Here is a 72,089-nt window from a genome sequence, read left to right on the forward strand (position 1 = left end):
GTGCCAACGGCGCGTGTGGCGCAATGATTGTGCAGCTCGAATTTGGCACGGTTGCCGTGAAGCGTAATGATTTTGCGGCTTGAATTTTGCACGGTTGCCGTGAAGCACAATGATTGTGTGGCTTTGGTTTTGGCATAGTTGCCATGATGCGCAGCGATCGTGCGGCTTGGTTTTGGCATGGTTGCCATGATGCGCAGCGATTGCGCAACTTTGGTTTTGGCATAGTCGCCATGATGCGCAGCGATTGTGCGGCTTTGGTTTTGGCATTATTTCCATGATGCACAGCGATTGTGCGGCTTAGGGTTTTGTGTGTCGAAACCCTAGTTTAGCATTTGAAAAAAGATACCCTGGTAATTTTTTACATAAGTGTATTAAATGTTCTAATAAATGTGTTTAGCGTCACCGGTGACGTCATGATATGCGTAAGGTTTTACGATTTTACCCCTTGCCTAAAAACCACCATCAACACCCGTACGCATACTGGCGTAGGTTTGTGACCGGAAGTTTCTGCTGGGTTTGGAGGTATGCGTACCCGTTCACATACTGGCGAAAACCAAACTTGGTACGGGTATTGAAGTATGTGTACCCGTTAGCATATTTGAGTGGTTAAAGTTCTAAAATCGGTTGTGTGATGAACAAATACATTTATATAATAAGGAGTGCATTTTTTGCAAACCGTGGCTATAATGTTCATGAATTCATCGAGTGAATCAAACCCATTTTGCTTCAATTGTGTTCTTATATACTTCTATGAGAATATAGCAATTGAACAACTCTTTAACTAGTTTCATTTGAGTCATTTGAACTAGTTATGGTTAAGATGAATACGGTTGATATGAGAGTGTTCATATACCTAACCTCGGTTAACTACTATTGAGCTAACATGGTGTACACGTTTAGGTACGATTACTTAAACCTAAATATGGGTACATTTCATTTGTGTATAACAAGCTAAGTTCAATCTAATGGTTGAAAGATATTAGCTTGAATCTAATTAGGATTTCATCTAACGGTGAATATTGAATGCTTTGTTACCAAGGTAACTTAGATTGAAAAACCTGATTTGAAAAAAAAATATACAGGAGAACTCTAGCAACTGGGAAGCCTAATCCCCACACCTTCTGTGTGATACTAGTTGCGACTAGAATCGATTCTCCTCTAACCTTAGGTTTTTCACGAAACCATGTAGGTTAACGACTTGAATACTTCATTGGGATTGTGAAGCCAGACCCAACTATTTTTTTTATAGTTGTGTATTCTGATCTTACTTTTACTATTTTGATTGAGTATTATCTTTTCTAAAATTTGCTTGAGATTTATCTCCGATATGCAAGATTAAAAGTAGTCACAAACATCTTCGTCTCATCGTTTGTGATTCCACAATATCTTGTTTCACTACCATATAATTAAAATTATTGTGAGGTGATTGATAATACTAGGTTTTTCTTCGGGAATATAAGTCCGGTTTATCAATTGGTTCGCGCGCTCCTTGATTTATCAAAAGACGGAACAAAACTCGTAGGTATTTCTGTGGAAGACAGATTTATCTATTCCAATAGACTTTTCTGTGTGAGACAGATTTGTTTATCATGTCTTTGACTTTAGGTAGTAGCAACTCTTGGTTGTGGGTGAAATTAGCTACGGAAATCAAGTGTGTAGAATCCTGCTGAAGTTCAAAGACGTAAGGAGCGCAACTGTACCTTGATCAGTGTTAGATTGATTAGGGATCAACTACATTCTAGTCCGAAGTTCATTGGTAGTAGGCTAGTGTCTGTAGCGGCTTAATATAGTGTGGGGTTCAAAGCTGGACTAGGTCCAGCCAGGATTTTTCTGCATTTGCGGTTTCCTCATTAACAAAACTTCTGGTGTCTGTGTTATTTCTTTTCCGCATTATATTTTGTTATATGATTCAAATATCACAGTTTGTGCGTTGAATCGATCAATTGGAAAATCCAACCTTCGGTTGTTGATTGAAATTGATTAATCCTTGAACATTGGTCTTTGGTACCGTTCAAGTTATTTCTCTTATATTCAACCGGGCTCGCAAATTCCTATTTGATGATTGCGGATTAAATTGAGAGATTGAAATATAAAACTGTTTGATATATTTTTATCTAGATTGAGTCTGACTGTCTAGTTGATTCTCTTGAAAGTATATTGGAGTTTGTCTATTCAAATTTCCAAACGAAATATTGGGTGTGGTTGTTAGACCCCCTCTTTTTCAACCTGGATCTATCGTTTGATATGATCATCCGTTTAGATCGTAAATCAGGAAATCAATTATAAGCTTAATTTGTGTGAAGAAGATCTTGTTTAAAGTCTTAAATTGAGGTTTAAGCAACTCTTAAATGTGGGTGACATCAGCTATGGGAAACAAGTGCGCAGAGTCTTGCGAGATTCAAGAGGCGTAAGGAACGCGACTGTACCTTAATCGGTGGGTTTCCTTTTAGGGTTCAACTACATTCCAGAACGTAGTTAATTGGTAGTAGTCTAGTGTCTGTAGCGGTTTAATACAGTGTGGTGTTCAATCTGGACTAGGTCCCGCGATTTTTCTTCATTTGCGATTTCCTCGTTAACAAAATTTCTAGTGTCTGTGTTATTTCTTTTTCCGCATTATATTGTTTATCTTTATAATTGAAATATCACAGGTTGTCTGTTGATCAATCACAATAGCTAGGTCCAACCTTGTTAGTTGGAAAAGATTTAATTGATCCTTGGACATTGGTCTTTGGTATCGTCCAAGAACTCTCTTTGTAGTTAGGTTCACGGATTCAATTCGGTAAACGTTCTAACAACAAGAGAGAGATATAACTGTAGGCACTTTCCTTGATTGAGTTTTTACTCTCGGAGTTGTGTTGAGTTTGTCAATACATATTTCCTAAGAAAACGTTGGTGGTATATCTTGGTACTCCATGCGTTTTCAGAATCTCTCTTTGTTCATCTCATGATTGTGTTAATTAAGTCCTTTGTATGTATAAAACACTACAAATTGGTACCAGAGCAGTGAAATCCTCAAGTTTAAATGGCTAACAGAGAGGTTGTAGATGAACTTACTAAGAAGATATATGAGCATACTCAAAAACAACAAGAGTATGCTCAAAATCAAGAATTATGGTTTTCTCAGAAACATTATACTCTTCTTCAGAAACATGATGCTCTTCTTTTTACAGTTACAGGAACCATAAAAAACCTTCAGATGAGTTCGTGAGAGTTATGAAGTATTTTCTCAGATCTTAGATAATAATACTAGAACTTATGTTTAAAGAGAGAATCCACCAGGATTCTCTAATGGTGTTTTTGGTACCCCATCAGGATTTTGTGGGACCGACATCATAGATATAACTTTCCAGGTGAAGGTAGTCCCACACATCGTACCGTAGCAGGTATTTGTGAAAGCAACTTCCATCAACCTAAACCGAAGGTGGATTACCCTAGATTTGATGGTCAGAAACAAAGATCATGGATCAGGAAGTGCAAAATTGTTTTTTCCAGATCCACCATATGGATGATGATCAGAAGGTAAATCTTAATTCTCTTTATTTATATGGCAAGGCTGACGTATGGTTTTAAGATTATCAAGCATGTAAACTAGTGGTGATATGGGAATATTTTCTTAGGGATATCTATAGACGTTTTCAAGAGCTTGGACATGATGATATTGTAGGAGAATTTAATAAGTGGTAATTGAATTTTTGTCCCTATTTTTGATGGTCTATACAATTATCCTTATCACACAATAAATATATCCCTGATGGAAAAATTGAAAATTTATCTAAAAGATTTATTTTCATGTGTTTCCATTTTTAACCTTTTATGCGTTATATACTCTTCTTCTTCTTCACTTCGGATGAAAAAAAGAGCAACACAGTTTATCATGGCTGCCGCCACCACTACCATCTCCGTCGCCACCACAACCAACACCACCAGTACCATCACCATAAATACCACCACCATCTCCTTAATCACGATCCACATCTCCATATTTCCAGATCGAAAATTACTTTCTCCTTCTCTTCTTAAAACAACCATCGCCACCACCACCACCTCTGCAACTACGACCACCTTCTCCGCCGCTAATGGATTCAGATTTAATCGACCTATCATCAACAACATCTCCACCACCACCTATGCAACTACGAACACTTTCTTCTTCTTCTTCTTCTAAAAACTTAATTTGAAATCGGATTCAAATAGATCGAGATCTGTTTTTATGTTGCAATTATAGATCGAGATCTGGTTCAGGTTACGATTTATGGTGGTGGTGTAGCAGCGACGGCGGATGAGGTATGTTTCTTTCAGTACTGGTGGTATTGTGAGTGATTGTGACATAGATAAGAATAGTTTATAACTAAGAAATTGATGATGTAGACGGAGGTGGTTTTGGTTGGAATGATAAAATTGGTGCTGCATTTTGGTTCTGGTTGTTTTGGTGGTGCTGGTGGTGATAGAGATGTGTGATTTGTTGGGGGAAGTGTTGGTATGAGTTGTTGTTACAGAGATTGAAGCCTATTGCTGAATGAAATATGGTGGTTATCTGTGTTGAAGCAGGCAGTGATATTGGATCAACTATGGTTGTTGATCCATATATTTTGGATCAACTCTTGTTGTTGACCCAATTTTTTATTGGATCAACTATGGTGGTTTTGGTTGGAATGATGAAATTGGTGTTGGATTTTGGTTCTGGTTGTTTTGGTGGTGGTGGTGGTGCTGGAGATGTGTGATTTGTTGGTGGCGGTAATGATGGAGATGTACGAATGAGAAATTAGTCATGGAAATAGTAGTAGAATGGTGGTTCTAGTTGTTGTAGTTGTCGAGATTGGTTTTGAAGCTGGTCTTGGAGCTGTTGGTGTTTATGAAGCTACAGGTAATGATCAATTTGTTGTTGTTTATATGTTTTTATGGTATCAATTATTGTTGTTGATCCATTTTGTGGGATAAACTCATGTTGTTGACCCAAATTTTTATTGGATCAACTATGGTTGTTGATCCATCTATGGGATCAACTCCTGTTGTTGACCCAATTTTTTATTGAATCAACTATGGTTGTTGATCCATCTATATTGGATCAACTACTGTTGTTGATCCTTTGAACTCCTATTGTTGACGATATTTCATTGGATAAGTATAATCATGCTTTATAGTTTAAATCATGTAAATTTCTTCCAATGTTGAACTTGTGGTGCAATGGTAGCATGACTGACTCCATGTCAGATGATGCGTGTTCGACTCACGCCAAGTTCACTCCATTTTACATGGATCAACTTTCATTATTGATCCAATTTTACATGGATCAACTTTCATTGTTGATCCACTAAAATTGGATCAACTTTTATTGTTTATCCTTTTTTCTTGGATCAATTATCGTTGTTGATCCCCTAAACTAGATAAACTTCTACTGTTGGTTCTATTTTTATTTGGATCAACTATTGTTGTTGATAAAAAAATATTTGAACCAGTGGTGGCGGCGACGGAGACGGTGGTGGCGGCGGCGACGAACTAGTGGTGGTGGAGGACTAGTTATGGTGTAATGGTGGTGGTGAAGGAGTGGTGGTGGCGTTTGGTAGGTGGTGGTGGTGGAATGGTAGTTTAATGTTGGTGGTGGTGGTGGTGCTGGTGGTGGTGGTTAAGTGGTAGTGGAACAAATTTGTTTCATTTTGAAATAAAGAAAAAATATTATATGGGTGAGGGTATTAAGGTAATAGAATATTAAATTGATAAGGTTATTAATAAAGGAGGGACATATTTATTGTTGCATAAGGATGTATTTGTAGGGAGTTAAAAGTAGGGACATATAGTTAATATACCCATTTAATAAACTATGTCAGGTTGGTACTTTTTATCGAATACCTGGAAATTTTTGAAGAATTAAAAGCTCTTATGTTAGCCAAGAATCGTTACCTGACTAAAGCATATTTTACTTCGAGTTTCATTATTGGGATTAAGGAAGAACTAAGAATGCATGTACAAATGTTTTCTCCGACAACATTAGATCATGATGTGTATTTGGCTAAGATGCAAGAAGCAGTATTGCAGAATTCTTCCAAAAAAAGAAGAGGAACTCATAAACCACCACCACTTTAGATTTCGTCATACACTTCTTCTAGCCAAAAAAATCTCTTAACACTAGTCCTAGAGTTCATCTCAAACCAATTGCCATAAGCACCACAAGACAACAGTCTGCAATACCTCATATCAAGAAACTTTCCTATGTAGAAATGAGAGCTAGAAGGGAAAAAGGACTTTGTTACAATTGTGATGATGTGTTGTCAACTGGTCACAAGTGTGTCAATCAACAATTTTTCATGTTAGCAGCTGATGAAAAGGAAGGTATTATATCTGAAGCTACATCTCCAGCTACACACTTAAAATTGGACCATGAACATAACAGGAGGTAGAACTCTCAGTACATGCCATCTCTGGTAATGTTACTCATTCCACAATTAAAATTCATGGTTCAGTTAAGAAACAAGGGTTGACCATACTTATAGATAGTGGTAGTCAACATAGCTTTTTAGACCCTAAGAATGTTAAATTGTGTGGTGCTACAATACTACCCATTGCTGCCTTACAAGTTGTTGTAGCTAATGGTAACAAGTTGGTTGGTGATGCTAAATTCCCTGCCTTCCAGTGGAAGATGTTGGATATGAGACATTAAAAAGATCATTGCTTCCTTCACCACCAATAGTACTAGCATTCTTCTACAAGGTCAACCTGACTCAACAAAATTATCTTGTATGTCTGAGACTGACCTTCAAAAGTTTTTTCAGAAGAATAAGCTTGGTTTGGTGGGACATCTGTTTTCAATCTCTGTTGAACCTCCACCAACTCCAATACCAACACCCATTCAAAAGTTACTTGATTCTTATGCTTCTGTTGTTTCAAGAGGCAACATCACTTCCTCCTATAAGATCACATGACCACCACGTTCCTCTTAAGCCATCTTTATTACCTCCAAATCAAAGACCCTACATAATTCCTTATGTACAAAAGGAAGTAGTGGAAAAACTAGTACAAGAAATGTTATCATCTGGTGTTATTAAACCTAGTCATTCTCCCTTTTCTTCACCAATATTACTTATCAAGAAAAAAGATGGAAGTTGGAGATTTTGTGTAGATTATAGGAAGCTCAATACTATGACCATCAAGGATAAATATCAAATTCTTGTCATAAAAGAGCTTTTGGATGAGTTGAAAGGGGCTACTTTGTTTTCCAAGATAGACTTAAGGTCTAGTTACCACCAAATTCTAATTTATCCTCCTGATACTCATAAAACTGCTTTTATGACTCATCAGGGTCACTACAAATTTTTTGTTATGCCCTTTGGGTTACCTAATACCCCAGCATCTTTTCAAGCCCTCATGAATGATGTTTGCACTTTACTTGAGGAAATTTATCTTGGTCTTCTTTGACGATATATTAATCTACAGTCCTGACATGACTTCTCATCTACACCATTTGAAAATTGCTCTTTCCCGTCTACAACAACATTCTTTATTTGCCAAGATCAGCAAGTGTACCTTTGGTCAATCTCAAATTATGTACTTAGGGAACATTATCAGTGGAAAAGGAGTAGCTTCCGACCCCACAAAGATTGATTATATGCATAAATGGCCACTTCCAACTTCATTGAAGGAATTAAGGGGCTTCTTGGGTCTCACTAGGTATTATAAACAGTTTTTTTTTCCAGAATTATGGTATCATTTGCAAACCACTTACTAATCTATTGAAAAAGAACTGTTTTGGATGGAATTCAGCTTCCCGGTCTGCTTTTGAACAACTCAAAATAGTTGTTACTTCCATCCCAGTCTTGAGTTTACCAGATTTCTCCAAACCGTTTGACCTTGAAACTAATGCTTGTGATGTGGGAGTAGGGGAAGTGCTTATGCAAGAGAAGAAGCCTTATTTTAGTAAAGGATTAGGTCAAGTTTCTCAGCTAAATCAGCTTATGAGAAGGAGCTAATGTCAATTGTTTTAGCAGTAAACAAATACATGCCATATTTATTGGATAATCACTTCACTATTTTTATCGACCACCAGAGTCGCAAATTCTTTATGGAGCAAAGACTTCACTCTATGCTACAACAAATCGTGGATCTCCAAGCTATTAGGATATGACTATGCAATAGTCTATAAGAAGGGCTATGAGAACAAGGTTGTTGACGCTCTTTCTAGAATGTCATAACCTAGTTGTCACATGATCTCAAATGTACAACCAGTTTGGATAGAGGAAGTTGTTAAGAGTTATGCCACAAATTCTTTGGCCACTTCTTTAATTCCAAAATTGATGGTAAGTCCAACATCTCAACCACCTTATTCATATTCACATTGTATTCTTAGATACAAAAATATAATTTATATTTGTTCTAATGGTATCTTAAGACACCGAGTTATGATTGCAATTAACTCTTCTTCTATTGGTGGTCATTCTGGCACTCATGCTAGTTAACAAAAGGCTAAGATATATTTTTATTGGGTAGGAATGAAAAGGGAATTATTTCAGTTAATCAAAGAATGTGACATTTGTTAACAGCATAAAGGGACCAATTTATTGCCACTTGGTCTCTTACAACCATTACCAATTCCATCAATGGGTAATACTAGTGGTGGTTGATAGGTTCACCAAATTCAGTCATTTCATAGCTCTTAGACATTCTTTTACTGCTTACTATGTAGCTAAGATGTTCATGAATCACATTTTCAAGCTGTGTAGTTTCAGACAGAGGCAACATTTTCCTAAGTAGTTTTTGGCAAGAATTGTTTGCTAAAGTGGGCACTTATTTGCACATGATTACATCCTATCATCCATAGTCTGATGGCCAGACTGAAAGGTTGAACTCTTGTTTGGAGTCTTATCTAATATGTATGACCAATTATCGGCCAACTAAATGGGCCAACTGGTTAGCTCTTGGAGAATGGTGGTTTAATAATAATTACCACATCAATATTAAACTCACTCCTTTCCAAGCCTTGTATGGGTATTCTCCACCACAATGTAGTCTTTTTGCTCTACAGCCTGCTACCAACCCTGCTACTGAAGATTATCTGAAGCAAAGACAAGCTATGGGGATTGTTCTTAAGTCTACCTTGGAGGAAACCCAACACATGATTAAACAACAGGCAGGTAAAAAAGAACTGAGAGCATGATCCTTCAGGAAAATAATGGGAAATGATGAGTGGTCAAAACTCGCATATTATGCGAGAATTGGGTGTCCATCCTAAGCCTGATTACGACAATATGGCCACTCCCATTTGTTACCGATCTGATCCCTACCCCACCTTTTAAAACCTAAATCAAAAAAAGATAAAAAAGAACTGAGAGGTCTTTTGAAGTAGGAGATTGAGTTTATCTCAGACTCCATCCTTACACACAAACTTCAGTACCGTTGCGCAGAAATTTAAAGCTGGTAGTAAAGTTATTCGGGCCATATCAGGTGATTGCTAATATTGATACAATGACATATAAAATGCAGCTCCCTTCTGGCTCTAAAATCCACCCAGTCTTCCATGTTTCTCAACTTAAACCAAAACTGGGACTTGGTTCTCTTCCTCAGACTACTTTACCTACTCTGGATTCTAAGGGAAGCTTGAAGGTCATTGCAGGTAATTGAATCTCGTGTTATCAAGAAGAATAGGCGGCTGGTTCACCAAGTTTTGATTCATTGGGCACAATCCACAGCTTTTGAAGCTATATGGGAGGATACTGCTCTTATGCAACATGGTTTTCCTAAGTTATTCTTGAGGTCAAGAATCGTGTCGAGTATTTGTGATAACCCTAGTCATGACATACTCTCTTAAGGGCCACCCAAGCTACCGTTAGTTAGATTCCAGGTGCCCTTATAGTTTTGTTCACGTGAATTCCATGTATATAATTTCTTGCCAGTACTCCTTTGGATACTCATGAATTATTAGGAACAAAGTTTCTCTCTTTTGTTATCTTCGACTACTTTTACCTCTTTTCAACTCTTATTCTCCTCCTTTCAATTCGAATCTCTCTCTGTTTATCTCGTGATTGTGTAAGTCCTTCGTATGTAGACTGTAGACCACTACGGCACTACAGCAACCAAGGGTTTCTGCCAAAAACAACAACATTACTTTCTCTTCTCTTGTATTCACTAAAGAAGGGGAATCAACAAGATCGGCCGCATTCCTTTCTGCATGAACTAGCTAGGGTTTTTTGGTTACTTCCTTCAACTCAAACAAAGGTATCTACGATAGGAACCTGCACCTAACACAGGAACCTAATACTACTAATAGATAACGATTCTTTGATTGGGAATCAACCACCTCAATTTAGCAAAGCTATTTTGTATTGATAATTGAATGAATGATAAATTCTTGAACAAACTAGTTATATAGAGATAATAACTTGGATCCTAAGCTAATAACAAAATAAGGAAAGATCTAATCAATTCCTAAAATAACTATACTTCCATAAAAACTATTGAATTAAAATCCAAACTAGTGTCGGTATCCCAACATTCCTCCCATCTTCAGATAAGGCTTGGCCTCAAGCCTCAAATGTAGGAAAATGAGCAATAAAATCTCCCGCATCTTCCCAAGTAGCTTCTTCAACAGGATGATCCTTCCACTTGATCAACCAGCGAGTAACTGCAATATTGTGTTGCTTAAACATTCCGATTTCCAAAATCTTCTCTGGTTCCCACTCAAACTGGCCTGTAGTCGTAGGTAAGCTAGCCTCAGTTTTGTCGTCAGTTCCTATCTTTAATTTCAACACGGAAACATGAAATATTGGGTGTATGCGACAAGAAGGAGGCAAGTCTAGCTTATAAGCAACGGGTCCAATTCTCTGCACAACGCGAAAAGGCCCATAAAGACGCGGAGAAAGCTTAGAGTAAACCTGATTAGCTGCTGTAACTTGACGGTATTGCTGGAGACGGAGAAAAACCAAATCACCAACATTAAAACTTCTTTCAATTCCATGCATATCAACATATGATTTCATTCGCGCTTGAGAAGCTTGGAGATGTGTTTTTAGGATCTGTAGGGTATGCTCTCTAGCTCGTAAGGACATATCCACGATATGAACAGCAGTAGAGCCCGATAGATAAGTTGACACAGTTGGCGGCGGACGACTGTAGACGGCTTCAAAGGGAGTCATTTTAATGGCTGAATGGTAAGTGGTGTTATACCACCATTTTGCCCATGGTAACCAACTAACCCATTTGTTGGGTTTATCACCAGCAAAGCAACGGAGGTAGCCTTCTAAAGTACGATTCGTTACTTCTGTTTGGCCACCCGTTTGAGGATGGTAAGCAAAACTTCTACATAATTGAGTACCTTGGAGTGAAAAGAAAGCTTCCCAAAACTTGCTAATAAATATTGGATCTCGATCACTGACAATAGTCCTAGGCATTCCGTGAAGTCGCACAATATCACGAACAAAGATGTCATCTATAGTAATAGCAGTATAAGGATGAGAAATGGCACAAAAGTGGCCATACTTGGAGAGACGATCAACTACCACCATGATAGAATTTTTACGACCAGAAGTAGGTAACCCACCGATAAAATCCATTGATAAATCCAACCACACGTCATCGGGAATGGGCAATGGCTGAAGTAGACCTGGAGGAGACACAACTTCTTCCTTGTTACACTGACATATATCGCACTCAGCAATGTAATCCTTAATCGCCTTCTTCATTCCCCGCCAGTAAAAATTTGCCTTGAGACGCTTATAAGTCCTTAAAAATCCTGAATGGCCAGCAGTGGGACTACTATGAAACTCTTGTAAGAGCTTAGCACGCCAGGGAGAACTGGAGGTAACCACAATACGCCCCTTGTATCGTAAAGTGTTATCCTTACAAGAATAATTTGCCTTGTAGCCTGGATCTCGACATAAACCATCAATAATTAAACTCATCTCCTTATAATTTTGACATTCTTGGATTATCTCTTGAACTCCAGAAAATATTGGCGTTGTAACAGCCATAAGGTGACGAATTTCTACTCGAGACAACGCATCAGCAGCATTGTTTTCAGTTCCTCGCTTGTAAACTATCTCATAGTCATAACCAAGAAACTTAGTTACCCATTTTTGTTGTTCTAACGACGACAATCGTTGTTCCAAAAAATATTTTAAGCTGCGATGATCCGTATATATTTTAAAATGTCGATCCAGTAGGTATGGACGCCACTTTTGGACAGCGGAAATAATAGCTAACATTTTTTTATCATAAAAAGAGAGATTCAAATTCTTTCCTGAAAGTGGTTTACTATGATAAGCAATGGGCTTACCTTCCTGCATAAGGACAGCTCCTAGTCCGTTTCCTGAAGCGTCACATTCTAAAACAAATTTCTTTGAAAAATCAGGAAGTGCGAGCACCGGCGTAGTTGTTAACGCTTTCTGGAGATTTTTAAAAGCAATTGTAGCATCGTTCGACCAATTAAATGCATCTTTTTTAAGCAACGCCGTTAGAGGTGCACTTATCTTTCCGTAGTCCTTGACAAACTTACGGTAATATCCCGTCAAACCCAAAAAGCCACGGAGATCCTTTACCGACGACGGAACAGGCCACTTCAAGATACTTGTAATTTTGTCGTCCTCCACTGACACCCCTTCTGCTGAAATTTTATGTCTAAGATAACCTATTGAGGACTTCGCAAACGCACATTTTGACTCCTTCACAAAGAGGTGATTAGCCCGCAAAATATCAAAAACGACCGAAAGATGGTGAATATGATCTTCGACTGACTTCCTATAAATCAAAATATCATCAAAAAATACCAAGACAAATCGACGTAGATGAGGGCGAAAAAGATCATTCATGAGGCTTTGGAAAGTCGCAGGAGCATTAGAAAGGCCGAATGGCATTACCAGAAATTCATAATGTCCATCATGTGTTCGAAATGCAGTTTTTGGTATATCTAGTTCATGGAGCCGAATCTGGTGATACCACCGTAAATCAAGCTTTGAAAAAATTATCGCGCCCTTCAGTTCATCTAATAATTCATCCACTACTGGAATTGGGTACCAATCTTTGATAGTGATGTTATTTAATGCTCGGTTGTTTATGCACATGCACCACGAACCGTCTTTCTTACGAACCAACAAAACTGGTGAAGAGTAAGGACTTGAGCTAGGACGAATGAAGCCGGCCTCTGTTAATTCAGCAACCGCCTTTTCAATCTCTTCCTTCTGGAAATACGGGTACCGATACGGACGCACATTAACTGGGGCAGAATCCGGAACTAATGGAATATGATGGTCATGAGAACGTTTAGGCGGCAATGATGTAGGAGACTCAAAGACGTCTGAATATTGCAACACTAACTGCCTTATTGCAGAGGGTGTCTCAGAAGTACTTGAATCCATCATGTTTACATCAGTCGTTAAATAAAGAAGAATTCCATGTTTCTCTTGACAAATAACTCGTTGCATAGGAACAACATCTAATAACATAACTGACGAAGAATTATCACCAGCTAAAAAATACTCCCTGTCTTGTTGGGAAAATTTCATAACAGTTTATTAAAATCCCAAGTAAGCGTACCAAGAGTACGTAGCCATTGGACACCAAGGACAGCGTCGCAACCGCTGACTGCTAATAGATAAAAATCAGTGTTGAAAGCATAATCCTGTAAGGTAACTGAGACATTAGGACATGAACCACACGTTTCCAGCAGCCCACCATCACCCACCATAACTCGCATGGGCGTATCACCGATTTGAGCCTTATATCCACACCGATTTGCAATCCTAGGATGGAGGAAATTATGGGTAGATCATGAATCAATTAAAACCGTAATTGGTTGTCCCTTAATATACCCTGTGATACGCATAGTTTTCGGAAACGGAGACCCCATAAATGCATGGAAAGAAATTTCAGGTGCCATCTTCGAGTCTTTTTCGATTTCTGTTAACACTTCTTCAACATTGTCAGCAGTTGCATCTTGGTCTAGCTCCGTTATAGTCACATCAGAGGCACCTTCAAAGAATAATAACCTGGACTTCTCACAAAGATGACCCGGTGTATATACCTTGTCACAATTAAAGCAAAGACCTCTCTCACGACGGTCTTTTTGTTCCGCCCAAGTTAAACGCTTAGCTCACATAGGTAGGCTAGTCCTTTGTGGAGGAGTCGGAGCTACAGTCGTGAATGGTTTGGATGGTGATGCACGGACAAAAGGTTTAACAGGAAGTAAAGCCTTAAAAACATCTTCTTGACATAAAGCATCCTCAAACGTTGCTGAAAGACTTTGTGGACGAAATAATCGGACACCCAATATCCTTACGAAGACCCGAAATAAATATGCTAATCTGGTGTTCTTCGGACATCCCATGCACAAAATTTAATAATTTTTCAAATTCAGTAATAAATTCCTGAACCGTACCTGTTTGCGATAATTTGGACAAAGCGCTGCAAGCATCGATGTACTTGCGGTTACCGAATCGAGCACGCAGGGCATGAGAGAATTGTTGCCATGTTAGTTCTCCTAACGATTCTCTGATCCATCTATACCAAGAGTTTGCATCCTTTTTCAGGTGTGCTGTAGCAATTGGCACCTTTTGAACATCAGCTACGCCATGGACGGAAAAGTACTGCTTCCACCCTTCAGGATCATCACCATCAAATTGTGAAAATTTCAATGTAATAAAACCCCCTCTGACGATCGCACCAGTATTACCTTGATTAATTCGACCATTGGTTTCATTAAGAATATTGTGTCCACGTCCCTGGTTAATAAGAGCCTCCAGGAGGCGATTTGTAGCAGCAGTACCATTCTGTAATTGAGTGAGCAGTGTAGTTTGAGAAGCCTGTAAGGTATCAAACTTGGTAGTTGTAGCCTCACGATCCGCTCGCATCTCCTCAATAATTGTATCCAAGGAAGAGTTCAAAGTGTCAAGACGATCAGCCAAGTTTGCATTAGTTATTGTCATCGTGAACCCTAATAGAAAACTTGAGAACGCAAAAAAAAAGGACCTAAACCTAGGTGATACCAGATGATAGGAACCTGCACCTAACACAGGAACCTAATACTACTAATAGATAACGATTCTTTGATTGGGAATCAACCACCTCAGTTTAGCAAAGCTATTTTGTATTGATAATTGAATGAATGATAAAGGGAAAATTGGAAAAATGCCCCAATTCGGGGTGTAATCTTGGAAAAGTGCCTCAACGTTAAAAAAATGTTAGAAAACTGCCCCACCGTTAGAAATAGCAATTAAGTCCACACGTGTGAGTTCCCACGTGCGGGAAAAAGACAGAAATATCCTCCCCGCTAAGATATTGCCATGTCTGCGAACAATCCGACGGACTAAGAGGAAGACGAGAAGCACGCGATTACCACGTGTGTGTGGGAAATACCTTAAAATCGCACTAAGAAGAAAGGGTCGAGCATTTTTTTCATTATCGTTTAGATCTGAAGATGAAAAAAAATACAGAACGTCGAGAGAAGAGAAAGAAAAGAGAAGATCAGGTAAGGTAAGGTGTTGATTTTAGATCGATTATAACGTTAATATTAACAGTTCACGATTTAGAATCGTTCACTTTACGTTTCAGTGATTAAAAGCTCGAGAAAATGGCTGAGAAATAATTTCAGATGAGGAAAGTTGAAGAAGAAGACGATTGGGGTTGATTTGATCTTCGAAACAAGTAAGTAAATGTAACCCAATCCTTTATTTTGCTTAAATTCCATGATGTGTTGTGTTAAAATAAATTTGTGTATTCGTGATTGGGAAATTGAAATTGCAATTTAGGGTTTATTTCTGTAAATGAAATTGAAATTGTAATTTAGGGTTTAATCAAAAACAAATTTAGGGTTTTCTGTAATTGATGGAAGGAAGTGTTCCATGCTTACTATTGATAATATTTTTTTTATTTTTTGAAAATGATTTCCAGAAATTTCCTTAAGGTATTAATCACTGTCTCAACTGCCAAGCCGATTGCCCTCTTTTTCTCAAACTGTAAAAATGTTTGGCTTTGAAAGAGCTTTCTGCATTTGGGGAAAACAAAACAAATAAACTAAATGACTGATAAGCAGTGGGGGCCAACAAAGAAATGAATTAAGGTCCAGAATGTTGTTGTTTGATACCTTCCACTTGTGTGAATCTCCCTATGTCTTGTGTTTTATATATGTTATTATATCCCTTTCTGTAACTGAAAAGTTAAAGGAAAAAAAAGTAAGAAACGCAACTTCATCTTAATGCTTTAAGAAAAAAAACAACTTGATCTTTATGACTGAGTGTATAATCTAGAATGGGGTTTAGTCGGATAAGAAGCTAAACAACTTGTGAATTGAAGACAAGAAAAAGTTCACTGAAAAGAGTTTTTCTCTCTCTCAATCTAATAAATTTAATGGATATGAATCATATGATGTTGTCCTTAGTGTGATGAAGCTATGGGTTTGTTTGTTTTGCAAAACTAGTTTGTAACATGAATTGATTTTGTAATTCAGGAACCAAGCTAAGTCATTTGCCATTGAATCAACTACTTTTGTTTAAGCATGAATATTTGATCCTTATTTTAATTAGATCATGAAATGGGTGTGTTGATTTTGTATTCTAAGATATGAATTTGTGATTTTGATTCTTGGTTTGATGAAAATGATGAATAACGAGAGGAGAAAATGATGATTTAACTCGTGTATTAGGAAGCTCAAATTCTTTGATTGAACCGGCACTGACTTAGAAATTAGTGACTCAGTGCTTTACTTTACTCGTGTATTGGGAATTTTTATGGGCACGGGTCATAGTTGGGTTACCCCGTCTTCTCCGCCCGGACTCCTGCAACTTATTTCTGGTAATTGTTCAATCAATAGCTTTTAAATGTTGTATCTATAAAAATGTGAAGTAGAAGTCAATTATATTGCCTAGATATGCTGAAATTAACAAAAAAGAAGAAAATTAGTTTCAAAATTTGAAAAACTTGAAGAAGAAATCAATTGATACATGAATTTAAGTGTCAGATGCTTGTATTAAAGCAGATAATGGTTCAGTTGTGAGTTTTTTAATGCTTGTGGGGATTTTGACATGATTACATTGAATTTTGGTTATATGTATATCAGGGTAATATGGATAGGAATATTAAATTTGCTGTGAGCAATGGGAAAGACAAGTGCTACTGCTGCTGCACCATCTAACTCTGCTGCGCCATCTGCCTCTGTTTCAAAGAAGGTTACTAATGCTGCAGGTCCTACTGCTTCTGCTGGTGCTACTGGTTTGTTTTAATCAGACTACAATGGCACAGTTAACATACAAAACCAGGAAAACAATATTAGTGCACCATCAACAAAAAGGCAAAGAAAGCCTAACTCAAAATATAGATAGTTATGTTCTCTTTGTTCTAGTGGTGATATTTGTAGTTATGTTTATAAGATGTAAGACAATATGGTTATATTATGTTATGGTAGAAACAAGTTGACAATGTGGATGTTATGTTTCATTTGAACTAGTAGTGATAGTTATGTTTCAATTTCGTTGAATGAAATTCAATTTATGATTGCATATACGATTGGCAATTAGGTTTCATCAATAAAGTCATTTTCCTTTTGAATTGTTCACATAGTTTATTCAATTTATGGTAGCTTGTCTAATGAAAGGTTGGATGCAAAGATGGATCCACGTGCAACAATCTGGGAGAAAGGACATGAAAGCCATATCTCGAAAATAATATTCTAAAATGGTATTTTGTGAAGTTGTCACATGCCTTTCACGTGCGTGAAATCCTCCTCTTAGTTTGTTGGATGATCTGCATACGTGGCAAGATCTTATGGGAGGTGGGTATTTCTGTCTTTTTCCTGCACGTGGGAACTCACACATGTGGACTTAACTGCTGTTTTTAACAGTGGGGCATTTTCCCAACCTTTTTTAACGTTAGGGCACTTCTCCAAGATTGTACCCCAGATTGAGACATTTTCCCAATTGAACAAACTAGTTATATAGAGATAATAACTTGGATCCTAAGCTAATAAGAAAATAAGGAAAGATCTAATCAATTCCTAAAATAACTATACTTCCATAAAAACTACTGAATTAAAATCCAAACTAGTGTCGGTATCCCAACAATCTACACTATTTTTCTTTTCCATTACTATATCTGTCGTGAAATGCTTAGATGATTGAAGTTTAGAGATTTGGGTTTTTTTTTTTTTTTTACATTTTGTGATAATGATGTTATGATACTGAGTACAGTTACAGAATTAAACTCTAGTATTAGGGCGTGAATTGCTTTCAATTTTGGGTTGTCTTGTTATTGCTGTGATTTAGAAGATAGTGATGATATACTGAGAATCTTGTAAAGACACGATTCATACCAGTTGTCAAGTGTTGTTGCTTTAACAACTGATTATTTAGTCTTGAATTATTTGTTATAATCTTCTAATATAAGATCTATTTGTTATTCTTTTATGATTCTGTTACAGGTTGTAACTCAAATGGAAATGAATACTGATGACGACTATGTTTTGAGGGTATTGCTTGACTTTGGGGGTGCTCCTGAATCACCACTTACTCCTGTTTGTCAAAATTTCCGCCGTGTTGCAGACTTGAAGCATCACCTTATTCCATCGGGAATTCCCTATGCTGGTATCGTTTTAGTTTATAAAGGAACCGTTCTGCATGATGAAAACACGGAATTTGATGACTTAGTATTGTTAGTTTGAGTGATCAAAATGCAGTCATTGAAGTGTACCAAAAACGACTCTTGAAACAATATTTGTTAAAGTTGCAAATCATGATTGTCCACGACTTAGTCTCGACAAAGCATCTACCGTTTTGGATCTGAAGAAACTCATTGATCTGGAACTGGGACTCTCTCCACATCGCCAGGAAGTTTCTACTACGAATGTAGTCATGGATAACGATAACTACGTGACTGACTACATAATCGAAGACAAACCCCTCGCAGTTACGCTTACAGTGACTCCACCGGATCCACGTTTCGACATGAAGGTTTACCTGAAGTTAACAAGAAGGCAAGGTGTGATACAGCAGCTATCTACGGAAGTCGTACAATTGGATATGCATGAAACTGTTAACGTTCTGTGTCAGTTTGCCCGAAAGTCTCAACACAGTCCAAAAGGTCACTATGAATACTTTAAGCCTAAGCGAGGATTTTAAAGAAATACTAGATGGCTCACTCACCCTCTATGCGTCAAAGATAAAACCTGGAAGTGACGTTTATGTGAAAACAGCTATTAAAGGAAAGCCCTGAGGATGTACTTGATGTGTAGGTGAGTTCGTTGCGTCATTAATCTAGTTACCATTTATTAATTTTTTGGGAATGATTAGTGGCATGTCTGGTCTGTTTTCGTTTTCCCAATCTCATTTGTTTAAACTATATCTTCTTTCCATCTGCGTGTTACTGTATTTACTATATCTTAGATAATTGTTTAAACTGCATGCTTTACTTGCTCTTTCTATATGTGTATTTCTCATAGGAAAGGAAACCCCACATGTATTCCACTATTCATATTTCTCTAGAGAATGGCACTAGCAACATGTTTAACCTTCATTAGATCTGCCTTTTCATACATCAAGCAATTTCGAGCTTCCTACTCCCTAGTCTTTCTCGTGTGTAAGTTATGAAAATGCTCCTCTCTTCCTTTATAGCATTTGTGCATATTCTTGTACTGGGCATCCTTAAGCTTCCATGCTTTGCGCTCTTTCAATTAAACAGATAAATGTGTATCGTCTAAGTGTGTGAGATTGAAAAGTATTGTTATGTTATCCTACATGCTACTGAGACCTTCCTGTGTGTTGTTGTGTGTATATATGTCTTATTGTGTGTGTATATGTAGTCATTTTGTTCAACAGTGCAGTTGATTGTGCAGGTGGATGGTTGCATCGGCCTGGGAATATTGGGAAGGTGGCTGAAGCTTGATTGTAGATACTGCATTTTGTCGGGAGCTGCAGTGCATCAACTTTTGATACTGTTGAACTTTTGAATTACTTAGATACTCTATTTTGGGTTTCAGTTAAACCCTCCAATAGCTAGAGAAATACTTTGGTTTGTTTAAGTTTCTATATTCACTAATCTACAATCTCAGCTACCCCTTTTTGTTGAACTTAACAGCAAATGAACCTTTTATCAAGTCATATTTGACATTTGAGTACTCAGTTTTAGATTAGTATAAGTTTGTATGTATTATAGCTATGGCAGGATACACAACGCCTAAGAAAAGTGGCAACTGGTCGTCTCTGTGACTAAGTCAAATATATTGTCTCTGTTTTGGACAGTATCTTTTCCCTGTATTCTATCCAAACTTGTAGCCAAATCTTCTTTTTCCCTCTTCTCGATCTCCCTACCAGCATTTATCATTGCTATGGTGCCGCAATCTGCCTCTATGCAACCAGTGACGTTGGATACTCGCTGAAAATTCTAGAACTCCACTTCCATACTTGAAAATTTAAGGATACATATAGCCTTCGACCTCTAGTATCTTGAGCGCCAACGGCGAGGATAAGGATACGTATAATCATTGACTTCTAGTATCTTGAGTTGAGCGCCAACGGCGAGGAAGTAAGCTGAAGTCCTCCGACTTTTGCTTTGTCTAGGAGATATGAATTTGGATCAAAAAAAAAGAAGAGGAAAGCTGAAATTTGCTTTTCCTTCTGGTGCAACCAATAACATTCTATTAAACCCCCTCGCTTAATAAGTACTGTACAACATGATGCTGATAAAATTACGGGTAGATATTCATCCAACAGAGATATTTCACGAGCATTCTTTTCTTAAATTTCCTCAAGTACACGCACTAGTAGTAGTATAATGCAATCTTTAACTAATACACAAGACACAACTATTACGGTGTCGTTCTTTTGTAATGTGCACCTTGATCTATCATTGAAACAATCCCACAAAAATCTATCTGGTTTTACAGAGAAGAGACCTGAGTTTTCTCATGGAGCACAAAGAGATTCATAATTTCAGCACAGCCGTTTCGATAGTATCTGAACTGAAGAACCAAAACAAAATAAGTACAACGATTATTAAGTGTCACCAGTGATGTAAGAGGTTTCTAGTTCTGTCTACATCGTAAAGATTTCTGTCTACATCGTCTTTATGGTATCAGAAACAGAGATATCTAGTTCTGGGATAAAAAATTCTGCTAGTGGGGATTCACATTTCCAAAGTTCCCTTGAATAAGATTTATAATATTGTACCAGTGAAACTCAAAGATCATAATCGCGTACTTAGACTTGGAAAGCTCTAATTCTACTATTACTGAAAAAAATTTATGGTTTAGTTGATGGAACAATACGACTTAAATACGACTGAAACCATAAAAGACTATCCAAGTAACCTTACAAGTTCAACAATGACTTTAAATAGTAATACAAATTACTGAAAGAACTGACTTCCATAGGTTGCAAGCCAATTGAGTCTTTCAGTTTCCCCTAGCTGCGTTTTCAGCAAACCAATTGAGTCTTTCAATTCCCTTTTCCGCCAACGTCTTGTAACAGGCCAAAAATTCGCGTGGCTTGTCAGTTATGGTGAACATTGCAGCTCCTGACACAATGCAGTTTGCCCCAGCTGCAGTCACCACCTTGATATTACAAATTCCCACACTACCATCCACCTGCATACACGGAAAGACACATGAACACACAAAAACAACATAGTAACTGAGTCGATAACGCGATGAACTTACCTGTATATCAAGTTTTGGGTACTTCTTCCTCAACGTATGAACCTGGTAGAGTAGCCCAGGAAGTAAAAAATTGGTTATACATGAAGCTTGTTCACAGGATTGCATTGACAAGGAAGATAGAATGACGTCACCTACCTTATCCAACATCTTGTTGGGTGCAATAATCAAAAACAAAGAAAAATCAAATAAGCAAAAGTTATTGATACTTAGCTCCTTTATAATGGAAGTGATTGCTTTGACGAAACGAACAAGCTCCCCGTATCTCCGCAACAGCAACAAGGCAAAACTTTGGAAAATAGAGTGAGTCACGTGTTCAACACGCTGTCCTTAAGACATTAGCGCCCGGCTACACTCAAGAGTGATGCTATAGCCCTCACAGGACGGATATCTCCAGGATAAAACACCCTAATACATCTACTACTAGCATATGTAGTAGATGCTCAACTTGAGCTTGGCAACTCCGAAAAAACCGTTAAGGAAAATCGCGAATGCTTAAAAACCGCTATAAAATATTTTCCCTTAGGGGTCCCTCTAAAATATAGAGCAACCCCTTTCCCATAGATTTTACAAAAGTAGTGAATTTCTTTATATAATTGACAAATACAACTTAAGAAAAAAAACTCCCCGATGTGGGACTAAAAGCTTTATATAGTTTCTTAAAACTACTAAAAATTGGAAACTCCACGATGTGGGACTAAAAAGTTTCATTCACAAAATAAAACAATAAATTATAATTTTTTATTAAAACTTTAAAAATTATGTTTTTATTAATCGTTTTCCAACAATCCCCCACATGAATGAAAACTCAATAAAACATGAAAACACAGATAGATCTTGGTAAATAAACATCCCAACCTCACGATCCAAACAGACTGATCGTGCAAGTGTTGAAATCATACTAGTCATTTCTACGTCCTCTCCCTCACACAAAAGTGTGTTGACCCCAGGGTCATACTATGGATTGCATAAATCATAATAGTATTGAGAGCTTTCATCTTTAATTCTCACATGGTGAGACTATAGGTATCTTTCACCAAAGTGAAAAATCATGAACTAGTGAACCCTTAGTGACCTTTAGGTCCTAAGTTCCAGTAATACCAAAACCATCAAAATGAAAATCACATAAAAAACGCAGGAAATACCATTTTAGGCAGAGGTGTCCATGAGGTCTTGAACCTTTGCTTAGTGAGATATTACCAGAATTACTTGCTAGAGACAGTGAACTATGTCTTGAACTGCTAGCATTTGATGTAATTCGTGATAACAACCACGGGTGATATCTCCAAGATTGCTGCCAAGCTCGTGCCGTTTTGTCCGTTTTGGCCCTGGACGTATCCTGTTTCTCAGAATGCTCTAGAGAATCATCTCATATTCTCACAGGAAGCGACCCACTTCCTCATTCAGATAGGTGAGTTTCCATAAAGAGTGTTACTGCTACACCCCACTTCAATCTTAAATTGAAACTATAGAACTCATTAAGACTTATTAAAAAGTCATCCTCCACATGCAGTCACACTATCACGTCTACACCATAGGGAAGGGACAGAGAATGAAAATCTCTGATAGTGTTTACCTTTACCCACCACAAATTAGTTGTCTCATTCGAAACCTTGATCATGGGATCTCCAGTCAGCAAGGTTGAGTATCCTTCATGGCAAGTTTAATATATGAGCTTAAGCCCCAACCCCCTCGATGCATTTTTAACTATCTCTTTGTACAAACCTTTCGTCAAAGATTGCGCGATATTCTCCTTGGACTTTATCCAATCAATGGAAATAACGCCGATTGAGATTAGTTATTTCTTAGCTTTAACTATTATAGCTTGGCTAACACAATGTATAGATATAGCTGGCACAGGCCTATGACAAAGAGGAATGTCTTCTAAAAATCATCTTAGGCACTCGGCCCCCTCTCATGCTTTATCTAACGCAATACTCTCAGATTCCATAATGAATTGAGCGATATGTTTGTTTGGAAATCTTCCAACAACAAACCCACATGTTAGAGTGAAACCATATCCACTCGTAGACTTAGACTCCTCTGAGTCAACTATCCAGTTTGCATCATAAAGTCCCAAGGACAACAAGATACCTTTCATAAATCAAAAGAGTATTTTAGGTACCATAATACTCTACTCAGTGCATCTGAATTCTCTTGCTCTGGACTACAATTATATCCACTTAACTTACTCACAATATAGGCAATGTCTGGACTCTTACAGTTCATTAAATTCATCAGACATCCTATAACTTTTGAGTATTCAAGTTAAGATACTCCACTACCCTTATTTTTCTTGAGACTACAAGAATAATCGTACGAAGTACAAGCAGGTTTACAATCAGACTGATTGTATCTCTTAAGCACAACTCAACATAATGAGAACGACTAAGACTTATAAATGTTTGATTATCTTCTAATCCTCATCCCTAATATTACATCAAAAGGGCCCAAGTCTTTCAAGTCAATGTTCTCATTCAGTGCATGTTTTTAGTGGAATTGATCACATCTATGTTTGTATCAAGCATATCATCAACATACAAGCATACAATTACACATACATCCTTAACAAGTTACTTGTAGACATACTTGTCAGATTCATTAATTTAAATCCACTATCCATTATCACATGATTAAATTTTCCATGTCACTGTTTACGTGCTTATTTGAAAACCATACAAAGATTTTTCAAATTACAAACTTTGTATTCACAACCTTTCACTACAAAGTCTTCAGGTTGATCTATGTAAATTTCTTTACCTAATTCACGGTTTTAGAAAAAGCTGTCTTAACATCCATCTGATGTATCTCTACGTTCTTTATGGCAGCAATAACAATTAGTATCTCAACGGAAGTAATTTCCGTCACAATTGAATTAGAATCAAGGAAATCTACACCTTCTTTTAGTTTATAGCCTTTAGCTACCAACTTAGCTTAATATTTTTCCACAGTTTCATCTACCTATCGTTTCCTCTTAAAGACTCATTTACATCCCATGGTCTTACAACCTGGAGGTAAACAAGCTGTCTTAACATCCATCTGATGTATCTCTACGTTCTTTATGGCAGCAATAACAATTAGTATCTCAACGGAAGTAATTTCCGTCACAATTGAATTAGAATCAAGGAAATCTACACCTTCTTTTAGTTTATAGCCTTTAGCTACCAACTTAACTTAATATTTTTCCACAGTTTCATCTACCTATCGTTTCTTCTTAAAGACTCATTTACATCCCATGGTCTTACAACCTGGAGGTAAACTAGCAAGCTCCCAAGTCTGGTTCCAACGGACTGAGTCCATTTCACTAAATGAAGCTTCTTACCAGAATGGGGTTTCAGTAGATATTAAGGATTCTTTACAAGTCTGTGGCTCAGACTAAGCTAGGCATGTTATGAAGTCGGTTTCATAAGAAGTCTCAAGTCTAATTATTTTACTTCTCTTAGGCTCAACATCAACTTCATCTTCCTTTAAAATAAGTTCTGACTATTTGAAGATAAATCTAGGGGATCAACAACACATCTCTAATGAGGTACAGGTTTAGAATAAACATGTTCAAAGAACTCAGCATCCCTAGATTCCGTAATAATATTCACACCAATGTCAGAAAAAATCAGAACACACAACCAAAAATCTATTTGTAGAAGTATACTCAATATACCCTATACGAAAACACAATCAACATTTTTGGTTTCAATCTAGTTCTTTTAGGAAGAGGAATTACAATCTTAGTCAAACTCCCCCACACTTTGACACATTCATAAGAAGGTCATCTACCGTTCCATAAACCATATGGAGTTTCATCTGATTCTTAAAAGGGTACTTTATTCAGGATATACTAGTTAAGAGGACTGCCTCCCCCCACAAGGCCGCAGGTAATCCTGAACTAATCAACATGGAAATTATCATCTCCTTAAGGATACAGTTGTTATGTTCAAGGCTTCTAATTGGTTTCCAACTTCAAGTTTATACATCTTAAGGCTTCTAAGGCGTCATCCTTATCCTAAGCAAGTATACAAGATAGTACCTCGTACAATCATCTACGGAAGTTATAACCATCTTTTACCACAGTGATTTTGGGTTGAACTCATGTCAACTAGGCCTAACTGAATTAATTTTAAAGGCTTATAATTACTCTGAACATTTGTGCTAAAAGATTTTATAGCATATTTTGATTCTTCACAGATTTCACTTTTGTGTTCAAAATCCAAACTAAATTTGGGTACGAAGCCTATGCTAGCCAGTTAAGCATTGACTTATAAGTTTACGGTTCCAAGTCTACCACGTAAAACAATCAATCACACAAAGATATCACAAGAATCAATTACGTTCACATCATCAGTTTTTCCGTTAAGCTTATATAAACCCAAAGTCCTATAACTCTTGCTTAAAAAATCACTGCCTAGTTACAACAAGTTTTCCAGATTCAATTAAGATCTTAAATATTTTTCCATCTACAACAGAACAAGATACAAGATTTTCGCATATGCTCGGAACATGAAAACTTCATTCAATGTGAGAATATTACAGGTATGAGCTTCTGCTCGACCTTTTCCTTTTATGCAACCTCTATTGCATATGAGTTACTCAATAAGAGTTTCTCGACATCCCCTATCCTATGATAGGAGGTGAACAGGTCTCTGTTTCAACAAACATTCTTGGTGGCTCCAGAGTCCACCTACTGGTCTCTCACATTGGTTATTAAAATAACTTCCGACATCACGCCACCAAACTCGTTCTAGTTTGTTTCAACTAAATTAGCATTAACTTTCTACTTATTAAGGTTTTTATGTTGTCTACAATTTACTGCCGCGTGGCCAGGAATTTTACAAACATAACACTCACCCTTAACTAAAGTAATTCTGGACTCAGGTTTACGAAATATACCTTTATCATGAAGACCATGCTTATAGTTGCGTTCGATGTTCTCACCTTTGCCATCTTTGGAAGATTTGTTTCCAACCACATGCGGCTATTAGCCATGTCCGTCGGAGATGACACCTTTATTCACAAATCACAATTCCAAATCAGAAAGTAAAATATGAATTTTGAAGATAACATCTATATATACAAACTTCGTTTGAATCAGCGTTTCAAAAAACTCATGGTTACCCCACAAAAATTAATTTAGTTAACAACAATTTTCTGCTCGTCAGAATTTTTCAGAAACGTTTTTCTGTTTTGTAAAATATCAAAAAAATACTTTTACAACTCCAAAAATTCTGAAATTTTACGCGGGTAACTATCAGGATGTTTACTACGTTGTGTAAAAAGGGTTCATCGAAATTCCTTCTAGATTAAAAAATAAAATTGAAACTCTACAGCTGACCAGAAATTCGTTTTTGTTTTTTCACTCCACAATTAACATCCATGATTCACAAACCAATCAATCGTTTTCGATTATTACAAAGGATAATGTCTTAAGATTGTTGGTTGCAATAATCAAAAACAAAGAAAAATCAAATAAGCAAAAGTTATTGATACTTAGCTCCTTTATAATGGAAGTGATTGCTTTGACGAAACGAACAAGCTCCCCGTATCTCCGCAACAGCAACAAGGCAAAACTTTGGAAAATAGAGTGAGTCACGTGTTCAACACGCTGTCCTTAAGACATTAGCGCCCGGCTACACTCAAGAGTGATGCTATAGCCCTCACAGGACGGATATCTCCAGGATAAAACACCCTAATACACCTACTACTAGCATATGTAGTAGATGCTCAACTTGAGCTTGGCAACTCCGAAAAAACCGTTAAGGAAAATCGCGAATGCTTAAAAACCGCTATAAAATATTTTCCCTTAGGGGTCCCTCTAAAATATAGAGCAACCCCTTTCCCATAGATTTTACAAAAGTAGTGAATTTCTTTATATAATTGACAAATACAACTTAAGAAGAAAAACTCCCCGATGTGGGACTAAAAGGTTTATATAGTTTCTTAAAACTACTAAAAATTGGAAACTCCACGATGTGGGACTAAAAAGTTTCATTCACAAAATAAAACAATAAATTATAATTTTTTATTAAAACTTTAAAAAATTATTTTTTTTATTAATCTTTTTCCAACAATCCCCCACATGAATGAAAACTCAATAAAACATGAAAACACAGATAGATCTTGGTAAATAAACATCCCAACCTCACGATCCAAACAGACTGATCGTGCAAGTGTTGAAATCATACTAGTCATTTCTACGTCCTCTCCCTCACACAAAAGTGTGTTGACCCCAGGGTCATACTATGGATTGCATAAATCATAATAGTATTGAGAGCTTTCATCTTTAGTTCTCACATGGTGAGACTATAGGTATCTTTCACCAAAGTGAAAAAGCATGAACTAGTGAACCCTTAGTGACCTTTAGGTCCTAAGTTCCAGTAATACCAAAAGCATCAAAATGAAAATCACATAAAAAAACGCAGGAAATACCATTTTAGGCAGAGGTGTCCATGAGGTCTTGAACCTTTGCTTAGTGAGATATTACCAGAATTACTTGCTAGAGACAGTGAACTATGTCTTGAACTACTAGCATTTGATGTAATTCGTGATAACAACCACGGGTGATATCTCCAAGATTGCTGCCAAGCTCGTGCCGTTTTGTCCGTTTTGGCCCTGGACGTATCCTGTTTCTCAGAATGCTCTAGAGAATCAGCTCATATTCTCACAGGAAGCGACCCACTTCCTCATTCAGATAGGTGAGTTTCCATAAAGAGTGTTACTGCTACACCCTACTTCAATCTTAAATTGAAACTATAGAACTCATTAAGACTTATTAAAAAGTCATCCTCCACATGCAGTCACACTATCACGTCTACACCATAGGGAAGGGACATAAAATGAAAATCTCTGATACTGTTTACCTTTACCCACCACAAATTAGTTGTCTCATTCGAAACCTTGATCATGGGATCTCCAGTCAGCAAGGTTGAGTATCCTTCATGGCAAGTTTAATATATGAGCTTAAGCCCCAACCCCCTCGATGCATTTTTAACTATCTCTTTGTACAAACCTTTCGTCAAAGATTGCGCAGCAAGCTCCCAAGTCTGGTTCCAACGGACTGAGTCCATTTCACTAAATGAAGCTTCTTACAAGAATGGGGTTTCAGTAGATATCAAGGCTTCTTTACAAGTCTGTGGCTCGGACTAAGCTAGGCATGTTATGAAGTCGGTTTCATAAGAAGTCTCAAGTCTAATTATTTTACTTCTCTTAGGCTCAACATCAACTTCATCTTCCTTTAAAATAAGTTCTGACTATTTGAAAATAAATCTAGGGGATCAACAACACATCTCTAATGAGGTACAGGTTTAGAATAAACATGTTCAAAGAACTCAGCATCCCTAGATTCCGTAATAATATTCACACCAATGTCAGAAAAAATCAGAACACACAACCAAAAATCTATTTGTAGAAGTATACTCAATATACCCTATACGAAAACACAATCAACATTTTTGGTTTCAATCTAGTTCTTTTAGGAAGAGGAATTACAATCTTAGTCAAACTCCCCCACACTTTGACACATTCATAAGAAGGTCATCTACCGTTCCATAAACCATATGGAGTTTCATCTGATTCTTAAAAGGGTACTTTATTCAGGATATACTAGTTAAGAGGACTGCCTCCCCCCACAAGGCCGCAGGTAATCCTGAACTAATCAACATGGAAATTATCATCTCCTTAAGGATACAGTTGTTATGTTCAAGGCTTCTAATTGGTTTCCAACTTCAAGTTTATACATCTTAAGGCTTCTAAGGCGTCATCCTTATCCTAAGCAAGTATACAAGATAGTACCTCGTACAATCATCTACGGAAGTTATAACCATCTTTTACCACAGTGATTTTGGGTTGAACTCATGTCAACTAGGCCTAACTGAATTAATTTTAAAGGCTTATAATTACTCTGAACATTTGTGCTAAAAGATTTTATAGCATATTTTGATTCTTCACAGATTTCACTTTTGTGTTCAAAATCCAAACTAAATTTGGGTACGAAGCCTATGCTAGCCAGTTAAGCATTGACTTATAAGTTTACGGTTCCAAGTCTACCACGTAAAACAATCAATCACACAAAGATATCACAAGAATCAATTACGTTCACATCATCAGTTTTTCCGTTAAGCTTATATAAACCCAAAGTCCTATAACTCTTGCTTAAAAAATCACTGCCTAGTTACAACAAGTTTTCCAGATTCAATTAAGATCTTAAATATTTTTCCATCTACAACAGAACAAGATACAAGATTTTCGCATATGCTCGGAACATGAAAACTTCATTCAATGTGAGAATATTACAGGTATGAGCTTCTGCTCGACCTTTTCCTTTTATGCAACCTCTATTGCATATGAGTTACTCAATAAGAGTTTCTCGACATCCCCTATCCTATGATAGGAGGTGAACAGGTCTCTGTTTCAACAAACATTCTTGGTGGCTCCAGAGTCCACCTACTGGTCTCTCACATTGGTTATTAAAATAACTTCCGACATCACGCCACCAAACTCGTTCTAGTTTGTTTCAACTAAATTAGCATTAACTTTCTACTTATTAAGGTTTTTATGTTGTCTACAATTTACTGCCGCGTGGCCAGGAATTTTACAAACATAACACTCACCCTTAACTAAAGTAATTCTGGACTCAGGTTTACGAAATATACCTTTATCATGAAGACCATGCTTATAGTTGCGTTCGATGTTCTCACCTTTGCCATCTTTGGAAGATTTGTTTCCAACCACATGCGGCTATTAGCCATGTCCGTCGGAGATGACACCTTTATTCACAAATCACAATTCCAAATCAGAAAGTAAAATATGAATTTTGAAGATAACATCTATATATACAAACTTCGTTTGAATCAGCGTTTCAAAAAACTCATGGTTACCCCACAAAAATTAATTTAGTTAACAACAATTTTCTGCTCGTCAGAATTTTTCAGAAACGTTTTTCTGTTTTGTAAAATATCAAAAAAATACTTTTACAACTCCAAAAATTCTGAAATTTTACGCGGGTAACTATCAGGATGTTTACTACGTTGTGTAAAAAGGGTTCATCGAAATTCCTTCTAGATTAAAAAATAAAATTGAAACTCTACAGCTGACCAGAAATTCGTTTTTGTTTTTTCACTCCACAATTAACATCCATGATTCACAAACCAATCAATCGTTTTCGATTATTACAAAGGATAATGTCTTAAGATTGTTGGTTGCAATAATCAAAAACAAAGAAAAATCAAATAAGCAAAAGTTATTGATACTTAGCTCCTTTATAATGGAAGTGATTGCTTTGACGAAACGAACAAGCTCCCCGTATCTCCGCAACAGCAACAAGGCAAAACTTTGGAAAATAGAGTGAGTCACGTGTTCAACACGCTGTCCTTAAGACATTAGCGCCCGGCTACACTCAAGAGTGATGCTATAGCCCTCACAGGACGGATATCTCCAGGATAAAACACCCTAATACACCTACTACTAGCATATGTAGTAGATGCTCAACTTGAGCTTGGCAACTCCGAAAAAACCGTTAAGGAAAATCGCGAATGCTTAAAAACCGCTATAAAATATTTTCCCTTAGGGGTCCCTCTAAAATATAGAGCAACCCCTTTCCCATAGATTTTACAAAAGTAGTGAATTTCTTTATATAATTGACAAATACAACTTAAGAAGAAAAACTCCCCGATGTGGGACTAAAAGCTTTATATAGTTTCTTAAAACTACTAAAAATTGGAAACTCCACGATGTGGGACTAAAAAGTTTCATTCACAAAATAAAACAATAAAATATAATTTTTTATTAAAACTTTAAAAAATTATTTTTTTATTAATCGTTTTCCAACAATCCCCCACATGAATGAAAACTCAATAAAACATGAAAACACAGATAGATCTTGGTAAATAAACATCCCAACCTCACGATCCAAACAGACTGATCGTGCAAGTGTTGAAATCATACTAGTCATTTCTACGTCCTCTCCCTCACACAAAAGTGTGTTGACCCCAGGGTCATACTATGGATTGCATAAATCATAATAGTATTGAGAGCTTTCATCTTTAATTCTCACATGGTGAGACTATAGGTATCTTTCACCAAAGTGAAAAAGCATGAACTAGTGAACCCTTAGTGACCTTTAGGTCCTAAGTTCCAGTAATACCAAAACCATCAAAATGAAAATCACATAAAAAACGCAGGAAATACCATTTTAGGCAGAGGTGTCCATGAGGTCTTGAACCTTTGCTTAGTGAGATATTACCAGAATTACTTGCTAGAGACAGTGAACTATGTCTTGAACTGCTAGCATTTGATGTAATTCGTGATAACAACCACGGGTGATATCTCCAAGATTGCTGCCAAGCTCGTGCCGTTTTGTCCGTTTTGGCCCTGGACGTATCCTGTTTCTCAGAATGCTCCAGAGAATCAGCTCATATTCTCACAGGAAGCGACCCACTTCCTCATTCAGATAGGTGAGTTTCCATAAAGAGTGTTACTGCTACACCCCACTTCAATCTTAAATTGAAACTATAGAACTCATTAAGACTTATTAAAAATTCATCCTCCACATGCAGTCACACTATCACGTCTACACCATAGGGAAGGGACAGAGAATGAAAAATCTCTGATAGTGTTTACCTTTACCCACCACAAATTAGTTGTCTCATTCGAAACCTTGATCATGGGATCTCCAGTCAGCAAGGTTGAGTATCCTTCATGGCAAGTTTAATATATGAGCTTAAGCCCCAACCCCCTCGATGCATTTTTAACTATCTCTTTGTACAAACCTTTCGTCAAAGATTGCGCGATATTCTCCTTGGACTTTATCCAATCAATGGAAATAACGCCGATTGAGATTAGTTATTTCTTAGCTTTAACTATTATAGCTTGGCTAACACAATGTATAGATATAGCTGGCACAGGCCTATGCCAAAGAGGAATGTCTTCTAAAAATCATCTTAGGCACTCGGCCCCCTCTCATGCTTTATCTAACGCAATACTCTCAGATTCCATAATGAATTGAGCGATATGTTTGTTTGGAAATCTTCCAACAACAAACCCACATGTTAGAGTGAAACCATATCCACTCGTAGACTTAGACTCCTCTGAGTCAACTATCCAGTTTGCATCATAAAGTCCCAAGGACAACAAGATACCTTTCATAAATCAAAAGAGTATTTTAGGTACCATAATACTCTACTCAATGCATCTGAATTCTCTTGCTCTGGACTACAATTATATCCACTTAACTTACTCATAATATAGGCAATGTCTGGACTCTTACAGTTCATTAAATTCATCAGACATCCTATAAGTTTTGAGTATTCAAGTTAAGATACTCCACTACCCTTATTTTTCTTGAGACTACAAGAATAATCGTACGAAGTACAAGCAGGTTTACAATCAGACTGATTGTATCTCTTAAGCACAACTCAACATAATGAGAACGACTAAGACTTATAAATGTTTGATTATCTTCTAATCCTCATCCCTAAGATTACATCAAAAGGGACCAAGTCTTTCAAGTCAATGTTCTCATTCAGTGCATGTTTTTAGTGGAATTGATCACATCTATGTTTGTATCAAGCATATCATCAACATACAAGCATACAATTACACAGACATCCTTAACAAGTTACTTGTAAACATACTTGTCAGATTCATTAATTTAAATCCACTATCCATTATCACATGATTAAATTTTCCATGTCACTGTTTACGTGCTTATTTGAAAACCATACAAAGATTTTTCAAATTACAAACTTTGTATTCACAACCTTTCACTACAAAGTCTTCAGGTTGATCTATGTAAATTTCTTTACCTAATTCACGGTTTTAGAAAAAGCTGTCTTAACATCCATTTGATGTATCTCTACGTTCTTTATGGCAGCAATAACAATTAGTATCTCAACGGAAGTAATTTCCGTCACAATTGAATTAGAATCAAGGAAATCTACACCTTCTTTTAGTTTATAGCCTTTAGCTACCAACTTAGCTTAATATTTTTCCACAGTTTCATCTACCTATCGTTTCCTCTTAAAGACTCATTTACATCCCATGGTCTTACAACCTGGAGGTAAACTAGCAAGCTCCCAAGTCTGGTTCCAACGGACTGAGTCACTACGGGAAAAATATACATCTACAACTGGAGATTTACAACTCTTCGCTAAACATCGTAGAAAGTCATATGTTTTACAACTGGTTTCAAAGGAAGAGTTGTCGTATATCATCACTGCCAACCCTTAGAAACAAGGGGTTGCGCTAAGAAAACAAACGACAACTCCTTAAGCAAAAACGTTGTGACGACATTTAGCTATAACAACTCTGTTCCATAAAGGTAGTGACTAAGCCTATCACAATTTTCACAAGAGTTGTTGAAGAACACCAAAATATGATGATGAAAAATAGTGTTAGAGGGGAGATTCGAACATGAACCTACTGCATGGAAGTCTGGCTCATCAACCATCCTTACAGTTCACAAGTTTTGTTTATTTTTTCTTTTTTTTTTTTAATAAAAACGTATAACAACACTTATAAGTGTTGTTGAAGTAAAAATATAGAATGTTGGAAAAAATGAGATTAGAAGGGAGATTCGAACATGAATCTACTGCATGGAAGTCTAGCTCATCAACCATCCTTACCGTTCACAAGTTTTGGTTGTTTTTTTTTCTTAATAAAAATGCATAACAACACTTATAAGTGTTGTTAAAGTAAAAATATAGAACGTTGGAAGAAATGAGGATGGGGGGATTTGATCCTCAGCCTCCTGCATGAAAGTCTACACCACTAACCATTCCTACACTATCACAAGTTCTGTCAAGTTTGTGGTTCTTTAATATACTAATTTTAAGATAACCCTTTATAAGAGTTGTGAAACAAAATATAATGTCAAAAAAAATGCTCAGGTGACTAAGCCACAAAATATTCTGAAGGAATCTTACTTGTAAATGGATGGATTCGTCGTTCTTACCAAGTTTCCGACTTAGAGTAGTCCACTCACGGCCAGGTTTCGATCTCGGAGCCTGGTTTGCATACAATATGGAGAAATAGGGTTTGTTTAAGGTTTCGTAGAATATTCCGAAGGAATCTTACCTGTAAATTGATGGATTCGTCGTTCTTACCAAGTTTCTGACTTGGAGTAGTCAACTCGCAGCCAGGTTTCTATCTCCGAGCCTGGTTTGCATCCAATATTCATAAACAGGGTTTTTTTTAAGGTTTCGTAGAATATTCCGAAAGAATATTACCTGTAAATGAATTGGTCGTTCGTAACAAGTTTCTGACTTAGAGTAGTCCACTCCTGGCCAGGTTTCGATCTCGGAGCCTGGTATGCATACAATATGCAGAAATATGGTTTGTTTAAGGTTTCGTAGAATATTCCGAAGGAATATTATCTGTAAATGGATGAATTCGTCGTTCTTACCAAGTTTCTGACTTATAGTAGTCTACTCCCTGCCAGGTTTCGATCTCGGAGTCTGGTTTGCATACAATATGCAGAAATACGGTTTGTTTAAGGTTTCGTAGAATATTACGAATGAATCCTACCTGTAAATAGATGGATTTGTCGTTCTTACCAAGTTTCTGACTTATAGTAGTCAACTCACGGCCAGGTTTCGATCTCGGATCCTGGTATGCATACAATATGCAGAAATAGGGTTTGTTTAAGGTTTCGTAGAATATTTCGATGGAATCTTACCTGTAAATCGATGGATTCGTCGTTCTTACCAAGTTTCTGACTTAGTAGTCCACTCGCGACCAGGTTTCGATCTTGGAGCCTGGTTTGCATCGAATATGCATAAATAGGGTTTGTTTAAGGTTTCATAGAATATTCCGAAGGAACCTTACCTGTAAATGGATGGATTCATCGTTCTTACCAAGTTTCTGACTTATAGTAGTCCACTCCCGGCCAGATTTCGATCTCGGAGCCTGGTTTGCATACAATATGGAGAAATATGGTTTGTTTAAGGTTTCGTAGAATACTCCCAAGGAATCTTACCTGTAAATGGATGGATTCGTCGTTCTTACCAAGTTTCTGACTTAGAGTAGTCCACTCGCTGCCAGGTTTCGATCTCGGAGCCTTGTATGCATACAATATGTAGAAATAAGGTTTGTTTAAGGTTTCGTAGAATATTCCGAAGGAATCTTACCTGTAAATCGATGGATTCATCGTTCTTACCAAGTTTCTGACTTAGAGTAGTCCACTCGCTGCCAGGTTTCGATCTCGGAGCCTTGTATGCATACAATATGTAGAAATAAGGTTTGTTTAAGGTTTCGTAGAATATTCCGAAGGAATCTTACCTGTAAATCGATGGATTCGTCGTTCTTACCAAGTTTCTGACTTAGAGTAGTCCACTCGCTGCCAGGTTTCGATCTAGGAGTCTGGTTTGCATCCAATGTGTAGAAATAGGGTTTGTTTAAGGTTTCGTAGAATATTCCGAAGGAATCTTACCTGTAAATGGATGGATTCATCGTTCTTACCAAGTTTTGTGTGTGTTTAAGTATTCGTAGAATATTTCCATGGAATCTTACCAGTAAAATGGTTGGATTCATCGTTTTTGTGGACTTTCAGACTTCTTGTTCATAGTTTGTAAGTCGTTATACCGAACTTGAAGTTTGGATCGACACTGAGCTTCATATTCATCAATTTCGATGATGTATCATGCTAATTTTGAAGTCAGAACCCTCTCAGAGCTTCGTGGTTCATAGATTATAGGCCATTATACGAAGTTTGAAGTTCGAATCGACATTGAGCTTCATATTTATCGATTTTGATGATGTATCATGCTAAGTTTGAAGTCAGAACCCTCTCAGAGCTTCTTGGTTCATAGTTTGTATGTCGTTATACCACATTTGAAGTTTGAATCGACATTGAGCTTCATTTTTATCGATTTCAATGATATATCATGCTATTAATGTGAACTAAAGCTACTTCATGACATGTATGACTAGTCAAAATTACTTCATGACCTATGTAACTAGTCGAAATTCAAACCGGAAGCACAAAGAGAAAGCACAAAAGCACAAAGAAACACACCAATTATCGGATTGATTTCTTATTTTTTCAACTTTAATCTTATACATTTTTTGGATTTTTTTATATCAAAATGTCGATAAGAATGTGCTACATTTATTCATATTTTTTTTGGATTTTTTTCGTATCGAAGGTTGATAATCAAACCGAATACATGAGCTCGTATTAGCACAAAATGAAACACATACTTCTCAATCCGCATGAGCATCCTAAATACAATCTCAACCGTAAAGATCTTTTCTTAATCCGTATGAGCATCTCAAATACTATCTCAACCGTCCACCATTTTCATTCGGATTCACTATTTTCTTCTTTCTTTTTTTTCCGAAGCATAACCCTCCTTCAACCACTCGAACCCAATTCCTATCTGTTTTTCTCTCAATCACCACCGCTGAAGAACACCTCTACTCCGCAGATGACGGCGGCGCTCCATCACCACCGCTGCTCTTCTCTCGACCCCTCTTATTCATCATCTTCTCTCAATCTCTCTCTTTAAGTCCCCCTTTCTCTCATCCGCAAAAATCAATAGTAGCATCTCATCAAATCCAGATCTGAACCAAATTCTAATCAACCCCATCACTGATTCAAGTTACACAAAACCAAATTTCTTCTCGGTAACAATCAACGGCGGCCCTAACTCAAGTTTCCTTCAAATATTCATCACATAACTCAATTCTTCCATCTCTAGAAGTTATCGATTCTGTTAGGAAAAAATTGTTGGAGATGAACAAAAGAGAATGGTTCAGATTTAGGGTTTTCTATTGAATCCGAGAAGAAATTGAGCTTAGCAGAGGCATGGTGATTATAATAGGTTTGAGATGAGAGCGGTGATAAGCACGAAAGCACAAGATTATGGATCAAGACGAAGATGCAAGAGATGTAAGTAAGATGGAGAGATGAAAATGGAGGATTTAAAAGATGGGTTTGTTGCTGATTGAGATGTTCATCTCTTCATCCCACTCCTAACATCATCTTATTCAGTATGAGAAAACATGTTGGACTCAACCAATTTCTAACTCACCACCGATCCTTTATTACTCTTCCTCCGCTCAGAGTTTCTGCAGCAGCATCTGTACAAGAAGAAGCATCTCCTGTCTCTCCTGGTAATCTCAACACTGTGCTTTTATTTAATTGTTTTGATCTCTGAATACGAATTGAATTTGAATTTTTGGAGATAAGTTAAAGTGTTGTTGTTTTGGTTGTACAGATACATATGGGGGTGTGGAAAATTTGGTGATTATAGGTTCTGGTCCAGCTGGATATACTGCTGGGATTTATGCAGATCGTGCCAATTTGAAACATGTTGTGTTTGAAGGGTATCAAGTTGGGGGTGTTCCTGGTGGACAGTTGATGACTACCACTGAAGTCGAGAATTTTCCAGGGTTTCCTGATGGAATTACTGGTCCAGATTTGATAGATAAGTAAGTAGACTCAAGTATAGAATGTTGGATTTGTTTGCTGATGGATAAGTAAGTAGACTCAATATAGAATGTCCATTTAAAATTTATAGCCATTTCGGAGTCCTTAAAATTGAGCCTCCCACGCATTTCAGAAAATTGAGTCTTTTCTTCTATTTTAATTTTTTGCAGATACCTTGAGGATGTTCTGTATTGGATTCACCAAGAGGCGAGAGAAACAGGTCAAGAGAACCTGTAATGCTCACTCTAGCCAGATCCGACAAGTGGAGTTATATATTTCAATTTCAATGTTTTCTTATATTTTTCATGTTATTCATTTGTGTAAATAGGTAACATCTGTACTTTGTTTTGTCAGATTCGTCGCAAGATGGTTGAAGCCATGGTAAACCAGGCCTCCTCGTGTGATCTTAAAGAGTTGGTGGCAAAATTCATACCTGAAATGATTGGAAAGGAGATTGAGAAGGATACATCAAGCATTTATCTATTGCAGAATGTGTTTATTAGGAAGGTCAAGATCTTGAAGGCTCTAAGGTTTGATCTTGGAAAGTTGACGAAGGTATATCTCACTATTGTTTTATGCTTTCTTAGAAGACGCTTTAACTTAAATCTTTACGTGATTTATGGTATTTTTGGAGTGGTTGTTTAAGTTTCCGTACGATGAACTTTTTTTTAGCACATATATATTATCTGGAAGTTTAGAAAATTTGAAGTTGTGAAAGAATAGACGGCCTCGTAACCTTGTAGAGAGCTTTCTGAATAATTATTTGAAAGTATCCAGCAAAATAGAAGTCTACGGAATGCACCTGAAGTTTAAAACTTCAGTTCTCACTTTGAACTCTTTGTGAAAGGTTGCAAAGCAAAGCTGATGTGTATGCGGTAATTGTTTTATTTTCTAGGTTCATGGTGACTACTCTGAGGATGTTGGTGTGAAGGTGGATAGGCCTGCTGAGGAAACAGTACCAGAGGCTGAGACTGAAGTTGTTGGAGCTTAGGTTCATGGTAACTTGTGCAATAACATTTTGATTAAGACAAGTAAGTTTAAGCAATAACAGTACATGAATGGTGATTGCTTTGTCAGTAAAACATTTCTAAGAGCCGGGTTCGATGAGAATGGTAAGAAACAATCCACCACTTGTGAAATCTAAGTGAATGTATTACCTACATGCCGACATAAACTTGTAAGAGCTGAAGGAAGTGGTCACTGACCTGTGTTCTAGTTCTATGTGAATGCATTGTGAGAATATATTTGGCGATTAGCAACACTGAAAATAATCTAGTGTATTTGGTGAATAATTACATTGTAAATTGTTGAATTTTTGTTGTTTATTAAGCTAGTTCAAACTGGTGGAATATATTTGTTTATTTGGTTCAATCCTTTAATGGGTGTGGCTTGTCTTGTTCTAATTTTTAGGTGGAGCGATTGATCATGAAGTTCGTGGATCTCTTCCGTTGCCTATAATCAACCCTGAAGACCAATCTTGTCGCATTGTCCTTGAGCTTGTCACTGTGAAGGAGAAGCCTAATTTGATCCTGAGTTTGATAATGTTTGCCGCGCTCTTCAGGTCTGTTATTCTTTCCTTACATTTATGTATCTAGTTTTTCTTCTTTGTAGTGATGTTTATCTTTATTTTGTCTGGGTCATTGATTTAAAGTCTAATCCAATAACATATTCTAGATTTATTAGGGTTAATCTACTAGTTGACTTGGAAAGATCAGAACTATAATTGTATTGGTCTGTCCTCGAGATAGTGAAAATATGGTGTCATTTGATTTGGCGTTTCACTAAGATCATTCTCCTATGTTCCTTTTGAAGAAAACTTGAAAAACTTTCCCCAGAACCAGCGCTTTCCCCGGAGGACAAACGCTGCTACATCTGGGCATCAAAGAAAGCCCTTCCGAGGCTGTCGTAGCAAAGAAAGCCCTGCACCTGCAGCCAAAAAGAAAGAAGAGCCCAATGATGATAGCTCTGACGAGAGTGATTCCAAGGATCTTATTGTTTTAATGCAAAAATATGATTAGGTATTTTGATTCAATTAAACATGAAGTGAGAGGGATAGTCTTGAAACTTCTGATGGACATGTATTTGAGGAGAGGTTTCTGAGGTTTGAAACCAAACATCTATATCACTGCCATTTTTTTGAATGTGTGTTTAACACTGGCAGGTTAACTTGATTGAATGTAAATGTATTACACTGGTAGGTTAATGTGAAAGTGAATTATTTTCTGAAATTCCATTTCAGCTATGATCTTTTTTTTTTTCAAAATAGTTTTATGCACACAACTTCTAACAAATGTTGTTACTTCAAATATTACAACCTCTAGGGATTTTGTGTTAGATATTATGACTACACAAGACAAAGGTTGTGACAGAATGTTCTACAACTCTATCAAGTGTAGTGACACTAGTATACACAATATTAATAGATGTTGTCTTTCAGTTTTCAACTATACAAGCCAGATATTGTGAAAAGGTTTTCATTTACTTTAAACATAAGTTTGTGTTGTCCAAGATAGTTCGACAATTCATACAAGTGTTGTGCAAATATTATTCATAATACTGGTAATTGTTGTTGTATATGTTTCTACGATATGCTACTTATGTTGTCCACGATTGTTCAACAATACAAGCAAGAGTTGTGTTAGGTTATCAAAAAAAATCGAAAGAGAATCACAACATTGACAAACTATTGTCGAACCATGAATCGCATCACCCTTTACAACACTTGTCATCCATTGTAGAAAAACTTGGACTTTCTACAATACCCCCGTTCCACAATGCATGAAATGGAGTTGTCGTAGGGGTACTGCAACTCTTATCTTGTGTCGTCAATGATGATTTTTCCCGTAGTGAGTCCATTTCACTAAATGAACCTTCTTACCAGAATGGGGTTTCAGTAGATATCAAGGCTTCTTTACAAGTCTGTGGCTCGGACTAAGCTAGGCATGTTATGAAGTCGGTTTCATAAGAAGTCTCAAGTCTAATTATTTTACTTCTCTTAGGCTCAACATCAACTTCATCTTCCTTTAAAATAAGTTCTGACTATTTGAAAATAAATCTAGGGGATCAACAACACATCTCTAATGAGGTACAGGTTTAGAATAAACATGTTCAAAGAACTCAGCATCCCTAGATTCCGTAATAATATTCACACCAATATCAAAAAAATCAGAACACACAACCAAAAATCTATTTGTAGAAGTATACTCAATATACCCTATACGAAAACACAATCAACATTTTTGGTTTCAATCTAGTTCTTTTAGGAAGAGGAATTACAATCTTAGTCAAACGCCCCCACACTTTGACACATTCATAAGAAGGTCATCTACCGTTCCATAAACCATATGGAGTTTCATCTGATTCTTAAAAGGGTACTTTATTCAGGATATACTAGTTAAGAGGACTGCCTCCCCCCACAAGGCCGCAGGTAATCCTGAACTAATCAACATGGAAATTATCATCTCCTTAAGGATACAGTTGTTATGTTCAAGGCTTCTAATTGGTTTCCAACTTCAAGTTTATACATCTTAAGGCTTCTAAGGCGTCATCCTTATCCTAAGCAAGTATACAAGATAGTACCTCGTACAATCATCTACGGAAGTTATAACCATCTTTTACCACAGTGGTTTTGGGTTGAACTCATGTCAACTAGGCCTAACTGAATTAATTCTAAAGGCTTATAATTACTCTGAACATTTGTGCTAAAAGATTTTATAGCATATTTTGATTCTTCACAGATTTCACTTTTGTGTTCAAAATCCAAACTAAATTTGGGTACGAAGCCTATGCTAGCCAGTTAAGCATTGACTTATAAGTTTACGGTTCCAAGTCTACCACGTAAAACAGTCAATCACACAAAGATATCACAAGAATCAACTACGTTCACATCATCAGTTTTTCCGTTAAGCTTATATAGACCCAAAGTCCTATAACTCTTGCTTAAAAAATCACTGCCTAGTTACAACAAGTTTTCCAGATTCAATTAAGATCTTAAATATTTTTCCATCTACAACAGAACAAGATACAAGATTTTCGCATATGCTCGGAACATGAAAACTTCATTCAATGTGAGAATATTACAGATATGAGCTTCTGCTCGACCTTTTCCTTTTATGCAACCTCTATTGCATATGAGTTACTCAATAAGAGTTTCTCGACATCCCCTATCCTATGATAGGAGGTGAACAGGTCTCTGTTTCAACAAACATTCTTGGTGGCTCCAGAGTCCACCTACTGGTCTCTCACATTGGTTATTAAAATAACTTCCGACATCACGCCACCAAACTCGTTCTAGTTTGTTTCAACTAAATTAGCATTAACTTTCTACTTATTAAGGTTTTTATGTTGTCTACAATTTACTGCCGCGTGGCCAGGAATTTTACAAACATAACACTCACCCTTAACTAAAGTAATTCTGGATTCAGGTTTACGAAATATACCTTTATCATGAAGACCATGCTTATAGTTGCGTTCGATGTTCTCACATTTGCCATCTTTGAAAGATTTGTTTCCATCCACATGCGGCTATTAGCCATGTCCCTCGGAGATGACACCTTTATTAACAAATCACAATTCCAAATCAGAAAGTAAAATATGAGTTTTGAAGATAACATCTATATATACAAACTTCGTTTGAATCAGCGTTTCAAAAAACTCATGGTTACCCCCACAAAAATTAATTTAGTTAACAACAATTTTCTGCTCGTCAGAATTTTCCAGAAACGTTTTTCTGTTTTATAAAATATCAAACAAATACTTGTACAACTCCAAAAATTCTGAAATTTTACGCGGGTAACTATCAGGATGTCTACTACGTTGTGTCAAAAGGGTTCATCGAAATTCCTTCTATATTAAAAGATAAAATTGAAACTCTACAGCTGACCAGAAATTCGTTTTTGTTTTTCACTCCACAATTAACATCCATGATTCACAAACCAATCAATCGTTTTCGATTATTACAAATACTAATGTCTTAAGATTGTTGGGTGCAATAATCAAAAACAAAGAAAAATCAAATAAGCAAAAGTTATTGATACTTAGCTCCTTTATAATGGAAGTGATTGCTTTGACGAAACGAACAAGCTCCCCGTATCTCCGCAACAGCAACAAGGCAAAACTTTGGAAAATAGAGTGAGTCACGTGTTCAACACGCTGTCCTTAAGACATTAGCGCCCGGCTACACTCAAGAGTGATGCTATAGCCCTCACAGGACGGATATCTCCAGGATAAAACACCCTAATACACCTACTACTAGCATATGTAGTAGATGCTCAACTTGAGCTTGGCAACTCCGAAAAAACCGTTAAGGAAAATCGCGAATGCTTAAAAACCGCTATAAAATATTTTCCCTTAGGGGTCCCTCTAAAATATAGAGCAACCCCTTTCCCATAGATTTTACAAAAGTAGTGAATTTCTTTATATAATTGACAAATACAACTTAAGAAGAAAAACTCCCCGATGTTAGACTAAAAGCTTTATATAGTTTCTTAAAACTACTAAAAATTGGAAACTCCACGATGTGGGACTAAAAAGTTTCATTCACAAAATAAAACAATAAATTATAATTTTTTATTAAAACTTTAAAAAATTATTTTTTTATTAATCGTTTTCCAACACATCTTAGGCATAAATGATTCACCTTTGCCAAATCCATGTTCCACTGTCATGATAAGGACCATGTCAACTGGATATTCATCATCTTCAACCTGTATGAGAAAAATAAATTTTATTCATCCAACTAAGCTTAACTATATGCCTTCTGTCGGTAGTTTACGACTTCAAGGGCAGTAACTACCAGTGGAAAAACTTCTTCAACTGGAGTTTCAGCCTTTAGTGCCACAGCAGGCCTCATGCCCTTCGCCTTAATTTTCCGAACTAGCTCACGCCAATTACCTATAGCAGGAGTTTCACACCGTTATCAAGTGTTCAAGTACAATATCTTAAGACCTCAAGTAACAGAACTCTAATCGTGAGAACAGCATAGTATGCACCACATCTGCCCACACATCAACCATTATGCCAATTAAATTCCCATTTAAACAAAACTGATTCAAAAGCTATTGCAGCTTGCACCCAAATAACGTTTTGTATGCCTTGAGTTTTCTCAATGCAGTATGTATTCTGAACAATGACATATATTAAGTTGATCTATTAATATTTAATCAAATCAAATTAACCACATCTAATGAATGATCAAGAAGCAGTAAAATCCCACCTTTTGATGCCTCAATATGAAAAGTAAAACCTGATGCCACGGCTTTTGCAAGAGGTTCCACATAACGAAGAGGATCTGTAACCATAAGGTGGCACTCCAGATTTGCTCTGTAACAAAAGAAGAAATAACAATTTCCCAAATTATAATAGAGATTTCTTGTAGTAATCTTTAATGTTTAGACTGGATAGAGTCTAGATGTATTACTTGGTGCGCTTCCATAAACTTTCGACGACTGAAGGTCCAACAGTAATATTATCGACAAAGTGCCTGATAAGCATTAAATAACCGGGTCAGCAGTTAAACAACAAGGAAAGGCACATATAGATCATCGAGTAAGAGAAAATTACTAGTGAACTTCTTTGGTTTTCGCATAATAAAGAAAAAATCATTCTTAAAAACGTGATAACCTGTGAGTAATAATGTCCACGGTACTCATTCAGGGCAACAGAATTGTCAAAGTCACATACTATGTAAGTGTAGAACACAGTATGATGCGTTTGAACATTGGTATCTGGCAATTACCACAAGGTCAACAGTTCACAGCCAGTTTACAGTCATTTGTCTCCTCCATTAGGACATGATACAACTAAACTATCTTTCTAATTCTTATTATTCAGCAAGCATCATAAACTTGGCTTCATATTCCACAAACTTAAACTTTATTCACTATGTAAGCTTTTAGCAAGTTGGCCAAGAAAAAACAAAATATATTTCAAGTGCTTTAACAATAAGAACATCCCTGCGAATCTGCCATTTTCTAATAGCAAAATTAACAAAACCACATCTAATATGTAAGTTAGGCATTCCAAAATATTTGATGAATCTATGAAGTTGGGGACAGCATTTTTACCCACCCATCCTGCAAACAAAAAAGCAAACAATATAACTATCAGTTTCAGCAAGATAAAACCATTGATTCACTATCAGTAAGATACAACTACTTGAATCAAGAATTAACCTGTCCTACAAAAGGTGCATTCTAAGGCTGATGATCCAAGATCATATCTAAGAGATTGGGTCTGAGCAGACTTGGTTATAGATTGTATAAAACTGACTCGGACAGTCAAACTGAGTCAGTTCGGGGGGAGGACATCTCTACAAGTAATACATACCAAATAAAAGAGGGGTACTCGTACACCCTAATTTTTGCCGATGCACAAATTTGGATTCGATTATTAGAATACTAACATGTATAAGATAGCAGTTGTCTAAATTAATAATATTTTTGATGTGCTATGAAAACCCTAAATGTTTCAGTCAGACATTCTTAATTAATTTGAAAAAAATACCAAAAAGACATAGATGTTATATATTGTCGGCTCGATTTATGGATGACCACATTTCAGTGGGAAACACACTTGATAGGTGATAAGTTAATCTCTTGTGGATTAACAAAAAATACTTTAATCTCTTAATTAAAGGCCACATATGTAAACTCGTGGCAATTAAAGTTGTTGCCACCTTGTATGTATGTCATGTGATTTTAGGCTATAAATAGCCTTGAATACTTACTTACGGAGATGTACACAAAAAAGAAAAGTACAGTAATAAAACATCTCTTTCTTCTTTTTCTTGTCCTTGACTCTCGTACTTACATACTGAATTACAAATGCTATTGTTTGTAATAAGTGAATTTGTGTTCGTCTGCTACTCGGTAGCTGTTTGGTACACACGATTATAAAACGTTATCAGCACGAATAGCTCGATGCCGCCAATTGATAAACCAGCGTTCGACGATGTTTATGCCAACCTGCCGGGGATGATGTTAAGGATACAGCTATCAACATAATTGTAGCTGATCCTCTGCAAGATTTTATCTCCTCATGCCTCAATTAACGCAACTAATTGTTGTAATTGTAATATTCTCATTCATTGTAAATTGACCCTATTTTGGGTATGTAAATCTCTATATATTGTTGCATATATCCACCAAGTTAAGTGTGGAAAACATTACCTAGAATATCTAGTTCTGTTTTGGTATCAGCCAAATCGTTACTAAAAACCACGCCTCACCTTCATCTTCATTTTCAGTTTCAATGTCAGGTCCAGAAACTTCAACTCTGCATCAGATCCATGTGAACCATTTAATCAATATCAAGCTTAATGATTCGAACTACACTCTATGGAAAGCTCAGTTCTAGCCTCTTTTGAAAGGTTACAGACTGGAAGGATATGTTGATGGTACTTACCAAAAACCACCACAACATCTACCCAACATCCAAGCAGTAAATCCAGCCTATATCAAGTTCGAAGAACAGGACCAAATCCTGCTCGGTTGGCTTCTTTCATCTCTTACAGAAAGTGTTCTAGGAAGGTTCACTGGACTCAAAACTTCCAAGGAAGTATGGGACGCTCTAGAGAAAAGATATGCCCCAAAGACCAAAGCTCATCTTCTGCATCTCAAGAGACAACTCCACAGTCTCCAAAAAGGTAACATCAAAATGCAAGAGTATTTTTCTAAATGTAAGCAGTTGTTTGATGCTTTTGCAGCATCTGGTAACCCTCTAAGTGAGGAAGATATGCAGTAATCTATCCTAAGTGGCCTAGATCAGGCGTACGACCCCATTGTTACTACACTCAGCACGATTGAAGTTGCTGATATGGACACTTTTCATGCGCATCTTCTGTCATTTGATATGCGCTTAGAACAGCAACTTGCATTACTTCAACAACCAATGTCTCATGTGGCTTCTTCGAGCTACACAAGATCCTTTTCACGATCTGATCAGAGAAGGAATCAGCCTCAAAACAATCGACAAAGCTATTCCAAGGGAAACAACAACTACAATCATCAAAGAGATGATGACAGACCATGTCAGGTCTGCAAGAAGAGAAATCATGCTACACTCAACTGTTGGTTCAAGAAAAACAATGGACCAGCACAAAATGGTCGTCCAGCAGCCTATCTTGCTTTACCTGGTGGAGCTACTGACAACAATTGGGTTACGGACACTGGAGCAACACACCATCTTACTGCAAATCTTAATAATCTTGGTATTCGTCATGAATATGATGGAACTGAGGAAGTCCATGTGGGTAATGGTAATGCGTTACATATTGAAAATATTGGTAATGCCTCATTCTCACATAATAATAGAAATTTTACCCTCAATAATATGCTCCATGTCCCTGAAATCAAAACAAACTTGCTTTCGGTTTCAAAATTTTGTCAAGATAATCAAGTTTATTTTGAGTTTCACTCTAGTTTCTTTCTTGTGAAGGATTTACTCACCAAGACAATCCTGTTGCGAGGCAGCAGTAGAAATGGGCTATACATACTTGATGGTGTACGAGAGATTGCTAAAGCTTCACCAACTGCTCTTGTCTCACCTACAATTCCAATCTGGCATCAACGTCCTGGCCATCCAATGCTGCGTACGGTTTTGAAAGTTATCAAGAATTTTTCTCTTCCTGTTTCTAATAAAAAGTTTGAGTTTTTCCATTCATGTCATGTTAGCAAAAGCCATAAACTTCCCTTTCCCATTAGCTCTTCTATTTTTGATAAGCCTTTGAGCTTAGTTGTATCTGACTTGTGGGTTTCCCCAACTGTTTCAAGAACTGGGTATCGATATTACATGCTTTTACTTGATGTTTTTTCTCATTATACCTGGATATATCCCCTAGCTATAAAGTCAGATGTGTTGCCTGTGTTTATACAGTTCAAAAAGCTAATAGAACATCAAACTGAACACAAAATAAAAGTGTTTCAATCTGATAATGGAGGAGAGTATAAGAAGTTTACAGCTTTCCTAAACAGCTCAGGTGTTGTCCACAGATTTTCATGTCCTCATACATCCGCTCAAAATGGCCTTGCCGAACGTCGTATCAGACATATCACTGAATCAGGTCTTGCTTTACTCTTTCATGCTTCCATGCCTAAGTCGTATTGGTCAGATGCTTTTACCACTGCTTGTTATCTTATTAATCGTATCCCAGCTTCACAACATGAATCTAAATCACCTTTAGAGCTTTTACACAACAAGAAACCAGATTTTTCTCTTTTTAAAGTCTATGGTTGTCTCTGTTACCCATGTCTAAGGCCTTACGTGTCAAACAAACTAGAACCAAGATCTCTTCCTTGTGTGTTTATTGGATATAGTGGTGCACACAAAGGATATCTATGTCTTCATGTACCAACAAACAGGATCTACATCTCTCGTCATGTCAAGTTTGTTGAAACAGAATTCTCATTTGCTGCCAAGCAACAGGTAAGCTCCTCTGAAAATCAACATTCTCTACAATCTACTAAATTACTTACATCACACACTTTTATAAATCCCTCTTTAGCAGTTGAACCTAATACATCTCAGCAAGGTCCAATTGATGTTGCTATTCAACAACCTCCAGTGTTAGAACAAAGTGTACAATCCCCAGCAGTCCCTATACCATCTGCATCAGTTCAGGGAGCAGATGATAGATCAGTCCCTATTGAGAATATAGTTGTTCAGTCGCAAAGACCACCACAACAGCACACCATGGTGACAAGAGAAAAGGATGGCATCAGAAAACCAATTAAGAAACTCTTCCTAGCTACAACAAAACATCCTTTGGAGCTACCTGAGTTTATGGATCCGTCTTGTTACACTGAAGCCTCTAAAGATCCTAACTGGCGACCTCCAATGGACAAAGAAATCAATGATCATATACACAGTGGAACGTGGAGTTTAGTTCCTTATGAGAAATGGATGAACATCATAGGTTCTAAATGGGTTTTTAGAGTAAAAAAAAAACCAGATGGCACCATTGATGTACGAAAATCTCGGCTAGTAGCTAAGGGTTACAATCAAAGGGAAGGGTTTGATTATGCAGACACTTTCAGTCCTGTCATAAAGCCTAGAACTATTCGTCTTGTTCTGTCCATTGCAGTCACATATGGCTGGAATATGCGTCAATTAGATGTTCAAAATGCTTTTCTCCATGGGGTACTAAAATAATAAGTGTTTATGAAGCAACCATCTGGATATGTGGATCCAGATTATCCAAATCATGTATGCAAGTTGAACAAAGCCATCTATAGGCTCAAGCAGGCACCACGTACATGGTACTCCAAGCTCAGCACCCATCTGACTAGCCTTGGTTTCAAAAGCTCAATTGCAAACACCTCTCTATTCATACGACAGTCACATAATGAGATCACCTATGTGCTTATTTACGTTGATGATATCATCATCACAGGTTCAAATCAGTCACTTATCAACAAACTTATTACTGACTTGAATTCTGCTATTGCAGTCACAGACTTAGGTGAACTCAGTTACTTCTTAGGAGTAGAAGTGATCAAACAAGGAAACTGTGTGCTACTCAGTCAACAGAAGTACGTCTCTGATCTTCTCAAATGTACTAAAATGGAGGGAGCAAATCCAGTAACTACACCACTTGTAGTAAATGCAAAAATCAGCAGACAAGGAACTAGACGATTTGCAGATCCAACTTTATACCGCAGTGTGTGTGGAGCATTGCAATATCTTCATCTGACCCGTCCAGATGTTGCTGTGGCTGTCAATAAAGTGTGTCAATACATGACAGATCCTTTTGAAGAACATTGGGAGCTTGTGAAAAGAATTTTACGGTACCTAAAGCACACTGTGAATTATGGCTTAGTGTTACGACCATCATCTGACACTCAATTACATGCTTATTCCGACTCTGACTGGGCCGATAATTTAGACGACAGAAGATCAACTAGTGGGTTTGCCATATACTTTGGAGGAAATCTTGTCTCATGGAGTGCCAGAAAACAGAAGACTGTTTCAAAATCAAGCACGGAGGCTGAATACAGGGGTATTGCTATTGCTACTTCTGAGTTAATGTGGCTTCAATCTCTTCTAAAATAACTAGGCATTACAGTTCAATCACCCTCGTTGTGGTGTGATAATCTTGGAGCCACGTATCTAACCGCCAATCCTGTGTTTCATGCTCGTATGAAACACATTGAAATTGATTAACACTTTGTCAGAGAAAGAGTGGCGAATAAACAGCTGCAAGTCAAGTTCATCTCTACCAAAGACCAGGTTGCTGACATTTTTACGAAGGGATTGGCTAACTCACGGTTTGATTCGTTGCGCAACAAGTTGAACATTCGGCAAACTCATGCACAACTTGAGAAGGGATGTTAAGGATACAGCTATCAACATAATTGTAGCTGATCCTCTGCAAGATTTTATCTCCTCATGCCTCAATTAACACAACTAATTTTGTAATTGTAATATTCTCATTCATTGTAAATTGACCCTATTTTTGGTATGTAAATTTCTATATATTGTTGCATATATCCACCAAGTTAAGTGTGGAAAACATTACCTAGAATATCTAGTTCTGTTTGATGATACCCACAAAGCCATATAATCAACTTCACAATTTATATTTGTGTTTTGAGTTGAATTTGTGTTTTTGATTATATATGTGGATAGTAGTACTGACTCTGTTGCTTCTATTGATCAGGGTAGTAACACTATTAATGGAGGCAAGTTGTTCTACAAGTATTGCAAACTTGTACGAATGTTTTTGGGTAAGTGCGGGAAGGTGAGAACCGCGACTCCGTAAACTTTAATAATTTTCGCTATATTATTTTTGTTATGGTACTTGCGATTTTAATACCGGCGAATCGAGAAATTGTTCTATCCCTAGAGGATAACATAAATTTAATTTCTCTTGCTCTAAATAATCTCCAGAGATTTTGAAACAATTCCACCAGAAGATGGAATTTTGTCTAGCATAGTATGGATGCAAAAGGCACGGTCCGCTAGCCGTTCGGTCCCAGAAGTGACCCGTTATAAAAGTGCTAGTCGTTCCTATTTGCGGTCCCTGAAGTGACCAAGTAGGAAACTCTTCCATAAAAGAGTGTATCCATTTGTACACTTGTAAATTAATATTTCGTTGGCCATGAAGGTGACAAAATTGGAGATTTGTTGATATTGTATTAGTGCCATATTTGTTTGGATGTTTATCCTCTGTTTTAAGTTTTGTTTATTTTATTTCCTTGTTTTGTAAATAATGGATTCTCGAAGTAATCCCTGAGACGTTGTCGACTCCAGAAGCAGTCTAACGTGTAATCTGTGGTTTATGTGGTAATCCATATTAGGCTCCAGAAGTGATCCATGGATTTCAGGAATAAGCCATAAAATTTTGGGTTCCCGAAGTAGCCCATGGTTACCAAATGTTTTTGTTGATTACTTTACTATTTTTCTCTCGTCTATCTTTACCAAAGGATATGGATTCCAGAAGTAATCTATCCAGTAAAGATATGTATGATGGAGATATGTGTCTCAAAGACAGCGGAACAACAAACACAATTTTTCGAACCATTTTTATAACCTTGTAGAGATTTTGCGAAATGTAAAATATCATTTCAGGTTCGAATAATATGATAGACGTCTGCGGAAAAGCATATATCATTTTATCTAGTGGTATATTGTTCGCCTTATAATATTCAGATTCCTGAAGAATCTGTTGAGTTTTTGAGAATATTTGGCGTTACCACCTTGAAACGACAAACGAGCATTTTTATGGAGTATTTTGTTACTTAATTTGTTTTTGTGCCAGAAGCACATCGTAAAGAAACGTAAGGCTTTATTTTATGGGGTGTTCCATAGGAGAATTAGAATAGTCGAGTTCCATGTTGTCATTAGCCAGAAGTATAATGACCCTTGAATTATTCATGCTCAGGAATGATCAGTATGGACATCAAAGTTCTACCAAGATGAGTAGACGATTCAAAATGCTCATGGACATCCTTTACAGAACGTGAAGCTTCTATTAGATAAGGATGTAAATTGTGTTATTGGTCCCTGAGACAATTAGTTGTTAAATTGCATTATCATTAACATTATGGTAACCCATTACTGAATCACCAACATTAACTCCTAGAAAGGATTCAAGGTGGAAATTGCAGGACTTATTCACCCTGCAATACGGACAATTATTTCAATACTTTAATGTATTGATAGACACATCTACTAGATGGTCTCTTGTTATATTAACACGTAATGTTAGATTTTGCCGAACTGTTTGTGCAAATCTTGTGGTTGCGTATCCATTTTTGGACTTTCCACTTAAGTCCATTTATCTTGGTGGTAAATTGATAGGCTTTGATGCTTTGACTTCAATTGGTGTTGTATTGAGCATATAGTTAGCACATGTGCGCACTCGCCATGATCTAGTTGAGTTCTTTGCTTAAGCATCTTTAGTTTATTGCTCGACCAACTATCTACCATCAATTATGTCTTGCGAAGCAACCTTACAATTTACGTGTTTGGTCCATAGCGTCACCCAGCTATATATATTGGTTTCGATTCATAAGCCATTTAAAACCGTGTGTTGGTAATGTCTTATTGAAGATGGGACTGTATTCCCGTCGTTAGGGGGAGGAAGTAAGCCGCCAAAAAGGAACGGCGTGAAATGTCTCATCTCTTGTCGAGCCTGCGGCTGTTTTTGGGACACTTATTGTGTGGTTTAATTAAAACCCAAAATCTATCATGAGCAGAATTTCCTTTGAAAATCAGGCAATTATGGAACCAGAAGTTTCCAAAAATGAGATAGTAATGTTTCCTCCATGATCAGGAAACTAAAATGCCACCAGAAGTTGGCATGAAAACCCGCCACCAGAAGTTCGGCAACAGTAGGGTTGATAACCTTTAAGGTTCTCCCACTTTAGTTAGGGGGAGAAACGTCACCATAAAAGGATGGTGCAAATTATGATAACCTAAACGGTTTTCCCTCCCTAACCAAGGGAGAAAGAATGCCACCTGAAGATGGCACATATTACGTCGACAAAATTCAAGTACTTTTCCCTTAAAGTCATAGAGATGACAGACACCACGTAAAGGTTGTAGTAAGCAATGTCGACAATCCAACAGGTTATCTGATTAAGTATTTATCCTGATAAAACAAAGTTTGGCTGCCGTTATATATTGGCGTGAAACTATCTCAGTTTGTTTTCTCACACCAAGATATTGGATGTAATTGAGGTGTTGGATATTACTCATGATTAAAACAAATGATTGCAGTAGCTCTAGAAAAATATTGTTTGTCACTTGCTTGAGGATGCAAACACAGGAAGTTGTCTCAGCAGGTTAAATCATGCATCTCGCAGTGACAAAGTCGTGCGTTAAAACACGCTTGAGGCCTGAATAACTGCCTCATATATGCCTCTTAAAAGAGAGTCCAATCATTTTCCAATATGTAATGCTCTTGAAGAGAGACTACAGATAGTGCTCGTGGAGACTATCAGAATATGATCCACATTCTCTAAGCTTATACCTCATTAAAATAAGGATATCATAATGCCCCTGAAGTGGCGCTGGTACCAGTCTATGTAATTTTCATGAATGTCCATGCACTAGAGAATGTGTTAGATTGTATATAATTTTCGATTATTTTACAATAGTGGTTGTCTACCCCTCTGCAGAGGAACATCGACATTGTGATTGGTAGGCATACGATCCGTTCCCCTCAAATTAAAGTAGAGGATGGAATCTCTCGAAAAAGCGCAAAAGATCGGATCCGACTCACACCGTAAAATTGTGAGGCCTGAAAATTACAGGTTGGTGTTTGAGATTAAGCGCAGAGAGAATAGTATTATCGTTTTAAGTGCGATTGAGGGTTTCCTGCTGAACCCCAGGATTTGTTCTGTAAAACTAAAGGTATTCTCCTAATATTGATGCACCTTAGCGTGGTAGTGTCTGAGGGAGTTTAATTGCATCTTGCTTTGTGATTATATTTGAATCTTTGAAGGATTCGATTTTCTGAATCAGGCAGCCACCTGACTTTGTGAACCACGTCAGGCTTGAAATTTAATCATAATCACCATCTTGAAAATGAGAAATTTATGAACAATTATTTGTGTATTTTATGTTCTTGATATAAGGTTAAAATCCGGACGAAATGATGATATCATTTTTGTCTTTTAAAAGGAGCCCTTGGTAGCGCTAAAATCCACGCTTGAACTAAATTTTGAGATTTCGTCGAAATTGAAATATTTCTCGGCCAGAAATTCGAGAATATGCCAGCACAGACTAGAGTATCTAACTTTTGATACTGGTAATACTTATTGTGCTACTAAAATTTACACCATTACTATGTGATTCCCAAAAATGGGAAGTGATCGATCTATCTGATACGTACGTAGAAATAATACTTTATGGTCCAGAAGTACCATATACGAATATAATGCATGCATTATCTTGTTGTGTTCTAACTATTGTTTTGCAGGTTACACTTTTAGAGGCTGAAATTGATTCTACGGTATTTATGAGTTTACAAAAGGCCTTTCATTGTTATGCCTGGAGTTAAAGCGGAAAACTGAATTTGGTGTGCAATGGGCGGAGGATTTAAATGCGAGGTGTACAATGGCGATTGTTCACCCGGCGCAAAATCTGGCAGTCAATCCTCCATAAACTGAACTTAGTAAAGCAGTTTTCTAAAGGCTGTAAAATGTCCACACCACCAACCGCTTTAAGAAGTCATGTTTCAGGGGGAGTAAACTCGTAGAATCTTTGGCTGAGCTTAAACGCGTTGTACTCTTTTTCCTTCATCAAGGTTTTGTCCCGAGGGGTTTTTCTTGTCAAGGTTTTAACGAGGCAGCATATGCGTATCCAGCACTGTCATTGGGTGACGTCCGTTGTACTCTTTTCCTTTGGTCTGGTTTTGTCCCACGTGGTTTTCCAGACGAGGTTTTTAACGAGGCAACATGCTCTTCGACGTCGGCATTATTCTGAATTTTGGTGGTCAGGTTTTGTCCCAAGCGGTTTTCCTGGCACAAGCGTTCAGGTTTTGTCCCCAAGTGGTTTTCCTGACGCAGGCGTTCAGGTTTTGTCCCAAGTGGTTTTCCTAACGCAATTTTTGATGGTGGAAGTATTTCTCGGCGCTAAGGTTTTATCCCAAGTGGTTTTCCTGGCATAAATCTTGTCAAAGAAAATATTTTCGTGGCAGCAATCACCCTTATTATAAGCTCAGGTTTTGTCCTAAATGGTTTTCCTGACGCAATTTCGACAAAGGAAGAAATTCATAGCAACGACTAGCCTTATTTGGAATTTCAAGTGCTCAGATTTTTCCTTAAGCGGTTTTCCTGACACAACTTTAACGAAGAGAGCAGTTCATGGCGGTCCTCACCATTTAAAGATTCCAGTGTTGTACTCATTTTCCTTCGCCCAGTTTTTATCCCAGTCTAAATTTCCTTACAAGGTTTTAACAAGACACCATATATATGCGATGGTGGTCATCCAAGGGGGAGTATTATATATTGTCGGCTCGATTTATGGATGACCACATTTCAGTGGGAAACACACTTGCTAGGTGATAAGTTAATCTCTCATGGATTAACAAAAAACACTTTAATCTCTTAATTAAAGGCCACGTATGTAAACTCGTGGCAATTAAAGTTGCTGCCACCTTGTATGTATGTCATGTGATTTTAGGCTATAAATAGCCTTGAATACTTACTTACGGAGATGTACACAAAAAAGAAAAGTACAGTAATAAAACATCTCTTCCTTCTTTTTCTTGTCCTTGACTCTCGTACTTACATACTGAATTACAAATGTTATTGTTTGTAATAAGTGAATTTGTGTTCGTCTGCTACTCGGTAGCTGTTTGGTACACGCGATTATAAAAAGAGAAGATTAATTAAATATTTACACTGATGTCAATGTGTAGAGAGTTAAAACCAGCTTTGATCATTCTCTCAGCTTCATAGCCCAAGTTTGAAAGATCAGCACATTCCATAGCCTGTATAAGCTTCAACTCTATAAACTTCATCTTCTTCTTCTTCTTTTTTCAATCAGGGAAGAGAGAGAGAGGAAAAAAAGAAATCGCGGAGCATACAGTGAAAATGTGAAATAGGTCTTCTTTAATAGAGTTTGGTTTGGCATGAAAAATCCTCTTAACTTGTCGTGACCGTCAAATTATTTCCTGATCCAACGGACATCATCTTGGAATTTTGTAAGTTGGTGCTTTTTTTGGTTAACTATCTAGTTCTTCTTGGCAGTGACTAAATACAACCCATAGTTGGGTTAACTACAATCCAAATTACAGAAATATGATTTGACTAAATACAACCCACAAAAATACAAACAGAAAGTAGTATTTAAGGTTTCACGATCACAGGAAAATTATGTCGTGGAGAGTTCAATGAGGGAATGGAGATATCAAACAAATTTTGTTTGAAACTTGATCTAATCAGCGTTGTTAGACTGAAAGTCTTGAAAATCAAATAGTTTTGATCAACTTTTATTTTACTACCATCAAAACATAAAGATAAGTTATACCCTAATATTCATCTTCCATTAACAAAATACCGATTGTTTTTACTATTTTCATCATCTTTTAATGAGATCATTATCATCCATTCATGCTCTTTCGTCTTATCAAGTATCAACCTGATAGCTACTTCTTCTCGCTTGCACAGGGAAGTAGCGGAAAAAACAAGGAGAAAAAAATAAAAGAAATAAAAAACATGTTTGGAAATTGGGTTATATTAAGCCTTTTTGGTTTAAGAAAAGAGAAAAGTAAAATGTGGGTTGTAATTAACCCAAACATGAGTTTTATTTAGTCACTGCCTTCTTTTTTAAGCGATCAATGTTATAAAAAGAAAAAAAAAATACGTGGTGTTTGACTTTAACAAGGGGTTAGTCAATTAAGATTTATAGAGATATTGAAAGAATTTTTGAGACTTTTGAAATTTCTTGTTAGTCAATAGAGAGTTTCTCAAAATCCCAAGCAATCTTTGTTATTGGACCGTGACTTTCTAAAACTCTTCGGTTTGAGAGACTTGTAGGGATTTTTATTACAGAACATATCATAAAAAGCTTCAAAAAAAGTCTCTCCTAAGTAGGAGATATTTTGAGAGACTTTTTTATTTCCTTTTTGTTTAAGGATTAAATATCAAAAAATTAAAAACAATAACCAAATAAGCTACAATTTGATTTAAGAAATCAGAGACGAAGGAAAGAGATGTAGATACAAGAAGAAGAACCATTGTGTTAGAGAGATAACATGTTCTATTACATAGGTTACAATATATACATATATAATGGGTAAGTGGATGGACCGCACATCCATGGGCCGTCGGCCCTGTAACACAATTAGTTTACTCTTAAAAAATGAAAAAACAAAATAATTAGAAGCATAACACAATAAATTCATTTACAAAAAATCAGAAATGAAATTTAATGTTATATGGGATTATTTTGTCTCTCCAAAATGAAAAACAAAAACTCTAGCCTTCAACAACCTCTTGCCCAGATTTAGGTTTTAGTCATTCATTAATCAAATAAAACATGTTTTATATTGTTTCTATGTTTTTTGGCATATTTCTTCGCCATTTGGGACGATTTTTCTTCACAATTTTAGGCGATTGTCTCTTCGCTTTGCGGGCGATTTCTTCAAATATCCATGGCTGGATCGTGGCTAGCTATTCTCGATTCCAAAATATCAATCATTCAACACGATATCGCTTTGAATCTTTATTTAATCTAAGAGATTTAGGGCATCCGGGTTTGTTTGATTACACATGATTACGAGAAAATTACTCCTTTATTTTAGAAGCATCTCTTATCATTGAAGAAAAAAAATCAGATTAAATGTTCGGAATTGATTCCAGATAATACCATCATTCTTCCCTACTACATAAACGAAAATTGGGTATTATTGCAGTTTATGGCTCTTTCTCTTAGCGATATACTTGTAATTGGTATATTTAATTAGGGGCATAATTATTTTGTATATTGATGTTTTTGTTATTTTTATAAGCGATCATGTAATCAATATTTTGATTTGAATGATTTTTTATTTTATTTTTTGACAATCAACATAGTTCGGTTCATTCAAATCAAAACAGTGATTACATGTTTGCTTACAAATATAACAAAAACATCAAAATATAAGATAATCAATACCCTAATACAAATAAGGATATCAATTGCAAGTAGATCGCGAAGAGAAAGAGCAATAAACTGTACAGATATCCAATTTATTCTTATGTATATGGGAGAGATGATGGTATATCCGGAAATGATTTCCGACCATTTAATTAGATCGTAGTCTTCTTCGATAAGAGATGCTCCTAAAACAAATGAGTAATTTTCCCATGAATTTGTCAATCTACACAAACACGAATGCTGATTGAAAGCGATGTAGTTATGAACCGTCGATGTTTTTGAATCGAGAAAAGCAAGCCACGAACCAGCCATTAAAAGTTGAAGAACTCGCCCCACAACGACGAAGAAAAATCACCCCAAAACAGTGAAGAAATATGTCAAAAGACTCCAGGAATGATGTAAAAACATCTTATTCATTACCTACTACCAAAAACTTTGAAAGGAAAAAGAATTCTTACTCAGATCTGGTCCTTTCAAATCTACGCAAGGCAGCTCAATGGTTTTTTTTTTCTTTTGAAGAGAGAGGAAAGAGAGGCAGCTCTACCAAAAATCAAAGATGATTTGAATGAATTGAAATATGTTGATTGACCAAAAAAAATTGTCTTCGAAAACCCAATGAGTTTACTAGAGATTCAAATCCGTTATGTTCGTCTCGTCTCGTTTTGATTTATTTATTTTTTTGCAAAATGGTTACGATTTCTATTAGTCATGCATGGACTACTACATTTTCAGTGAATTATTCATATATTCATTTTGGAGAAAAATAAATATATTGTTTGTCTCATCTGTGCAATGTGAAATTCATATATGTTTTGTTGTCTCTATGAGTCACCATAATTCCTTGAAAATTATTCAGAGAGTCTCCCGAAATCTCTAAACACACAGAGAGTCATCCAAAATCTCTTGCATATAAAGTCTCTCAATGTCTCTACTAATCTCGATTGGCTAACCCCCTTTAAGATCAAAAAGTCCATGCTACGTCATGATTTATCCAGAAGGCCCATCCTGCGGACAGCGTCCTCCTGATGGAGTTTCCATTACCGGATCACATACAAGTTTGGGTAATTTTATGTAAGGGTATGGGTGAGAAATATGGGGCAGGTGATACTCTATGTTGTTGGCCCATCCTGCGGACAGCGTCCTCCGGATGGAGTTTATATTACCGAGCGACATAAAAGTTTGGGTAATGTTACATGAGGGTTGGGTGAACAAAATATGGGGCAGGTGATACCCTAGGTTGTTTACCCATCCTGCGGACAGCGCCCTCCAAATGGAATTTATATTACCGGGCGACATAAAAGTTTGGGTAATGTTAAATGAGGGTATGGGTAAATATGGGGCACGTGATACTCTAGACTGTTTGGAGCGGTCTCGACTCCTGATATTTGTTTTTGTTCGTTGAGTCTCGAGCTCTAAAATTTATCTGCCCAATTTATTATTATTATTATTATTATTTTGATATTCTAATTAGATTTCTGTCTTTTTTTTCTCTGTATTTCAAAACATTTTCCTGTTACTCGGAAATCTAGATTTTTATTTATCTGTGTTTTTATCTTGATTATTCTTTGTTTTTCTGGTGCAGTTTCCTAAATTTTAATTACATTGATTACGGAAAGTATAATCACAAATATTTGCATCTTTTTAGGGTTGTTGTGATCGGATTGATACAGCAAAACGACCTTCATATCCAATTTATTAGGCTTTTTGCTTGCAAATTGATTGATTAATGACATATTTATCTTTTTCTTCTTCACAACTATCCATGGAATATCTTCCAATTTATAACTTTACTATGACAAACACTTCTTTTCTTCTAGCTTACTCGCAACTAATAAACCGTTGAAATACTTAAAGCATTGCTTGGTTGGACCCACCAAAACCCAAAGCTGCTTGATATAATTATTAGAGTCAATTTTATTAGGTTAGGCTAGGAACATATAAATATTGAGACTCTCTCTTGCTACTCATGAAGAACCTGAAGACGTATCGACATCAATGAACACATCATCCTTCAGTTCGAGGTTAATAACAACAAACTTGACTTATTTCATTTCTATCACAATTTTATCATGCCAGTATTTATCTATAATATAAAACAAAATAGGTTTTTGAGCTTTTGACGGACGGATAACATTTTTAGGGACAAACATTGCATCCGACCATCCCAATCTTATCTCAGCAAAAGACATCTAACGGATGTAAGAGTTGTAACATCTTTAAATTATGAATATACTTTGAGTGGGTTCCTTCATAATTAGGATCATAAGTAAAAATTAAATTAAATGTGATTTTTTAAAGATCATTAGCTTTAATTATCTCATTATCTGTTTGTTTTTTTTACATTATATTCTTCATCTACAAACAAAAAAATATTTAAAAATACATAAAAGTCCTCAAAATCAAGAATCACATAATTTCAATTAAATCCACAAAATTAATCGAAAACTAAGTGTTTGAGGGTGAAAACAGTTTCTGCTGATTTTGGTAATTTCGGGTGTGTGGATGAGAAACGAGTCTAAACCCTAAACAATGTACTGCAAGGGAGTACTTTGATTCGAGAGATCAATCTGTACAAATCCGGCCTAAACCAAGAAATGGCCGTTCCGGACTTGCTTTGGTCACAAAGTGAAGGAGAAGGGTTGGTCTAGGGAGGGAAGCGAAGAGAGTGTTGGGAGCAGAATAGTTGATTCGGGAACAGTAGTTGTTTGACGACTTGTATCAGAAAGTGGAAAGCTAACAGATGGGAAAGCTAACAAGTGATTTCTGAGTGTTGTATTCTCCTGACCAAAACTTGTCTTTTGGTGGAAATAGGTGAGACCTATTTATACAAGTCGCAACGAAACGTACCCTGGTCTCGTAAGAAGTGGAAACAGTTGAGTAAATGGAAGAAATCGGTAACGGGTAACGCCTGTAATTGATGTTTTCATAATCAATGAAACGTTTCACCATTACTTCCCGTATTTACTAACCGCCTCACTCTTATGACACTTTCTTGTAACGGGCGTAGTGTAAGCCGCACGCTGTAAACCACCAGACCAATACCCTGATGAGCATCCCCCAGTTTGTGACATGTTTTGATGTCTCGAGTGTTTTCGTGGAATACGTGTAGCATGTTGCTATTGTTTGGCAAGTTAAGATTGAGAGGCTTTCCGGTTCGGTGGTGACTTTTGACGGTCGAGATTTCGCATCTTGAGAGGAAGGTTAGCCGTTGATTGTGGTTACCTTCCGTTGGTAGCCAGTGGCGTGGCCACGGTGCTGGCATGGCTTGCGCATGCTCTTGGCGTGGCTAATTAGGGTTTGGTGCCATGACCAAAGAATTGGCATAGCTAAGTATGTGACGTGGCCAAAGAGTTGCCGGCATAGCCAAAGATTGCCACAAGTCATTTGGTGGTAAGTTTGTACGGCTAAGATCTGCATCTCAAGATGAAGGATAGCCGTTGATTGTTGCAACCTTCCGTTTGGAAGCCAGCGGCATGGAGGCATGGCCAAATTAGGACTTTGGCACCGTAGCCAAGAGATTGCCACAAGTCGTTTGGTGGCAAGTTTGTACGGCTGAGATCTGCATCTTAGGAGGAAGGACAGTCGTTGATTGTTGCAACCTTCCGTTTGGCAGCCAGTGGCATGGAGGCATGACTGGCATGGCTTTGGCGTGGCCAAATTAGGGCTTTGGCACCCTAGCCAAGAGATTGCCACCAGACGACGGATGCGATTTGCATCTCAGGAGTAAGGAGTAATGACGAAGATAGGTAAAGTCCACCAGAATGCTTTCTGTTGATTGTGAAATGGTTCTTTGTGAAGATAAAACAGAATCTCTAGTACAAGTGTGTGTTGTGAATCGAAATTTAGAGGTAGAAGTTGCTGGTACAACCGTTTATATACTGGCTCTCTTGGTATCATCATCTATTGTCACTGAAATCAGTATTATTCTTTCAGGTTAAGCTCAATGAACTTGTAAAACTCGATAAACCTGTTTTAGATTATAGAACCCAGATTCATGGAATCAATGCTAAGGATTTGGAAAGAGCTACTTGTTCGTTAGAAGATATACAAGTAGTATATATATATGGATAAGGACTTTCTGGATTATTAGTATGAAAACATTTCTTTCGAAAAATTGATGTGTTATTGTTGCAGAAATCAATGAAAAAACTGTTATCCGATGGAGTCGTTTTAATTGGCCACAGTTTGGATAAGGATCTAAAAGGTGGGTTTTACAAACTTATTACACACCAGTTTTATGGAGTACTTGCTGCCGAAATTGATTTTGCAATCTTTGATAATTCTGTATTCCTTTTTTTATTTTTGTGTATTTCGTAGCATTGAAAGTGGATCATTCGAGGGTGATCGACACATCATTAATTTTTAAATATCCTGAAGGGCATACTCACAAGAGGCCTTCGTTGAATCATCTCTGCAAGGCAAGTTCGTTAAGAATCTTTACTTTTGATAGCATGATCACCAGTTTTTGCTTTTATGTCGGTCTTTTGCTATTTACTGCTGGAAGAATAATATAGATGCAATGTTATAGTATTCTTTGGTACTACTTCTCAGTCATATTGACGCATAACTAATGTTATAAACCTGATTCCTAGTTGGTTTTACATTATGTGTGATCCTTCAAAACGTATATCTGGATTCGTGAATTTTGTGTACTATTTTTTAATGCCATAAACACTACTTTCATAGAAAGGTGCAGACAACACTTGAGAATGATATTATCGATCTATTGGTCTTGACGTACCCGACTTTTGATTGTTTGAGAGTCCAGTGTTTTACTCATCAAGTACAAGTGTGCAACCATCAAACTTGGAGTGATCAACTCCTGCTGAACAATGAAGCATGTAAACTTTTCCTACTTTCTAGGTTGTATGAAAATTGGTGGACAAAGATAGTGATCTACGCACTGTAGTCCTTGCAATTTAGAAAAAATGTTGTGTATTGAAAAGCTATCGATTTTTTGAGGAAAGAACTTTCTAACTTGTGTTTATTCTTAATAATTGGTTTGGTGTTTGAAACCATTCTTGATTATGAGGTGGTTTTATGGATCTTATTTTGCTGGATGTTGTTAATTCTTTCTTGTCTTATTTTGACAGACTGTGCTTGATAGACACATTTTTGTGTCTAAATTGTCCTCAATTTTCTCTATGTTGGTACTCGATTTTGTACTTATTTTGGTGTTTTGTGTGTTTGTAGGTATTTTTGGAAAATAGACGTTTTTGGAAGAATCGGCTCGAAAAACTGCTAAAGGCACCCCGAAGGACATTTGCTAAGCGGACCTCAGATTTGGCTAAGGGGAACCCGCGGTTACGTGCAGCCCAAATTTGTTCTCAGCACCCAAATTACTATCGGCACCCCAACAGAAGGATAAGAGGCACCCTTCATCTTCAACATTCAAAAGGAATATTTGCGGGAAATTTGGTTCCACTGGTAAAGGATTTATTATCTTTAAGATAAGAATATCTTTTTTCCTTATAAACAGGAAGAATTTGAAGAAAAATGAAGTTATCTTTTATTAAACAAGAGAGATATCCTTGGAAGATTTTATCTTGGATTTTATTCTGCGAATTAAAGAAGATACGAGTTTAGTAAAGATATATGGAGAATAAAGAGATGGAAAAATTCCTGAAGATATTTTTAATTAAAAAGAAGAAGATTTTGGAGTTATGGAAGAATATATTTGAGTAATGTGTATTTGTGTGTATAAATAGAGAGCTAGAGAGCACATTTGGGGATGGAGAGTTTGGGGATCGTTTAGAGCAAACCGGGTTTAATCATTATTTTCTCCCATTTCATCACTTGTAAACACTTTTGAGCAATAAAAAATTATTCTGAGTGTGTTTCCAATATGCGGAGCTAGACCCCAATCCTTGGGGCCATGGAGGAAGCCGTTGTTTCGGTAAAAGTGATACATTTCTATTTTAATTAATTATAACAACTCTATTATGATTTTTGCTTTGAATTAAAACTTGATTATATGATTTTAATTAGGGGTGTATTTTCTCTTGATAGAATATGCTTGCTTTAGGGTTTTGATATTCTATGCTTGGATTAACATCTATTCTTTTGAAAATCTACATGTCTAGGCAATACTATTAGAATCAATTTGAATGTTGAGTTGCATGATTATTGTTTTATTAAATCACTAATATCGGTCAATGGTGGAATCCTAGCCCCGGTCTCTCCATAATTTTTACAACACTTTTTAATTGAGTTTGTTATTTTTATTTACAAAAATTAAGTCTAAAAAAATCTTCCTTCACAAGTGTCAACGAACCTTTTACTACAACATCATTGAAAATAACCATCAATTTTTGGCGCCGCCGACGCGGACTTGTCTTTAGGCTAGAGATTTTAGATTTTTTTTCTTTTTTAGGTTTTTATTTGTTTTATTTTATTTGTTCTTCTTTACGTTTTTGGGTTTTTGTCTTTTCCTTACAGAATTTGGAATTGGAGCAAAAGAATATTTTGCCAAAGCTTTTGGTGAATACTTAAAGACTTGGAGTAAAAGGCAAAGTGAAAGGAGCGAAAGAAGAAGATTTTTTTTATTTAATAAAAATAAGAGAGAAAAAAAAAGAGACATTTTTATTTTTTTTAGATATTATTATTTTATTTTATTTAGACTTTTCTTTTTCTTTTGCACTTTATTTTTTTTGGACTTTGGACATTTTTTTTTTAAAACCCTACGGAAGGGTAGTTTCAAATATAAACTGCACAGGGAAGGACGGCGATTACGATATCGCCTCGTCCCCTCGGGTTCGTACATGACATAAGAGTCGTGGACCGAGTCGACTCCAACGGTTCATCCCCCGTCTGGAACGGGTGGTAAGAATTTTAAACACCCGCAAATCCCCTGTCAGCGGGTTTACTGGATGATTTTGTATGCATATATGTTGAGGAATCGAATACGGCTGTTTTAATTTCCTAGTAAAGGGCAAGGCCTGGCCATACAAGATAAGGGTTCGGATTTCATCACCGTTCTCTTCTTACCCGCCTTAGGAAAACGAAACCAAACGTGAACCTAAGCCTAAAATTTTGACTAGAACGAGACAGATAGGGTAACGAGCTTAATAGGAAAGCCATTCGAAAAATATTGGTTACTCTTTTAAGCATACTTCGAAGTTCATGATGGTTTCTGTGAGTTTAATGCGTGACTGCGCCGCCTTGTAATGCGGTGAGGCCTTGGGTATCAAAGCTCCACGCAGCTTCCCTCGCCTCTATTCAACTTACTTTGACTCGGATTGATTCCAGAGGGGTTTTCTTAAATTGTAACGAATTCCCTTTCGAAGGATTAGAAGCTGGTCTAGAAACAATCTAAGTGGAGCCATCATGCTTTTTGTTTGCTAGATAAAATAGGCTTGTTGTGGTCGAGTCAGCCTTCTTTGTGCTTGTTTAGAATCCCCTTGCAGTTAGGATGTCGAACTGGTATAGCCAATACAATGATTATCCAACCGAGCAACATGGACATTACTCTTTTTATGATCATAGTGTGAATAGTGGTTGGTCATGCCAACCTTTTCAATATTTTGGGTCATACCATGGTGAGCCCAATTACTATCCGCATGCGCATCAGTCTTACGAGCAAGAAGATTATAATACTAGTTCTTCGTATTTAGAGGATACAATCAAACTTTTGAAAAGTAGTCTTTTTTATGATCCTTCAGTTCCTATTCCTTCTCTAGAAGAGTCTCTCAGGAGGTTAGCTGAGTCGACACGAAAGTTAGCTGAATCGACATGTAAGTTAGCTGAGGTGAATAACGTAGTTATGGACGAAAGGACTGCAACAACGACTGAATCTTTAGAAGATATCCTCAATAGATTAACTCAAAACTTAGATCCAACACTAAGGGAACTTTATTTGGAGGAGACCCTTGAGAGGATAGCTGAGTCGACATGTAGACTTGAGTTAGAGATGAACGAGAGTATTGCTCGAAATAACTTGAATTTCCAATATAGTGTATCCAATAATACCTTTGAGAATGAAGATAGTTTTTCACATAATCAAGATGACGAGGATAAAATTGGTAACATTACTTGTTTAGATGAGGTCCAACCATTTTCATGTTATTATAATGATTATGATGAGGATAGTGTTGATGAAGAATTTGAAATAAGTAGGCATCAGGAATTTGTTACTCCAATTGAACTTAATAATGATAATGTTTCTTGTTCAAATCCAAATAATTTTAATAATTATTAACATATTCAAAAGGACGAGGATTTGACTAGAGATACTCCCGTTTTAGACGATGTAGTATTTCCTTATGATTACGAAGCCAACGACAGTTTAGAGGAACGAGTTTATTCTGAGAATATTGTTTTAGAGTCTAGCAATTTAGAAACATTAGTCTTAGACGAAGAAGATGAACTTGTAGAGATTTAAATATGAGTGAGGATGCATCACCTGAGTATAATCTACACGAAGGAATTGACCATTTTCAGGATTCCGATGATCTAGAAATTAGGGAAATTGTAGCTAGTCTATCTAGAGACACCCAAAACTCTAAGTTTGGGGGTGATTATCATTCTCCTTGTGCCTTACCTTTATCTCTTACAGAGATCCCTTACTTGGGACTTGATGTATGTGCCTCATCCGTTGTGCCAGATTACCTTCATACTAGCTCTCCCAAACCTAATAATGTTCAGGAAGAAGTTCAGTTGTTAGAAACCCATCCTCTGGTTGATGCGGTTTACCCAGGCTATGATACCCAGATTGATTTTGTTTTCCCACCAAAAACATTTATTCCAATTGTGGGAACGTTTGAATTTCAGATGTGTCGGTTATTGAGTTTTGAGACTAAACCTAATTACTTTAAGAGATTAGGGTCGACACATTTGTTTAAGGAAGACCACCACGTTCATTATGGTCAGCTGTGTAAGTCAAATTTGATTGACTTAGAGGATCCCCAGTTATTCAGGTTACTTTTATGTGCTTCTAAATTCTTAGTTGAGTATTTCCAGACTCTAATACCTGAACCGGATCTTAGCTTCGAGGAAATCCAACCGATGAAAACCTTTTACTTAGACCCTTTTATAGAGCCTGAACCTGAACCACAACTAGATGTAGTTGTCTTAAGCAAGGGTATATTCGGTATCTTCTTGGTCTGTTGCAGTTTCCTCTTCTTGTGGGTAACACTTTTTGATCCAGATGACCCACAATTATTCCGGATGCTGCTATATGATTCTTCGTGGTGACTAATCCTTTCTTAGTATGGCTGAAGACTTTAAACTTAGCACTTCTTGGGAGGTAACCCAATCTCATGCAACACGGTAATACCTTTCCTTAACTCTTTTGCTTCAAATGGTAACAGTTTCTCCTTGTTCATATGCTTTTAATTTTATCTTTAGAACATTGAGGACAATGTTAGATTTAAGTTTGGGGGTATGGGAGAAACTTTTTAGTTGCAATAAATAAACTCCAGAGCCTAGAAATTTATGCCTATTAAGGATTGCACTAACCAATCTAAGTGGATGGGAACATTTTGGTTGTAGGAGTTGAGGAACCAATCTGATTAGATGGAAACATCTAGAAGAATCTATTCATAAAAGCACAGATCTCAGGTGTTAGAAAAGAAAACATGGTAGTTTCGCCATATCCTCGTGATGGAAACATCGAAAGAATCCTGATCACTTCTTTTTTTCTTTTTACCATTACTAGGGTGAAATCGAGTGACTGAGATACAAAAAAAAAATTGAGACCAGACCACCAGACCAACCAGAATAAATACAATAAAGTCGATCACTAGTACCCTTGTATTTTCCAGTGAGTTGACCTAGAGTTAGGATTATCGACCACTGGTTCCCTTGTATTTTCCAGTGTGTTGATATTAGTCCAGACCAGTATCTCAGTCTATTAGGATAGGTTCACCTTAGTCAACATCATCTACGTTTTTCTCTACATCCATCTTCTTAATCTATCCATGTGATTGGTTGACTCCGGTTTATGATGTCCAGAAACTATCTGAGTAGAGCTCTGTCACTTTATATGAATTTTAGTATGCTTGAGTGCAAACTCGTGTACATCAATTGGAATTTCGCATCAGGGTACTTCCTCCTGTAGTCAATAAGTATGCCAACCAAGGAGATTCTTTAGTGCCTTCCAAGGTTCTGCGTAGATAGCTAGGGTCTGGAGTAAAGGTTTTGTGGGTACACCTCTGGTAAACCCCCCGGAGACAACACTCCGCCGCTAGGGCCACCTAGCGGTTTAACGGCTTGCTGCACATGCTAAGTGTAAACTTTATTTTCTAGAAAAAATTTGCTCGAGGACTAGCAAATAATAAGTTTGGGGGTATTTGATAGACACATTTTTGTGTCTAAATTGTCCTCAATTTTCTCTATGTTGGTACTCGATTTTGTACTTATTTTGGTGTTTTGTGTGTTTGTAGGTATTTTTGGAAAATAAACGTTTTTGGAAGAATCGGCTCGAAAAACTGCTAAAGGCACCCCCGGAGGACATTTGCTAAGAGGACCTCAGATTTGGCTAAGGGGAACCCGCGGTTATGTGCAGCCCAAATTTGTTCTCGACACCCAAATTACTATCGGCACCCCAACAGAAGGATAAGAGGCACCCTTCATCTTCAACATTCAAAAAGAATATTTGCGGGAAATTTGGTTCCACCGGTAAAGGATTTATTATCTTTAAGATAAAAATATCTTCTTGCCTTATAAACAGGAAGAATTTGAAGAAAAAGGAAGTTATCTTGTATTAAACAAGAGAGATATCCTTGGAAGATTTTATTCTGCGAATTAAAGAAGATATGATTTTAGTAAAGAAATATGGAGAATAAAGAGAAGGAAAAATTCCTGAAGATATTTTTAATTAAAAAGAAGAAGATTTTGGAGTTATGGAAGAATATATTTGAGTAATGTGTATTTGTGTGTATAAATAGAGAGCTAGAGAGCACATTTGGGGATGGAGAGTTTGGGGATCGTTTAGAGCAAACCGGGTTTAATCATTATTTTCTCCCATTTCATCACTTGTAAACACTTTTGAGCAATAAAAAATTATTCTGAGTGTGTTTCCAATATGCGGAGCTAGACCCCAATCCTTGGGGCCATGGAGGAAGTCGTTGTTTCGGTAAAAGTGATACATTTCTATTTTAATTAATTATAACAACTCTATTATGATTTTTGCTTTGAATTAAAACTTGATTATATGATTTTAATTAGGGGTGTATTTTCTCTTGATAGAATATGCTTGCTTTAGGGTTTTGATATTCTATGCTTGGATTAACATCTATTCTTTTGAAAATCTACATGTCTAGGCAATACTATTAGAATCAATTTGAATGTTGAGTTGCATGATTATTGTTTTATTAAATCACTAATATCGGTCAATGGTGGAATCCTAGCCCCGGTCTCTCCATAATTTTTACAACACTTTTTAATTGAGTTTGTTATTTTTATTTATAAAAGTTAAGTCTAAAAAAATCTTCCTTCACAAGTCTCAATGAACCTTTTACTACAACATCATTGAAAATAATCATCAGTGCTTGGTTATGATCTTAGGGAAAGTGGTGCTCCTCATAATTGTCTATCCGATGCACAGGCTGCAATGAAATTAGTTCTTGCCAAGATGGAAAATAAATTTTATGGAGTGATTTCCTTGAAAGTTTGTACGGCTGAGATCTGCATCTCAGGAGGAAGGATAGACGTTGATTGTTGCAACCTTCCATTTGGCAGCCAGCGGCATGGAGGCATGGCCGACATGGCTTTGGCATGTTTTAGGCGCGGCCAGGTTAGGATTTTGGCCTTGGTACAGAAGTTTCCACGCGTTTGGTGGCGAACTTGTGCGGCTGAGATTTATATCTCGGAAGGAAAAGTGGCCGTTGATTGTTTCAACCCTTCGTTTGGTAGCCAGCGGCATGGTTTAGGCGTGGCCAAGCTAGGATTTTGGCATAGTTTTATGCACGACCAAAATTAGGGTTTTGGAATAATTTAGGCGCGGCTTGGCATTGGGCCAAAAGTTGCCACGCGTTTGGTGGCGAACTTGGACGGCTGATATTTGCATCTCAGAAGGAAGGGTGGTCGTTGATTGTTACAACCCTTCGTTTGGTAGCCAGCGACATGGAGGCATGGCCGGCATGGCTTTGGCCTGGTTTAGGCGCGGCCAAGCTAGGATTTTGGCATAGTTTTTGGCGCAACCAAAATTAGAGTTTCGGCATAGTTTAGGCGCAGCCAAAATTAGGGCTTGGCATTGGGCCAAAAGTTGCTACGCGTTTGGTGGGGAACTTGGACGGCTGAGATTTGCATCTCAGAAGGAAGGGTGGTCGTTGATTGTTGCAACTCTTCATTTGGCAGCCAGCGGCATGGAGGCATGGCCGGCATGGCTTTGGTGCGGAGGTGTGGCTGGCATGGCATGCCATAGGCACGATGGTGCGTCTGGCATGGTCGGCATTCCTTTGGCGCGGATATATGGATGGCATGGCATGCCATTGGCACGATGGTGCGGCTGGCATGCCTTTGGCGCGGAGATGTGGCTGGCATGGCATGCCATTGGTACGGTGGTGCGGCTGGCATGGTTGGCATGCCTTTGGCGCGAAGATGTGGCTGGCATGGTTGGCATGCCTTTGGTGCAGAGATGCGAATGGCATGGTTGGCATGCCTTTGGCACGGAGATGTGGCTGGCATAGCATGCCATAAGCACGGTGGTGCGGCTGGCATGGTCGGCATGCCTTTGGCGCGGAGATGTGGCTGGCATGGCATGTCATTGGCACGGTGATGCGGCTGGCATGGTTGGCATGCCTTTGGCGCGGAGATGTGGCTGGCATGGCATGACATTGGCATGATGATGCGGCTGGAATGGTTGGCATGTCTTTGGACGGAGATGTGAATGGCATGGCATGCCATTGGCACGATGATACGGCTGGCATGGTTGGCATGCCTTTGGCGTGGATATGTGACTGGCATGGCATGCCATTAGCACGATGATGTGGCTGGCATGGTTGGCATGCCTTTGGCACGGAGATGTGTCTGGCATGGCATGATGATGCGGCTGGCATGGTTGGCATGCCTTTAGCGCGGAGATGTGGCTGGCATGGAATTCCATTGGCACATTTGGCTAGCATGCGTGGCTGGCATGTGTAGAGATGATGTCAGTCAGTACCGAGGGCTCTGCCGTGGAGCATGGCATATACATAAAAAAGGTACCCCGATAATTTAACGCAGACATGTTGAATAGTTCAATAAATGTGCTAGTGGCGACATTATTACTCAAGTGTAACATCACTGTCTGACTAAGGTTTTACGATTTTAACCCTAAGCTAAAAACCACCATCAACATTAAGTCCCCTGCTTAGCTCGGAACAGGGGATTTGTTGCGAGGTAAGCATAAGATGGTGACATACAAGGACAAAATCGAAACGGCAAGTCATGAAGAGATGGTCAAGAAGATCCTTCTAACCTTTTTTCGGGAGGTAAGGAGAATTCGTGATTCTTGTGATGGTGGCTTTGCGTAGATTCTTCTCGTGGTGCTGCTAGCTAGGACGCGGAGCGGTAGAGGTGGTTGCTGGCCGGGATGCAAACAGTTTGTGTCAGCTTGGCTAGGCTAGGGAACGCAGAGTTGTTGGCGTTGCTGGATTGGCTTGGCAAGCCGTTGGCATGGTGTGGCTTAAAACGGAGACGCTGGCGTTGGCCGGCTTGGAATGGGAGCCGCAGGTATTGTGCGTCTTGGGATGGATCCGCAGGCATTGGATCGGCTTGGGATGAAGCCGTTAGCATTGTATCGGCTTGGGATGGGCGCTGGCTTTGCACGGTGCTGGCTTGGCGTCTCTTGCTGGCCCGTTTTCCTCTTTCCATGCGTGGCTCGGGTAGGGAATGCTTTCATTATTCATATCCCAAAGTATCACGTCCATATGAAAGGTGTTAGCTCTCCTCCTCATGTTATACTGTCGGTTTCGCTTCCAAGTTCCGGGGCTGGCAGTAGAGCAGTAGCGATAACACAGGCCAACATGTACTTCCACGTTTTTTTTA

At 37.3% G+C, this 72,089-nt stretch overlaps 4 protein-coding genes and 1 non-coding gene across 5 annotated transcripts in view; 3 read left to right on the forward strand and 2 right to left on the reverse strand.

The window, feature by feature from the left end:
* The first annotated feature begins 9,162 nt into the window (after window positions 1-9,162).
* LOC113362492 lies at window positions 9,163-9,269 on the forward strand. The gene has a single exon (XR_003365746.1). It is a non-coding gene; the product is annotated as a small nucleolar RNA Z279/snoR105/snoR108 (small nucleolar RNA).
* A 12,019-nt stretch (window positions 9,270-21,288) lies between these two features.
* Window positions 21,289-21,766, reverse strand: LOC113359655 (ribulose-phosphate 3-epimerase, cytoplasmic isoform-like). The gene is made up of 3 exons (XM_026603248.1): window positions 21,755-21,766; window positions 21,620-21,661; window positions 21,289-21,547 (listed from the first exon to the last, which is right to left on the reverse strand). Exons 1-3 carry the CDS (start codon window positions 21,764-21,766, stop codon window positions 21,356-21,358), a joined length of 246 nt encoding a protein of 81 aa, XP_026459033.1. The 3' UTR covers window positions 21,289-21,355.
* A 15,830-nt stretch (window positions 21,767-37,596) lies between these two features.
* LOC113359656 (40S ribosomal protein S3a-like) lies at window positions 37,597-39,024 on the forward strand. Its single transcript, XM_026603249.1, has 5 exons — window positions 37,597-37,717; window positions 37,822-38,016; window positions 38,204-38,295; window positions 38,388-38,588; window positions 38,929-39,024. Exons 1-5 carry the CDS (start codon window positions 37,597-37,599, stop codon window positions 39,022-39,024), a joined length of 705 nt encoding a protein of 234 aa, XP_026459034.1.
* Window positions 39,025-39,820: 796 nt separating this feature from the next.
* On the reverse strand, window positions 39,821-56,001 carry LOC113359657 (ribulose-phosphate 3-epimerase, cytoplasmic isoform-like). Its single transcript, XM_026603250.1, has 7 exons — window positions 55,882-56,001; window positions 45,102-45,106; window positions 44,452-44,514; window positions 44,248-44,354; window positions 43,828-43,925; window positions 43,650-43,738; window positions 39,821-39,959 (listed from the first exon to the last, which is right to left on the reverse strand). Exons 1-7 carry the CDS (start codon window positions 55,999-56,001, stop codon window positions 39,821-39,823), a joined length of 621 nt encoding a protein of 206 aa, XP_026459035.1.
* A 3,212-nt stretch (window positions 56,002-59,213) lies between these two features.
* LOC113359659 (small RNA degrading nuclease 5-like) overlaps window positions 59,214-72,089 on the forward strand; it is a 13,871-nt gene continuing 995 nt past the window's right edge. The window contains exons 1-5 of the mRNA XM_026603251.1: window positions 59,214-59,222; window positions 61,868-61,969; window positions 62,055-62,171; window positions 62,256-62,325; window positions 62,439-62,539. Coding sequence (XP_026459036.1) covers window positions 59,214-59,222; window positions 61,868-61,969; window positions 62,055-62,171; window positions 62,256-62,325; window positions 62,439-62,539 — 399 coding nt within the window. The remainder of the gene's footprint in view (window positions 59,223-61,867; window positions 61,970-62,054; window positions 62,172-62,255; window positions 62,326-62,438; window positions 62,540-72,089) is intronic.

The sequence above is a fragment of the Papaver somniferum genome, chromosome 3, assembly GCF_003573695.1.
Source record: "Papaver somniferum cultivar HN1 chromosome 3, ASM357369v1, whole genome shotgun sequence".
In the NCBI taxonomy this organism is placed as follows: domain Eukaryota; kingdom Viridiplantae; phylum Streptophyta; class Magnoliopsida; order Ranunculales; family Papaveraceae; genus Papaver; species Papaver somniferum.

What these genes read in the sequence shown, in the direction of transcription:
- LOC113359657 (XM_026603250.1), bottom strand. Translation starts at nt 56,001, where the DNA reads ATGAAGTTTATAGAGTTGAAGCTTATACAGGCTATGGAATGTGCTGAT. An exon ending in AGTTTATGGAAGCGCACCAA is followed by an intron (nt 44,355 to 44,451) that starts GTAATACATCTA and finishes CTTTTGTTACAG; the next exon opens with AGCAAATCTGGAGTGCCACC. An exon ending in TCATATTGAGGCATCAAAAG is followed by an intron (nt 43,926 to 44,247) that starts GTGGGATTTTAC and finishes CTCCTGCTATAG; the next exon opens with GTAATTGGCGTGAGCTAGTT.
- LOC113359655 (XM_026603248.1), bottom strand. An exon ending in ACCCAAAACTTGATATACAG is followed by an intron (nt 21,548 to 21,619) that starts GTAAGTTCATCG and finishes CCGTGTATGCAG; the next exon opens with GTGGATGGTAGTGTGGGAAT.
- LOC113359656 (XM_026603249.1), top strand. Translation starts at nt 37,597, where the DNA reads ATGAGAAAACATGTTGGACTCAACCAATTTCTAACTCACCACCGATCC. An exon ending in AGCATCTCCTGTCTCTCCTG is followed by an intron (nt 37,718 to 37,821) that starts GTAATCTCAACA and finishes TTGGTTGTACAG; the next exon opens with ATACATATGGGGGTGTGGAA. An exon ending in ATCTTGGAAAGTTGACGAAG is followed by an intron (nt 38,589 to 38,928) that starts GTATATCTCACT and finishes TTTATTTTCTAG; the next exon opens with GTTCATGGTGACTACTCTGA.